We start from the raw sequence: 72089 nt of genomic DNA, 5'->3' as shown, positions 1-72089 counted from the left end.
AGACCGCAGGTTTTGGGTTTGATTCCCCGCGTCATGGTCATGGATATGCACTATTAAGGAGTTCTACTAAAGAATGAACCACCACCGAATGTTTCTAGGCTTCTAATTGTTGTCTAACTTAGATCAGTTCGTGATTTCAATAAAAGTGTTAATGTTGAATAATAACTGTTGAATAATAACCGCCATTAACTGATTGATATGTTAAATGAAATTGTGATAGTAATGGTTAGATTAAATATAGATCAGATAGGGTGAGAGAAATAATAATCCCATTACAAATTCGATCGAATGTTTAGTGGAAGATTATATTATGTATAATGTTATATGAACTCGGTAAAAATAATAATAAGGTGGGTTGAGTGCTAATTAATTTATTCATTTTTACGGAAGACTAATAGTGGTGTTGAAATTAATAATAATAATAATAATAATAATAATAATATAAAGACGTGTGAATAGATTTATTGGAGTTGGCCAAAACTAAGGAAAGGCGTTCAACATACTTCTTTCACAAACATAGCTCCGGTTTCAATACGAATCGCTATCGCTTCTGTCATTTAGAGAAACTCCAACTAAAATCACCTTAAGGAGAAAATTTCTAACCCGATAAATTATTGAAAATGATTTACTTAAGTTGGTAATATGACCTGTTTGCACTACATGAGCTGGTATTGAGCTGTTTACTATCTTGACTAAACCAGTGCTTAGCCACGTCGGCAGGCATTCACAAACATGAAAATGTAAATTCCTAGAACTCCAGCCAATATAACTTGCTTCACAACAGTAGTTGGACTAATAAATACTGAACGAAGTGAACATTCTAAGTAATTGATCTTTTAAATTCATTCAGTATTGTTTGTTTGAATCTTCCCATCGATTTGTTAGGACTGCAACCGGTCAGTCTCTAATTGGCATATGTGCATACTGTGCGTATTGCCTTACCAATTGATCTTTTAGCCTGTCACCAATTACTTACTTACTTACACCTGTTACCCCTCATAGAGGGGCATAGGCCCCAAAACAGCATTCTCCATCCAACTCCGTTCTGGGCAATCCTTTCCAGTTCATCCCAGTTAACATTCATCCTTTTCATATTAGCTTCAATTTCCCGACGTAATGTGTTCTTCTGCCTTCCTCTTTTCCGCTTACCTTTCGGATTCCAAGTTAGGGATTGCCTCATAATGCAGTTCGGTGATTTCCTGAACGTATGTCCTATCAACTTCCAACATTTTTTCACAATGTCCTCTTTAGCCAGAAGCCGGTTTGTCCTCTCCCATAAAACGCTGTTGCTGATAGTATCCTGTCAGTGAATGTTGAGTATTTTGCGTAGACAATTGTTTATAAATACATGTACCTTCTCGACGATAGTTGTAGTAGTTCTCCACGTTTCAGCTCCATACAGTAGGACTGTCTTGACGTTCGTATTAAAGATTTTGACCTTGAAATTAGTTGAGAGTTATTTTGAGTTCCATATGTTTTTTCAACTGTAGAAATGCTGCCCTTGCTTTGCCAATCCTCGCCTTTACATCTGCATCCGATCCTCCTTGTACATCGATGATGCTTCCGACGTACGTGAATGTTTCCTCATCTATAAGAGTTTCTCCATCAAGTGTGATTGGCTTGGCGTTCTCTTTGTTGTATTCGAGAATCTTGCTTTTACCTTTGTGTATGTTGAGGCCTATTGATGCAGAGGCTGCTGTTACACTAGTTGTCTTCACCTGTATTTTTTCGTGTGTATGGAATAGGAGGGCATGCGAAAATCATTAGTCGTGTTTCCCTGCACTGAACGTTCTCCAGATTGTTCTACGTAATCTTTGGATCGGTATTTCACTGGCTGAATCCCGTATGAATTGTAAGCGAATGAATAATGAATTCTCTTTCATTATTTATACTTCTTTTATTTCAGCCTTCGCTGTCATACATTTATCCATAATCGTTGAAGGGAATGTGTTTATCTTAAGAGTATGGCACATGGTGTTTAGTTCCTCTTTAACCATATCCGAAGAATGTAAAGTACATGTTTTATAATGAAGCATTTTTATTAAGTTTCTTTTGTACTTTAGGGGTAAACAGCTAAAGAAATGTGTGTAAGCCCCTATCCAGGTATTTTTCCTAATGATTTTTCGTAATGACTGATCTGCTGTTTGGTAATAAAACATCCAAAAAACTACTCTGCCTCCATATTTCTTTTTAAATGTAAACTTAATGGTTGGGTGTACTTTATTCAATTGCTTAAAAATCTCTAATTGCAATCTACTAACCATACTACAACGAAACGGCCGTCCAATGCTTCCAGGTTTTTAGTGCTGGTCTAACATTGTTCGGTTCATAATCACAATTAAAACTTAAAAATCTCTACAACTCTATACTGATTTCTAGAATCAGTTAGTTCGGCAAAAGTCATATTTTGTAAATCTATTAAATGCTAAAAAAAATTCTTATGTGTATGGATAGTAAATAAACATAATTAGTGACTGATGTTGCTATGAGGAAAATATTTGGTGTATTAACGTTTTGTGAACTGATTTCAAAGGGTTGACATACGTTTCATGTTAGTTCCAACTACTAGTCAAACGTCTTCTTCAAAATTGAGGGAACTGATGTTCCCCACTATGGAATTCAAACCAGCATTATATACATAAATAATAATTAGCAAAAATAATGTTTGCACCAGAAAACCCTATGCTTACCTTGCTCATCTAAAAATGAACTGGATGATATCCTTGATTTACCTGAATCTTGGCGAGGATACAAACTTTGTGATGGGTAATTACCATTAACATTGATTGGTTGAGTAGAAAGATCTAATTGAGAAGTTGATGCTAAAACAGAGAGAAACAAACATTGAAAGTTAATTGAATAATTTATTTATTATTGCCCAATTTATATTGTTAGCTATTGATTCTAACGACAAGTGACCTTGCTTGAAGTTAAAATTCTCGTCATATACACTTAAAAAATAGCCACAAAAAAGAGAAAATGCCTTCGATATTCAAAAACAACGTGGAACCAACCTTATTAAACAGTAAACAACCTAGACGTGATCAACCTTACCTAACTAAGAAAAGGTCAGTTAGTTATAAACAACACAGAATCAAAAGGCAAGATGAAAACCGAAGTGAAAATAAACTCAAGATTATAAATATAGCCCATAAAATGAATGGATGAGATTGGAAATGAAGAATATATAATGATACCAGGTTTAGTATTCAGAGATAAATGAAAAATAAATGTAACTGAGCCGCCATCTGAGTCACATTTAAGCTATGTCACTCAACGCATAAGCTATGATTATCTCACGAGTTTCAATTAAGAAGTTTTCATCAATCAACACTTCTGAAGGCAAAAATTGATAGATTCACTAACTGATATCTTGTCATAATCTTTCTGCATTTAGCTTCCTTAAACACTTTTTTTTAATGCCTGAAATCATTGTGAGATGAGGTAGATGGTAGCTAATCATACATAATACATATCCCAATCACAAGAGGGTGAAAGTTCTCACTTTTATCTATCGATATACTGTTTCCACCAAAATCCTTAAATCAAAGCTCAAAATAAGCAATTTGGACATTTTATTGTATTCAAGTAAACACGTGACCAGATACAGGTAACTGACGATCCAATACTAATATATTTCTTTAAGATACTGTGTGATAAGGGTTTGAATATCATAAAAAATAGCAGTTCGCCCAAGAATGAAGATAAAGAACGAATGTCAAATATAATGAGACCCTGAGTAGATCATAAGATTCCGGTCGGTTACAATCTACATTAAACAGAGTTTACGGAAACGTAAGAACGATTAATTTACTAGATATGTTACAAGGACTAGAATTAAGTCCATGACAATACAACACCTGTTACTAAAAAGTGACTAGTTGGCATCCCCTAAAAAATCATTACCTGATAACTATGCATTAGTACATGAAGCTATTCATAAATTGTTTACCATCCCTTATTTATTTAGACATACAAAGCTTGATACAATAAATCAACACAAAATGTACCGCACAAACGAAGTGATAACACTGCGAAGGAAACAGAGTAGGGAATGGGAATACATATAATAAATAAATGAATAGAAATGGCACATACTGAGAAATAAAGTTAGGATGAAAGCACAACAGAAAAAGACTTCTTTCAATCAAAGACGTTATTCTCACTTATGTGAAGAATACAGAGATAAAGTACAGTCGGATCACCAGTCACTTTCATTCTAACACATTTTTGATAGCTTTTGGAAACACTGAGTTACACAATCTGTACTACCTTAACCAAGGAGTCATGGTTTACTGACGGATCCTAGTCCCATGTTACTTTCTTTCATATCACATCTTTATATCATAAACCGAACACCTCAACGCTTTTTCCACTTAGCCCCACCGTTGACAAATAATCCACGATATGGAAGACGCTAAAACAGCACATGCGACAAATGATCAAGGCATCAAAGTCGGTTATTCAGGAAAGTGACATTACTTGAATCAATTTCTCTGAACCCGAACGTCAGGAGTACTAACATAGTGATGTTAGTGGATGTCAACAATCTTTCGAAAGGAACAATGATTCAACACAGAGTTGCTACATATCCTAACATCGGATGAGCCAGGCTTCTCAACCATAGAATAAAACTCCTCTTCCGAAGCGGTGTAAACCCAAAATTTTAAAGCCAGATTAAAATCGCGACAGCGATAAAGACGGCCCAAATTAGCACAACTTGCTATAGCTTTCGCTATCTTTATATTGATCTCACTAGTAATGGTCATTCCCAATAGACAATAAATGGAGTTAACATTCTACTATAAAATGATGTATATGAAATCAATGAAGGATTTCACGATAACTAGTATAATACACACATATAGACAATTAAAACGTTAAAAAATCCCTACAAATCACATCTACATTTAAGTAGGAGCCAACAATCAAAGATAGAAGAAAGAGTCGAAAAACTTAGCACTTTTATCAAAAATATCATGACACAATGATAAAATGAAGATTACAATATCAGTAATCTTGGTGGATCATATATTCACTAACTTTTTCTGCTTCTCCTACAAACCGATTGTTGAATATGAAATAATGAAAAGCTATACACAGAGCACAGAAACAGAATGATTAACCATGAAACAAGCAGGTGAACAAATTAATGATCAGCAAAATACTGTGCAGCTGGCTATGTATGCATATATCCAAAAAACAACTGCGGCATATTTAAGCAAAGACTATCGAAGAAGTGCCGACGAGCACTAAAGACTGAGACATAATTTTATAAAATGTAAGCTAAAGCACAGCAGAGATTAGGAAAACAAATCATTTATTCGAGTTAAATAATTGTGCAATTTATTGGGGAAAAATGATAACAACACCAGGACTTAAAATAATTTCCTATATATATATATATATATATATATATATATATATATATATATGTGGGAGAGTCCGCTCTTCCTCTTGAAATGCTCTCACAAGGCCATACGTACTCAGCCACTGCCTTCTGGTGGTGATGTTGTTCGTGAAATTAGGAGGACGAAAACAGAATGTCCAGAGCTTTAACCAGGTTGGTGGATATGGAAGATCTACCTAAACCATTTGGGAATTCCTGATTCCAAACCAATGGTGAACATGTGCTCCAGGATCATGAGGGAACAAAAGACGTATAAATTTGTTGTTCGTCAGTGTCGACTATGATAATGGATCTCCTAATGTTGCTTCAGTGTCTTGTGTATTAGACCTCCAGGTCAAAGGCTCGGGGAGTGTCCCTCTGAGAAAATCACCTGCTTTGGTTTTGGCTCCTGGACAATATTCCAGTCCTCACACAAATCAATGATAACTACTACTGGTCTCATTGTTATTGTGTGGCGCATATATATTTGATGCCTACTTGTACCAATGTTAATGTGCTCAAATAAAAATAAATAAATAAATAAACACAGTATGTGAAATCGCTTGTCTGGGAAATTTCAAAACGAAAACGCTGAATCTATAGTATTTATCAATATTTAACATTTACACCAAGACTGACGTGTTACATTCCAATAGTCTCAATAATTTGAAACAATGATAAAGATAAGGAACCATATTCACTGTTAATCAGTTAATTTTATTTGAAGTAAGAATAAGCGAATTGATCAAATGATAAGAGGGTTTTGCGTTCACAGGTAACGGCATCACTATGAACAGTAATATTTCGTTTGGATAGATTAATAATTAGATAATCAAATTCTTTAAAAAGTATAGCATAACTCTAAATGTCTATTCTACTAATGACATAAGCTAATTCAAAAAACAAATTGACTGTATTGAACAGAATTGTTGGACTACTGTTCTATATTTTGTATTATTATAGTTAGTTCTACATATTAACAGAAGAAGACAATTGTTTTATAATTAACGAGCATAGTTAAGTGAGTATTAATGAAAGACAAGACAATTAATGATATCTAATAAATAGCACTAATAAGTACGAATCTAATTTATAGATAATCATTAATTTCATTTTATTGGTTATAAGTAGTATCTACAATTTAACATCAAGATAGTTAGAACGTTTTTCAAGAACAATCTGATATAATTAAACACGTTTCATATTGTCTGGGACCCGTCAGCTAAAAGTACCTGCATTCCAGTATTAATGCTAACACTGGTACTCGAATCCAGTAAAGTTGTGAAAAAAATTGTTATATCGAGGCAATCCGCACAGGATGTACATATTCCAGCTATGACTGATCAAAATTTAGTCAAGAATATCAACAATAGGATAATTGAAACCTTCAGAAATTAATCAATCTAAAATAGTGAAAATGATTACTGAAGTTAAATAAAGGAGAAAATTATTCAAATGACGATCTTCATTAATGAGTATGAAGGAGAATGTTACAAAGTATAAGATTTCCACTTCACATATTAAGAATATACAGTTTTTATTCAAAATTATCGATTAACAAGACAAAATTTTTACATGAAAGGATCAAAACTAGAGAGGATGAGAGTAAAGAGGTGATCATGGATCAGGTAAATATGAATAAAAGCGACGAACATTCATGATGAATATCACTTGTCGTCGTGAGTTAGCGACCTAATGAACATAGAAATAGGTGTGAACAGTATTAAGAAACACTAAACATTTATTCTACATTTTCCTTAGACATACAAAGTTTTTAAAAAGCCACCCAATAACAGAGTCGAACTCTTATTTCAGAAAAAAAGACATGATTAGTACATGTTATAGGGGTAAATACGTTTTGTGTGTCCACAACTCTAAGGCAGGTCCAGATGGATAACAATGTTTTAGTATTATTTACAAAACTGTTGCTAACGTAACAGCTTATTCATCAGTGATATCACTCCTAAATTTCTGGTTATTTAAACACTTTTTCTAATCGTCAATATAACAGATCAAAGGAGGAAAAAGTGAACAAAAGTAACGACAGACTCATCGGCCTACTCGATATAGGTAAATATTATTTTGTCGAAAAGGCTTATGTAGCAACTGGAAAAAAAAACATATACTGACGAGATATTAACAGAAGTGTCATCAAATGTTTTCGAAAGTCAGCCCAAATACACCCGTTGTAATAATAATGATAAAAAACCATTACTAATCGTATTTCAGTATAAACTAGAGACTAAAGCATAAAATGAAAAAGATCATGCAGCAATTAACAGCAACTAACTAGAGCTACGCAATCTGTATTATTTTGAAAGTGCATAAATTAACAGATTATTCAAAGCAATCAATGCAAGTAAAGCAACTAGTAGAAATAGCATAGAATGACAGGATACTGAAGTTATATCAATATAATGAATTATTGCTTTACACAATTTATGAGCCGAGGATTCTATGCCTTTAGATAGGATGACAGCCGGTGGAACCAAACGGCTGTTAGTGTTGTATCGGTAGTTGGTGTTGGTGTTATTACTGCTCACAACGCTAGGACGATGTATCTGTAGGGATAAGTTTAAATTTATGAAAATTTTGATCATCAGTTGAAATAATAATAATATGACCTATAAATTGTTACATATTGATTATATAGGACTAGTTTAAAGATTTGTTGGACATCACACTTTGAATTCACTTTCTTTTTTGCAAGGAAGATGAATAGAAAGAGGAGATATTTCTTTTTAATTAGTTTTTTACTAAGTTTTGTCAGTATTAACATTATCCAAGCAGCTTACCGAATTGCCATGAATAAAGCCCCTCAATTTAACTGTGATCTTCAATCGAATTTATCAAATAGTATATATATATATATATATATATATATATATATATATATTACTAACGGATGAAGCTATCAGTACCCTTATCTGACCAATACAAATCTGTGTTTATACAAGGAATTTATGGAGCTGCTTCCCTCTCAATTCCGCCCCCTTGGTCATTAACACCTTCATGCTACAACCCGATTATAAATGTTCGACATTGTTCTTTCATTTGTATTACTTGCAAAATTATCTAATTTTGTTCTTACATAATTATTACTAATATTTATCTTCTTACTAATACGTGTAATCGTTGGTAACATTAGACTCTTCGAAGCGCAATTAAAGATATCCCCATTAAATCATCTATTTATGGTAATGTATAATTTTTCCAAAAATTTAAATTTATTATTTCATAGTAAAAACCACACTAAAACTGACCTCGATACGATGATCCGCCAATCGATAATTGACTTCTAAAATAATAATAATAACAATAATAATAATAATGTCATTTGAAAATGTACAAAACATTTACTGAGTATCAACGAATAATTATAGTAACTATTAACACAGTTAGACATTAACACCATCGAATGCCGGCTGGTTAAGCGCTCTGGCGCGAGACTGGTAGGTCCTGGGTTCGAATCACGCGAGGCGAGGTCGTGGATGCGCACTGCTGAGAAGTCCCATAATAGGACGAAACGGCCGTCCAGTGCTTCCAGGTTTTCCATGATGGTCTAGCTTCAATTGACTCATGATTTCAACTATGAAAATACTGAAATCTCCACAAAACCACTTCTGATTATTAACACAGTATTATTTTCTTTTTTTTATTGAATAGAATAGGATAGGATAAATAATTAAACAAGATTATGAACAATTTAAGTAAATTAGATATTATGTTAGAGTTAAAACAATGGTACAATTGTAACACTTTATGGGTCATCAAGTCAACGTCTACCAAAACGAAAACAAAAAAATGAAATTTTCAATATTGAAAAAACATTCGTTTATTTTGTAACTTAGATGAAAAATAATTCTGGATACATTATTGTGCATGATCATGTATACAGAGTATTAATACTACAGTTTACATAAATAATCAAATAATGTATACAGATTACTAATCTGTTTAATCCTTATTAATCGGCAGTCCAAATTGGATGAGATAGGGTGTTACATTTACCTTCCTATCCTGTGATATAGTAATCAAATATCACCCCATGGGATCATGTAACTGATAGTTTATGGTATGGCGCTGTAGTATGAAAGACAGTAACATGGGATTAGGATCCGTCAGTAAACCATGACTCCTTGATTAGAGTAATACAGATTGTGTAACATAGTGTTTCCAGAAGCTATCAAGAATGTCTTAGAATGAAAGCGACTGGTGATTCGACTGTACATTTTCTTAGTATTCATTATAGAAGAATAACGTCTTTGATTGAAAAAGTCACTTTTGGTTACAATTTAATCCAGAGTTTCCCTTCACTGAGTGTCATATCCTTCCTTCCACCTTCACAATGTCATGTCTTTCTTAACTGGGGTCTATATTCTGACACCCAATTGTAGCCACATTTTATGTGTATTCGTGTCACATTTAGCGTTTAAATTGTTTATTCTAGTTAGCACTTTTTAAGCAACGTTGTTTTCTATAGGACAACTGTCTACGCAAGATACTTAATGTCCGTTGGCCGGATACCATCAGTAACAACCTACTGCGGGAGAAAAAAACCAGCTTCCGATGGAAGATAAAATTAAGAAAATACGCTGAAAGTGGTTAGGACATAAATTGCAGAGATCGTCAGACAGCATCACGAGGCAAGCAGTAACTTGGAATCCTGAAGGGAAACGGAAAAGAGTAAGACCAAAGGATACACTACCCTGGGAATCGGAGGCAGACATGAAAAGGAAGAATAGAAACTGGAAAGGATTGCCCAGGATAGAGTTCGACAGAGTATCTTGATAAGTGACCTATACTTCTACACGAGGGGTAACAAGCGTAAGTAAGTAAGTATACGGTGCTTAACGCGGTTTTTTCAAGCTTTTGTAGTTAGAGCATAATTTCTTATGGTTTGTTAAATATTATATTTTAAAACATTTCAAGTCACTGAAGACAATTGGTGAACGGTCGCTCAAAATCGTGGATTGGTTGAAGTTAGACATTAACACCGTTGGATGCCAGCTCAGTGGTCTATCGATTAAGGGCTTCGGCTCAGGACTGGTAGGTCCTGGGTTCGAATCTCGCTCGCGAGAGCGGATTCGTGGATGCGCACTGCTGAGGAGTCCCATAATAGGACGAAACGGCCGTCCAGTGCTTCCAGGTTTTCGATGGTGGTCTAGCTTCAATTGACTCATGATTTCAACTGTGAAAATACTAAATTCTCCACAAAACCTCCTCTGATCTATAATTTCTGAATTGACAATCAACGCCCAATTTGAAAACCTTTATGATCAATTGAGTACTTTAACTCCCTCATCCTCAGAGAATCAAAGTTGGTTTAAAGCTAAATTAGTGGACATAGCGCATCAATTTCACTCCTCTGGACCGAAGCAGAGAAGCATACTAACTTCTCAGCATTTCAAATCCTTAAAAGAATTGCGAAACAATGTCGATATTATTATACTTAAACCCGATAAAGGATCTGGTGTTGTAATTATGAATAAGTCCGATTACATAAATAAAATGGAATTGATTCTCAGTGATAAGAGCAAATTCATGGCTGATGTTGACTCTGATGGACTACATAAATTAGAAAAGAAAGTAAACTCCAATCTAACAAAATTGTTAAACATGAACGCTATAAACAAAGATGAGTTTCATTTATTAAAACCTATGGGTTCGGTGTATCCTCATTTATATGGATTGCCAAAAATACATAAGCCTAATATCCCTTTACGTCCAATCCTATCAATGTGTCGGTCACCTACACACAAACTAGCGAAATGGCTTACAAAAGTATTAAATCCTATCCGACATCAATTTTGTAAGTATTCCTTGATTGACTCATTTGATTTAATTAAATACTTAAAGGATATGAACATAAAAACAAAGACAATGTGTTCTTTTGATGTGAACACTTTATTTACAAATGTACCCCTGAGAAAAACTATTGATATTTTATGTGACTATATTTCACTTAATAATCTTCCATTGCCATTTCCTGTTGAAACTCTTAAAGATCTATTATTATTATGCACTGACAATGTAAAATTCACATTTCAAGGTGAGCACTTTCGACAAATTGATGGCGTAGCTATGGGTAGTCCTTTAGGACCGTTGCTGGCGGATGTGTTCATGGGGTATGTTGAAAATTTAACTGAAAACTCAATCCAAAAGATGTGTCTGTATAGACGATACGTTGATGATATCATAATCATAGGGGATAAATGTGAAGACGTAAACCGCTTGTTAAAAGAACTCAATACAAGTCAGAAGCATATTTCTCTTACGTGCGAAGAAGAGAAGAACAACCAACTTCCTTTTCTAGATATACTGATCAGTAGAAGAGGAGATGGTTCCATCCAACGTTCTATATATAGAAAGCCGACATGGACGGGGCAATACCTTAATTTCCATAGTCACTGCCCAATTCATTACAAACGTGGTTTAATTAAGGGCTTATTCAATAGAATCAATCGTATTTGTACTAGTGATACTATTGAAGTAGAAACGAGGCTTTTGACTAATACGTTAATGAATAATGGTTATTCATTTAAGTTCATAAACCGCTGGAAGGGTTGCAATACGATTAGACCTATGACGCTTCTGGCACCCAAAAAGCGAGTTTATATTACATTACCATTTAGGAGTGACTCTAATAGTCTCATGTTGAGACGGAGACTAAAATTAGCCATAAACAGGATATTCTATGCAGCTCAACTTGTCATCATTGAAAAGACAAGGTCGATGTTTCACCAAAAACCTAGACAGCACATAAGCGATTGTGTCACATCCCATTGTATATACCAATTTACATGTATGTGCGGAAACACATACATAGGGAGGAGCAATCGTGATTTGCAAATAAGGGTGGCGGAACACATACCTAAATGGCTACAGAACCAAATGAATTCGAATGGTCAAATAAGATCACAGGATAGACAAACATCTTCCTCTATTGCGAAACATTTAGTTGAAACTGGTCATAAGGTTGACATCAAATCAGCATTTGTAGTGTTGTACAAAAGCCTTCAAGGACGTATACTAAGGTTTATTGAAGCCTTGGCTATACGGAAATTGAAACCGCCTTTATGTGTTCAAAAACAATTTGTTCTTACCCTTAACCTACCCTGGTAATACTGATTTATTATTCAGAGTAGTCATCACATTGTTTTTGTGTACTTTATTTATTTTCTTACCTTAACCTGTCTAGTTGACCTTTTAATTTTCATATAAAAATGTCTTAACAAGTATATGTGTGATCAGATTGTTCGAAGTGTATTGCGCTAATATATCACATAATTCTGATAAACTTCGTCTTCTCATTGTATTATCGAAATTTATCAAAGGGACTAATTGTTTTAAAATATAAATTAGGTCAGATATAGTAGATTGGGGGTGGATGATAAATAAATTTCTCTAAAAGGTTAGCAGGTGTGATAATAATAATAATAATAAAGATAATAAGAAGAAGAATAATGACTGATAAGATGTGTAGATAAACTAAGTTTAAGATATAGAAATGAACATTAATCAAATTAATGTCACCATATTACAAAATTGATTATTAACAAGTTGACCCTGAAGTTGGCCAGAGCAGTCAACCTCGGCGGCCTGCTTGAATACCTGGGCTACCTGTTTCTGCCATCTAAATATTTCAACAAGTCATCTGGGTTTTTTTAATTTGTTTTAACCTATCATTATGTCTATTAATCACATAACCTACACAGGCGCGTTTATAAAAAGCTTACGTCCTTTCGCTGCAAAAATTACAAACAAGTACAATAAGAGACATCGTGGTGGTTGGCAATATGCTTTAAAGAGAATAAACATCAATCAAATGTCGATTCCCGAGCTACTTAACTCTAACTGTCGATCACTAATTAACAAGGTGGACTATCTCCAATTTCTGCTAAGTCAAAACATGTATCGTAATTGTGGTGTCATCACAATTCAAGAATCTTGGTTAACTGACTTACAGGATGATTGCTTAGTGTCATTACGTGATTTTAATATCTATCGTCAGGATCGATCAAACAATAAAAAGACTTGTGGTGGCGGAGTAGCTACTTTTGTAAACGTTAACTGGTGTCGATCTACTTTTGCCTGTTTCAAGTTTTCAAACGACTTTATTGACTGTCTAACTTTAAGGTGCCGTCCAAAACACCTGAATAAATACAAATATATTTATGTTACCAATATCTACATGACTCCAGACTGCACATCATCTGCGCTATCTGTCTTCACTGATAAATTTACTGAATTCGCCGTTACTGCCTTCAGTGATTCACTTTCAATTGTATGTGGTGATTTCAATTCATGTGACTGTAGCTTCCTTACATCACTAGGTCACCTAAATGTAGTAGATTTTCCTACTCGTTTGAATGCTCATCTAGACTTGGTTTTCATTAATGATGAGGGTACATATGTGACTCGCAAACGTGCTCCATTGTCTAGTTCGGATCACTGTATAATTCGTTTCCTACCTAAAGTATATGGTAAACATGGAAAGAGTACACACATACACCATACCAAAAAAGTAATATATAGGAGTTACTCAGAAGAAAATTTACAAAATCTGAAAAACATGTTTCGTACGACCAACTGGGAAGTACTTACAGATGACTCAATAGAAAACACAACGGATGTTATCACCTCTTATCTTAAATTCTGTTTTGATATTTGCTGTCCTACCGAAACCTTCTTTTTAAGTTTTGATCGACTTACATCTCCACAACTAAAACGACTACGGAGGGTAAAAGAAAGGATGTACAAGGAGAAAAACACTATTGAAGTTCGTAAGTTAAATGATCAAATAAACCAAGAGATTAGACGTCTCAACTCTGTGTTCACTCAAAAACTCCTATCTTGTAGAAGCACTCCAAGTATGTGGAAACTCTTTAAAGAAATTACAGGGGACAGGCAGACTAGAAGCGATAACCAGCTAAATGTTTGTGACTTAAATAAGTCCTTTATTCGTCAGTCATCTGACATCATGCTCCCTATATCCAAGGGTCTGAAGAATAATTGTGTCCCCAGTTTCACTGAAAATGATGTCCAAAAATGTCTCCAGTCACTTAATTCATCCCAATGTTTAGGACCTGATGGTATCCCAAACCTCCTTTTTAAAAAATGTGCTGATGTTTTATATTATCCATTAACGAATATCTTTAACAGATCCTTCTCAACTAATGTCTTACCGAAAATGTGGAGAAAGATAAAGGTAATCCCTATACCTAAGAAAGCTTCTGGTGATAAAAATGCGAAACTTAGACCCATAGCAATAACCTCACCTTTCCTCAAAATAATGGAAAAATTACTGATACAACCACTTCAACCTGCAATAAAAGAGCACTGTGATCCATTTCAGTTTGCTTACAAATGCAAAAGAAGCACATTAGATGCCGTTGCTGTTCTGCATCACAATATAGTGTTCGGGTTGGAAAAGGGTAAGAAGTATGTTAGATGCGCTTTCCTGGACTTTACTTCTGCTTTTGATTCTATTCCAAGACACCTCTTACTTAACAAGCTGATCAGCATCGACACTGACAGTTGGATGACCAATTGGCTACGTTCCTACCTTTCTGGAAGAGAACAGTACACTGTATTTGAAGGAAAGTGTTCAACATCTCTACTGTCTACTGTAGGTGTGCCACAAGGAGCTGTTCTTTCACCTCTGCTCTTCTCTTTCTTTTTGCATGATCTGCCATCTTCCACAGAAAACACTTTTGTAAAATATGCGGACGACCTCACTGTATGTATGCCAATTTCTACCTCCTTACATCATATAGAAATGAATGAGTTTTTATCTCGTATTGAAAGGTGGTCTGTTGGTAATGGTCTCTTACTCAATCCATCTAAATGTCAAGCTGTTAACTTTAGCTTGAGACATGGACAGAAACTATACTCTATGTTGGGATCCCATAATGCTTGTGCCATTGGATACTCCTTAACAAACACAGTGTCGAAGGTCAAATATCTTGGTGTTACTTTTTCCTCTGATCTTTCTTGGTCTTCTCATGTTTTACTGTTATCGAAAAAAGTTTACCGTTTGACATACTACGTAAAGAGGCTGCATGCTTTTGGGGTTACTCGCCATTTACTCTTACAATTTGTAAATTCCTGCATATTACCTATTATTTTATATTGTTCTCCATTACTCTTTCCCGGGCTTTTGAGAAAAGACTTTGCTATTTTGCGTAGAGTGCTGAAGGCAGTTCGCAAGGTATGTGGTGAATCTTTTGAAGTCATTGTTAATATGCTTGTGGATAGACATATTAAGTCTTGCAAACTCTTGGCAGGTGTTATCTTATCAGATACTAACCATCCGCTTCATTCATATCTTTCTCCTTGTATATCTTCTGGTAGAACGAGACGTAAATACATTAAAATCCATGCACGCAAGCAAATCTATAAAAGTTCTGTAATACCTTATCTTGCAAATTTACTTTGTGACGAACAGGCTGTTAGAGTTGACCTAGTAAATAACCTGTATTCTTAAGCATGTCTCAAATTCGATAATTTGTATAAACTAGGATTTTCCTAAACCTTTTTTTACCATTTCTGTTCTGTTTTTTTTGTTTTGTTTCCTTTTTGGTAAAAAAAAAACTTATTGAAATAACTCGTGCTGAGAATTCTATATTGTACCAGATTATAATATTGAATAAAGCCTTTAATAATAATAATAATAATAATAATAATAATAATAATAATAAAAGGAGCGGCTGTACATATTTCTTTTGGATGCAGAGCTCTGGCTTTTTGATCCGAATAGCAATTGCCTCAGCCGTCTGCAGGATTCTCTGTCTGACAGAATTAGGTAGACTGCTATTTACACGATATATTACTGTGAAAGATTGCTCAATGTCGGCTCTATGTCCCGTCTGAACTAAATGGGCTAAAACAGAGCTGTTAACCGTTCTGACTACACCTTTGCTTAACCACACTGGAAGGTGTTCACGAGCCCGAGTATACAAATTCCTAGAACATCTGCCTATATAACTTGCTCCACAGGAGCAGTTGAATTGATAGATACAGAAAGAAGTGGCTAGTCTAGGCAATTTATCTTTCAACGTCGGCGTGATCATTGGGCGTGTGGAAAATATTAGTTGTAGTTTACCTGCATTAAAAGTCCTTTCGATTGATCTTCGTAGTTTCAATCTTACCATTTCACTAGGTGCGTCACCTCTGAATTGTAGACGTATATACAGAGGCTTTTTATTCACAATTAAACATTCTTTATGGTCTCTTTTACTAGTTACGTTTTTATTTATAAATTTCTCCGGGTATCCATTTTCTCTCAGGGTCATATATAATGCTTTTGTTTCTTCTTCGACCGTATCTTCAGAGCATATGGTCTTAATTCTATAGTGTAATGTCTTAATTAGGTTCCTTTTGTACTGTAGAGGAACAAAACTAAGAAAGTTAGTATACTGACCCGTCTACGATGTTTTCCTGTTTATATTTCTCCTTAATGAACCGTCTTTTCTCCTTGTAATGAGAACATCTAGAAAAGAGATCCTACCTCCATTTTCCTCCTCACATGTGAATTTTATGGACGGATGGGCTGTGTTGAATAGCTGTAGTGTCTCCATTAAGTCAGTATAGTCGTTACATAGGATGAACGTGTCGTCCACATATCGGCATTAAAGTGAAAACTTTTCAATCTGTCGTGTGAGTGGGCCGTTTTCTAGTTTCGCGAGAAAAATATCAGCCAATATGGGACCTAGGGGTGAACCCATCGCGACACCATCTATTTGTCTGTAGATCTCACCATTGAATTTGAAATGTACATTCATAATACATTTTAGTAGTAATTCTTTGATGGTCTCCACAGGGACTGTAGTTACTACTTCCTGTTCTCTAAGCTGTTCACAAATATATTCTACAGTCTCTCTGAGTGGGACATTTGTGAACAATGACGTTACGTCAAAGGACATCATCTTTAGACCTTTGGTGTTTATGTTTTTAATCTTCTCGACGAATTGGAATACATCCTTAATACTGTGCTTTACTAGTTGTTTGTGAAGTGGTTTTGAAACGGTTACTAACCACTTTGCTACCGTATGGTAAGGAGAATCGTACATGTCTAAAATTGGTCTCAATGGGACATCAGGTTTATGTACCTTCGGTAGTCCGTATAACCTAGGTAAATGAGTACCTGTCGGCTTGATTGATTCATATATGTCTGGTGGAATTATCTGTTGATCTCTGAGCTTTTTTAAAGATTTGGTCAGTTCATTTTCTATCTTATTATTGACATCTTTTTGGTTATTCAATTTCTGAAATTTTCGGTGATCATTCAAGATGTTATTCATCTTGTCAATGTAGTCATTTCTATTAAGTAAGACAGTTCCTGTTCCTTTGTCAGGTTTTGTGATAATCAGGTTCTCGTCATTAATAAGTTCACTGATAGCCTCCTTATGTTTTTTAGTCAAAATACTTCTGTAGTTATATCTACTATTCTTAAACTGATAGCAACACTCAACGATGCTTGCTTTGAAACGTTCAAGTTCCAGATCCGAAGTTGGGACTAGATCGGATGTCTGACGATTTAGGTTTTCAAATTGGATGTCCGTATCCATATGGTTTACGCGGTTTCGTGTATCACAAAATTTTAGACCTAGTGCTAATACTTCAAGTTTTTCTTCATTTAATTCTTTACTGGAGAATCCTGCAGACGGCTGAGGCTATTGCTATTCGGATCAAAAAGCTAGAGCTCTGCATCCAAAAGAAATATGTACAGCCGCTCCTTTTGCCCTGGCCAACTTCAGGGTCAACTTGTTAATAATCAATTTTGTAATATGGTGACATTAATTTGATTAATGTTCATTTCTATATCTTAAACTTAGTTTATCTACACATCTTATCAGTCATTATTCTTCTTATTATTATCTTTATTATTATTATTATTATCACACCTGCTAACCTTTTAGAGAAATTTATTTATCATCCACCCCCAATCTACTATATCTGACCTAATTTATATTATTCTACATATTACGTAATTTCTGATTTGTAATCCCATTTTTCTATCTCTCATCCCCATGTCAACTATATATATTCTGATAATTTATCTTACGATTTTATTTCACTTATAAACTGATTCAAGTTAACACTTCATATTAGTCATCCCAAAAACATTAACGATTCGATCTTATTTTATATGACAAACAATCCTTGATTCACATATTACAGTTTCTTAAATTGATGTACTCTGCCTTAAACTTGGCTAATTTTCTTTTATGGATTATTAATTTATAATTGTAGAACCTGTTAAGTCGGTTTCCAGAGAACTCCAACAGAGCCTCCAGAGGCTCAAAAAGAGACCCAACTAATCAGAGTACGACAGAACATTCTGGAGTTCCAACGTGGCATGCTACCATTGGTCAGTAGCAATATATGTCGTTAAGTGGATTGGCTGAATTAGGATGTTGATTTAACTTAAGCAAACATCTATAAATACCTTCGATTTTCTGTACAGAATGGAACCTTGCAGTAAAGCATTTTCTCTGTTACTCGTGTCTTCTCTCTGGTCTTCAAGTCGCTGAGTAGTGCTAGCCCTGGGGTTATCCGAATAGCTTAGGATCTGAATAAAGCGTTCAACCTAAAAGACGTATCAACTGGCGACGGGGTTTAGCTCATCAAGATGTCATTTACCTTTGAACAATTTGAAGCCTTGCTGGATCGTCAGGAGAAACGATTTGAGCAGTTTCAGGTTCGTATCATAGAGACTTTAACGCAGAAATTGAACCTAAGTCAAACTGGTGCTACAGATGATGCTTCCAAATCTAATGTCGACCATATTATTAATTCTTTCCATGAATTTTATTTCGATGGTTCGGCTGGTATTACTTTCGAAAACTGGTTCAAGAAATACGAAGATTTATTCAAGGTCGACCTCAGAAAACTTGATGACGCCGCCAATGTCAGAATACTCTTAAGAAAACTTGGCACAGTTGAACATGAACGCTACAGTAATTTCATTCTTCCAAAGAACCCAAGAGACTTTACGTTTGATGAAACCATTGAGATTTTGTCACGAATCTTTGCTGAACAGTCATCCTTATTCAACATTCGTTATCAATGTCTGAAGATAACAAAAGCAGTTGATGATGACTGGGTGAAGCATGCAGGTTTAGTAAATCGTGAGTGTGAACGTTTCAACATTGTTGTAGTAAGTGTCATCGAAAGGGCCATATAGAAACCAGATGCAGGAAAAGAAACTATAAACGACATTTTGCAAAACCTTACTTCAAAGGGCCATATAGAAACCAGATGCAGGAAAAGAAACTATAAACGACATTTTGCAAAACCTTACTTCAAGAAATACAGGTCTGCGGCATTAACGAAAAGAATATTGGTATCGCATAACAAAGCTCGAAGGTGCCACCAAAGAAAGTGCGTGACCTTGAATATTAATAAACACCGTAGTCGACTTCAGCTTGATACAGCTTCTGACATTACTTTAATAAGCCCAGAAACTTGGAGGAAGATTGGGTGACCCACAGTGCATCGAACAACACAACTAGCACACAGTGCATCCGGCGGGAAATTAAATATTGTTGGAGAAATACCTTGCATTGTGACCACATCTGCATTAACAAAAAGTTCAGGAGGATGTTGGAGGAGAACCCAGGACTCGACTTATTGGGTCTAGATCTGATAGAAACACTCAAGCTAGCAGAACATTCAATTAATAGCATCTGCAGACGAGTTACTTCTGATAACTCCTTGGAGAGTAGCCAGAAAAATACCGCAAAGACATCACAACGTGTTTAAAGAAGGATTAGGAGAATGCACGAAGGCTAAAGCAGTACTAACTTTAAAACCTGCAGTTACTCCCATTTTTCGACCTAAAAGACCTGTACCCTATGCTGCCCTCCCAGTGGTTGAACAAGAGATAGAACGACTTCATAAATTGGGTGTCATTGAGCCAGTGAATTTCTCAGAATGGGCTGCACCTATAGTGGTAGTAAAGAAGACTAATGGTAGCACCCGTTTATGTGCCGATTACTCAACCGGGCTAAACGAAGCCCTAGAAACTCATCAGTATCCACTACCCCTACCTGAAGATCTTTTTGCTAAGCTGAATGGTGGTAAGCTCTTTGCAAAGTTAGATTTATCGGAAGCTTATTTACAAATTCCGGTTGCTGATGAATGTAAAAATCTGCTCACCATAAACACACACAAGGGCCTATTCAGGTATAATCGACTACCTTTTGGAGTCAAGACGGCCCCGTCTATATTTCAGCAAGTGATGGATACTATGCTACAGGATGTTCCAGGTGCTGCAGCCTATCTGGATGATATAATAATTATGGGAGTAGATAAAACAGACTTAGAAAAGAAGCTCGACCAGGTGCTGTCGCGAATAGCCGAATATGGATTTCGACTGCATGCAGAGAAATGTAACTTTTGTATGAAAAAGGTAAGCTACCTCGGATTTATGATCGACAAAGATGGCAGAAGACCAGATCCAGAGAATACTCAGGCAGTAAAAACTATGCCTAGACCAACGGACGTCCCTACACTACGATCCTTTCTGGGACTAGTTAGTCATTATGGAGCTTTTATTCCTAACCTTCATCATCTGCGTGCCCCCTTAAATAACCTTCTGGCGAAGAATGTGAAGTGGGATTGGTCTGCGAATAGTCAAGCCGCTTTCGAGGAAATCAAGAAAATACTAGTCTCGGATCTGCTGCTCACCCATTATGACCCATCCTTACCCATTGTAGTAGCATCAGATGCTTCAAACCATGGCATTGGAGCAGTTATTTCTCATATAATGCCAGACGGATCTGAAAAAGCCATATCGCATGCAGCTAGATCATTAACTACAGCAGAACGTAGCTACAGTCAGATCGAAAAGGAAGCATTGTCGATTATCTTTGCAATAAAAAGTTCCACAAGATGTTATTTGGACGCCAGTTCACCCTACTAACTGACCATAAACCATTATTAGCCATTTTTGGGTCGAAGAAAGGTATCCCGGTATATACAGCAAACAGACTGCAACGGTGGGGAACTACACTCTTAGGTTATGACTTTAAGATCAAGTACCAGTCCACTACTGATTTCGGACAAGCAGACGCTTTGTCTAGACTGATTGGTTCGCGAGTAAAACATGAAGAAGATACATTGGTGGCAGCAATTGAGACGGAAGCAGAAGTACATCGAGTTTTGGAAGACGCAGTCGATGGTTTACCAGTCACTTTCAAAGCTATCAAAGAAGCCACGGTAGACGACGAGAAATTAAGAGAAGTTAGTGGTTATCTCCTAACCAGGTGGCCGAACCGTCGTTTTCAAGGAGAGATGCTACAATATTTCCGCCGGCGAGACTCACTCATGATGATCGACTCATGTATTATGTTTGGTGACAGAATTGTTGTTCTAAAAACATTACGCCACAGGGTTCTGAAACAATTCCACAGCGGCCATCCCGGGATCAATAAGATGAAAGCGTTGGCTCGAAGCTATGCTTACTGGCCTACAATGGATCAAGATATCGAAATCAGATGCCGTAATTGCTCGTCGTGCCTGCAAGCAGCTAGAAATCCAAAGAAGTGTGAACCACAACAATGGGAAAAACCTAATAGTCCATGGGAGAGGCTGCACGCCGATTTCGCTGGCCCAATAAGAGGAAGAATGTTTCTCGTCATAGTGGATGCACTCACAAAATGGCCACAAAGCTATGCCATGGCAACTTGTACAGCCAGTGAAACGATCAGCAAGTTATCCGAACTGTTTAGTTGCTTTGGAGTTCCTGAGACTTTAGTGACCGATAATGGATCACAATTCACTGCAGAATCATTCAAGCACTTCTGCAACATTAATGGAATTGTACATATACGCTCTCCACCCTATCACCCTCAATCAAATGGTCAGGCTGAGCGTTTCGTCGACACATTCAAAAGAGCACTGCTGAAAGGGGATGGCGAGGGGACAAGCCAGGTAATTACGAAATTTCTAACAGCGTATAGAACTACGCCTAACCATATCGTCCCAGATGGAAAATCCCCTGCTGAAGCGATGTTCGGGAGAAAAATTCGAACTGCGTTTGACGCCATGTTGCCACCTAAACCAATGGTTGGACGCAGACAAAATCAGAATAACCGGAGTTTTAACGTCGGTGATAAAGTGCTCGTCAAGTCATACAGCGGAAAAAAGCGTTGGGAATCTGGAGTCATTGAAAAGGGAATGGGAAATGTTCTATACAGGGTGCGTGGGACTTTCGGAACGTGGATCAGACACATCAATCAAATACACAGAGAAAAAAGGATTCTAGACACCGCTGATAGTCAAATGAGGCTTCCGCTAGAAATAGTTACAGATACTCCAGTGGCAAGAACCCCAACAGACACCCATAGACATGAGATACCAAGGAAGTCCGAACGCCGCAGAAAACCTGTTTCCAAGCTGCAAGTAGACCCAAAGAAAAAATCTTATTCGGGGGAGGTGTTAAGTCGGTTTCCAGAGAACTCCAACAGAGCCTCCAGAGGCTCAAAAAGAGACCCAACTAATCAGAGTACGACAGAACATTCTGGAGTTCCAACGTGGCATGCTACCATTGGTCAGTAGCAATATATGTCGTTAAGTGGATTGGCTGAATTAGGATGTTGATTTAACTTAAGCAAACATCTATAAATACCTTCGATTTTCTGTACAGAATGGAACCTTGCAGTAAAGCATTTTCTCTGTTACTCGTGTCTTCTCTCTGGTCTTCAAGTCGCTGAGTAGTGCTAGCCCTGGGGTTATCCGAATAGCTTAGGATCTGAATAAAGCGTTCAACCTAAAAGACGTATCAGAACCTGATGAGAAATTATTGAAAGGAATATTCTTCGTTCATATAATTGTGTTTCAAATTTATTTTAACAGACATAGAAACCATCCACTTTTTTTCATAACTGACTATTTATCAGTCTTTAGGAAGTGCACTAGAAGAAAAAAACATTGAAGTTGAAACGATTATAGTGCTGTATAGAGACTTTAGAAACAATATCTTATGTAAATTTATGTTGTATTGCTTGTTTGGATCTTATTATTGATTTTTAGAACTGTAATCGATCAGTCTCTTATTGGGATATATACATCTTCTGTGGATCGCCTCGATATTGCAGGTACATCCAGCTGACAAGTCCTAAATAAGATGAAACGTACGTCCTGGATTCCGCTGTTAGCTACCATCCATCTTTGCTCATAATATCTTATGTAGTATGGATAATTTAAGCAACAAAAATATTTTTAAAGATTGTTATTTTCAGTAACTTTTTGCAACTGAGAACATAAATATTTAATTTTTTTAAAAATAATTGATTAATAAAACAAACAACTACACATATACAGAAAGAGAGAAAAACATAGATCAGTTAGAGTTATATAAAACTTACCCTCTTAAATTTGACTTTGATCTGTAAGAGAAAACACAAAAGATGTAGATTAATTGATGGCAAAAAAGAAGAACAAACAAACATAAAACTTAATATGCTTATTTTGTTTTATAGTAGAGGTTAAATTAGAGACTAGTAGAAGAATAAATACAATATAAATGAGATTATTAATAAATGAAGTACACAATAGTGGTAATATACAACGGCAGATAATTTATTTCACAATTAAAATGCACTGTGAACAACTGCACAAAACTAAAATCAGGATCGGTTACTTGTACAAAAAGCATTTATTTTCAAACAAATTTTACCATTAGGTTTTATATGGAAGTATTTTGATAGTAACGAAGACTTCAGTTGGGGAAATAACATTTCATGTTCGTTATAGGGCTAATATTAACGAAAATATCTGAATTCTAGCAAGCATTATCATTTGTAGACAGAATTTGTTACTATGGATTATTTGAAAAGACACAAAAATTTAGTAGCAGTACAATCCAGAACACATGTTTTGTTTCATATGTGACTCGTTAGCTGAATATCTCTGCACCTCAGTATAGATAGTCAAAATGAGACCTGAATCCAGTAAACTTTGCTTCAAATGATCAATACGTTACCCAATGAGCTACTGAGTCTATATAGTTAGAATTGTATTCAACTGGTATGAAAGTAATTATACGAGTTTACGATTCCCAGTAAATGATATTCAGAGGATAATATGTTGGAAGTTTGAAGTGAAAAATATTGAATTTGAGTCTCAGTGTGAACATCAACACTAGGATGATGTAGGCATATCTAACCTAAGAATCACAAATGATACCAAATGTGCGTTTTGGATTCCACTGATAGATACATAAAAAATATAGTAAAACTTGTGATATAATGTTATTTTGAAGCAATCCGCTCACGATGCTTGTATAGCACATACACAGAGACAGGTCTGTTGTAATCCTGAATATCAACAATGAAAAATTACAAACCATTCCTAACACCATGAAATTATTCGTTATCATAACCGTTTAAATAAGGGTGGTCCTACCAAATCTGTAGCCGAATGCATAATAACCCTCAAGAGCTAGAAGCGATAAGGGCTGAGGTTCAACTCTCACTTCCAAACAAGAGTATTCAGATGACATATCTACTCCTAATTACCATCCATAATAAAATATCATGTAAAGCTACTGACCCAAAATCAAAACTCGACGAATTGGTAGAGTATTTGCTATCCTCCATCTTAACATCTCTGTTCTTCAATATCGGTAAGAATGATTTCAAGTAAGATTCGTAGGAGTAAAATCTAACAATAAATACGAACTACCTAGTTTATATATATATACTTAAAGATGTGAATTTTGTCACAGGTAGAATCCATGTAAATTCTGAGTATGTCTACGAACTTCAAAATGTTGTTAAGAGTGTCAAGCTAACAAAGCTTCCATAAATATCAGTGTTCTTAGTGTGTTTTTCTGAAACACATATAACCACAACTAGACAAATACTTTACCTGGATCCAATAATAAACTAGTCACACGCGGATATAACAATATCTTATAATTAACAGTCACAATAAAAATTCTGTCGTACAGTCCGTCAAATAATCAACCATGTCAAGTTATTGAACGACAAACAGACAGATTTGAAAAGCCACGAAAAGAACCAATTAACAATTCAATGACTGATAAGATTATGGTTGGCTTTAAACAGATGATGATCCAATCAAGATAAACTTGGGCTTTTTCAAATGAAACTCGACAATCAAGCACTAATTGGTATAAACTTCTTTGAGTCGAACTTGTGTTGTATGTGTTTGAGGGAGAGAAAGCAAACGATAATACTCAGCTGATAAAATCGAAGTAGGTCAAATAAGAGAGCTAACTTGTGACTTGATAATAAAAAGCATTAAATTACTGATTAATTAAGTTTGATAATCATTCAGTAAAACATTCGATCGTATTCTGACAAATTCAGTTATTAAATACTTCAGTATGATATTCAAGCGTATTCTGACAATACCCATTATGAATTCATTTAACATGACATTTGTTTAGTACGCGATATGATGAGATTAAGATTATTAACATCTAGTTAATGATTACTGTAAAGTGAATCTGTGTATAAAGCAGTGGTATCACACACATATTCTTCGCAGTTGTATCCCACGTCTGTTTTCCTCTGATTTTCCCAATATAGTTGAGGATTGTGTTAGGAGTATTAGGGGAAAAGAAGCATAGTGTTAAAAAGTATCTGAATCAATTGACTTATTGCTGTTATCTTCGCATTACCCTTCCATTAGGGTATGTTGACATTTTCGAATTAGTCAAAATCAGGTTAGAACAGAAAGTCAAGAGTAAGTAAAATGCTAAGTTATCTCTTGACAAGAAATAATTAACATGTATTAAAACTATTCACTATATTTCTGTTGTAACGATTATTCACAATTGTGTGAAAAACTTTATGAAACAACGTTGAAACAGTTTTTCAATGATAAAAAAAGGAAGTATGCGAATGGAACCATCAATCTACTTACCCTTTTTCAAGACTTTGAAAATAAGGATCTTTCCCAGCTGCTTTTTTAGCTGCCGCTTCAGCCAAATTAAGTGTACTGTGTGAAAGTTTCGATTTAAATTTTTTCAACATATTTTTTTGTTTAGCTATTAAAGAAAAAGAACATTTATAGACATTCTTACATAAGAAAATGAAGGAAACAGTACGTGAATATCTCTCAATGGACTCACTACAAACACGAATTATTGATTAGATTGTGTAACTTGATATACGCTATATTCCTCATGATTGATATGTGAATCGTATATTTGAACAATATACTCAAAAAAAGTGCTTTAAGGCATCATGGTTAGATATATATAATGGGTTTTCTCTTTTCTCGAACAAATACTACGCAGATCATATGTAATATGATCAGTATTCTAGTAAATATCAGTTTGTTTAAAATTAGTTTATTGAAACTGGGCTCAATCGATTTATTATTTCGTAACCATGATGATGCCTTAAAGCACGTAAACAGGTGCATGCAAGCGCCACACTTCACTATTCGATTTGTATGAGGACTGGAATATTGTCCAGGAGCCAAAACCAAAGCAGGTGATTTTCTCAGAGGGACACTCCCCGAGCCTTTGACCTAGAGGTCTAATACACAAGACACTGAAGCAACATTAGGAGATCCATTATCATAGTCGACACTGACGAACAACAAATTTATACGTCTTTTGTTCTCCTATGATCCTGGAGCACATGTGCACCATTGGTTCGGAATCAGGAATTCCCAAATGCCCTAGGTAGATCTTCCATATCCACCAACCTGGTTAAAGCTCTGGACATTCCGTTTTCGTCCTCCTAATTTCATGAACAACATCACCACCAGAAGGCAGTGGCTGAGTACGTATGGCCTTGTGAGAGCATTTCAAGAGGAAGAGCGGACTTTCCCCACCCTCAGCCGTACCAAAGCATTTGAGGGCCCTACAATAGTAATTATAATAATAATAATAATAACAATTATTATTATTATTACAAAAAAGAATTATGGATCGGTTGAAAACAGATGCGAGAAATTTAATTCCCATTTATTAATTTTTTAGTATTATCTATTGCCACAAGATTTGAAAATCCTGGTGTCGAATCACCAAGAGGTGTAATAGTTAAGCAATAGAGAAGAGTTCTGAGCGAAAAAAAAACAGCTATTCAGCACCAGATTGATTTTTAACTTCAGTTCGTAAAGAAAACTGCCTTTTTTTCTAAAATAACACCAAGAAATGAAACGTAATATCGAATGAAGTACAATACATTAACTGTGAAATAAACTATATACAACCGCATACATTCTATGACAATAATGACAATTTAATGTTGTTGTTATATTACAAATATTATTCACTTAATTGATATAAAATAACACCTGAAAAAGACAAATAGCATGTTAAGTCGAAACTAATCATCTATATTTGACTACAGTTTGCTCTAATTATTTCTACTTTTACAACATTGAAACAGAAAGAAACTATTTTTAAAGAAATGTATTTTCCCATTGTTGAGATCAAGGACTCCAAATGACTAATCATCAATGACATATAAGTATCCTGATTGAATTACCTCCACATAGCTATTTAGCCATTAATTTTTATTAAACTTAGATTGTGACTAACAGTAGAAATTTAAAAGTGCATTTTGTCATACTCGAGACACATCAACTACAGGATGAAGCGAAAAAAATCGTTGAAAAAGAGGGCAAAAGAGAAATACTTAACTTCTCTGCTAGCCACAATCCAACTTCATCAGCGAAAAGAAAATTCATTAACTTTATTTACATGTCAACATGTTAAATAAAATGTGATATGTGGGCGAGAATGATAATGATTAGTTGTCTTGATGAGTCAGACATTAGATAGGATGACAGGTGTTATATGTGTTATATATATTCCCCTATCCTTATTATGTATTGACTGTTCCTTGTTGGACACTTATTGATGGACTGTTATTGATTGACTGTTCCTTGTGTCGGATTTTGGTGTGGAAATATATTGACGTTATAGTCAGGCTAATCTTGTGTTCTTGATCTGAGTTGTGTTGAAGTCCTGTAGAATAGACACTGGGTGGGAATCTAGTGTAGATATTCGTCTAAGGTAAATTAACGTCCCACATACGTGTAAAAAGTGAAAGGACTGTTACAACCAGAAACCCCTAGAGTTATAATCAGCATCCTCTATGTTTATAACAAAATGAAAGACAGAATCTGCGAATAATTCAGGTAGAAAAATTTTTATTACATCAAGTTTAAGTACTGAAAACTGTTATTCAAGTCAAAAAGTAATAGCTATCACATTTATCTGATTATGAAAGCATAGAATATTATTCACACAATTAATAAGAATGCTGTGGGTTAAGATTTCAATATAATTCTGATTGATAGTATGATTTCACCGAGTGGTAACTATTCATCAAACCAGAATGTTGACCCAACCTTCCCTGCCCCAAAAGAATGAATATCAAAAACAAAACCACCAGATAGAAAAAAATATATATATATATACCCAGTATTGAATTCTAAATTTTCAACTTTATCACCGAACTAATATCCTGGGTTTGAATCTCGCGAGGAGGGATCGTGGATGCGCACTGCTGAGGAGTCCCGCAATAGGACGAAACAGCCGTCCAGTGCTTCTAGGTTTTCCATGGTGGTCTAGCTTCAATCGACTCATAATCTCAACTACATAGATTTTTATAAATATGTAGATGAAACAAACATTCCTTGCTTTTGTCCTGTGGAACCTTGTATGTGTATTGCTTAGAAGTTTCATAAACCTATTTAGAAGCTGTTGATGAGGACACTAACCAATTTATGATAAAGCTCTACAAACCCTTTTCAAAAGTGACTAATTCAAAATGCTTGGAATATAAAACTTTTTTTTATCAAATTTTAACATACCTCATAATTGTAACATCTAATTATAGTAATGAATACCTAGTTCATAAACTAGAAAGTACCACACTAACTTTCTTAATTACTACATTAAACAAAAACGTGTATACATAGTGAATTTTTAAAAAAAAAAATAAACTATTGTTAGTCCATGGAAATTCACGATTTATGATGAAACTAATTTTCACTATATTATACAGTAATTTGAAATCATCACATGCAAACAAATAAACCACCTAAACAATAACAAACTAATGTTACGCATTGATTTTTTTTCCACAGTAACAATAACACACTAAACATACCTTCAAATAAACATCGTTTCAACAATATCGACAGTCAAATAGATAGAGAATAAGTGACTAACACAAATCCATTTCTATAGTTTAATTCACGAATTGATATTAGCTGATATTAACTGATATTAAAACCAGGAACCACTGAACAGCTATCACGCCTTAGTATGGAACCGAACTATGAACTTTTGATCTTGAGGGCGATCCTTTAACCAAAACCAAGAAGTGACTAATATTTTTTATGGAAACTTAAAACTGGAATTTAAACATGTCGCTACGTTCTATTGGAAGTTAAGAGTTGAAATCATTTCTGAAAGTGTAAATATGATATGGCAACATACATTTTACTATGAATAAAATAAAAAGCATTACAGTGTGAGTATATATGCATGTATGTGCACTAGAAACAATCAGTAACTGACATTAGTACAGAACGTGAGCAAACTGAGACATAGAATGATGAATCAGTTTATTAGAAAGTCAGTCAGCTCACCACGATACCCAGATTGAGGTCATACAAAATATCCAACTACCCAATGACGATCCTGCTGTAATTTCTAATTACATTCTCCATAAACAAGTTATCATCTTCAAATAAAAGCAAACTTTCTTGGGGTTGGGATAGATGCTAGAAAGTGTGATTAAAGCTTCAGAGGCTCTAAGGAATCCAAAGAGATTCTTTCCAGTCACAGCCCGACAGGATTTCTAGAATATCAACTTGGCGTGATATCCTTTTATTTGCGAGTTGAGGGTTCTATACGTTCAAGGACCAAAGTCGTATACCATATTAACCTCTACATTTGGCTACATTATTAACTGTCTTTTTTATTTACTTATAGATAATGAAGAGAAAAGGGGACAGAGAAGTCGTAAAATGAATGTAATCACTACATATATGCGGGGTGCATTGTTCTAACGACATACTCTTACTAGAATTTATGCGTTATAATAAAAGAAAAAGAACTGACTGTTACATATACAGTCAAATAACCAGGAACAAAGTAACAATAAATCACAGTAGATTCTAGACATATGGCAAAAAGGACAAGATATGAATTGAAAAACACAATTCGTATAATTAAGAAAACATGATTGCTTAAATACGGATACATAATATATGTAAACAATTCGTAAGTAAATATTGTTGTAAACAAGCTTTAAAAAAAACAACTATCGTGATCAATTTAAATAAGGAAAATACGGTCTTTTCACGCATAAAACAAGTGTATATTCGATTACTAATACAAATGTATGCTAATTTATAGAATGTATGGTAATGAAGTTGAAAGTCGATAGATATTTATTGCAACAACAGCAATAACAACACACTGTGAAGTTGAATACTACTGAATGCGTTTCAATATGTACCAAGTTTAAGGCATAATTCATCTATGTGTTCATTTAAGTAAAACAAAAGTCATTTCTATCAGTTGATTAGTGAACTGATTAGAATAATATGAGACATGATTAAGACAGTTATAAACAACATAAAATCTAGAACACATGTGTATCCGTTTAATTCTCTACACTACATTACCACAATGACAGAAAACTAAATAGAAAATAGAATGAAAATAATAATCCCACTGGCAGGAGTTAGCTAAATACAAACTACAGTTTAACGGAAACGAATGAAATCAAAAATTGTGAAGAATACGAAACGATATTCAGTTCAACTTTAACAGAAAGATGAAGGTGAATATATGTGCTGCTGTTAATAATTTCTGTGTAATACTTTCCAATGTCTCCTGACACGGCTCAGAACGAAAGTCAATGACACTGAAAGCATATTTTAGTTTCCATGACACAATAGTATATTCGTTTAAACATTCCTTTACAACTTGATAACTTAGAATAAATTGAGGATTGGGTAGATTGTTATAAATGAAATATTTGTAATATCCCAATGAGTAGAAAATTAGATTTTCTGACGTTTCGTGACTCAGTGTAAGCCACTTTTTCAGAGAATAAATAACCAGATCGAAATTAATACAAGTTTAAACAACATTTATTCACCATCAGTTTACACCGACAACTTCATTCGTTAAACTGGATGACATGAGACCCACTTGTCCATGGAGGACCAGTTCCCACAAGATTATAGGGACATCTTGTTGAAGAGTGTCAAATATTAGGAGAGTTACGTCCACAGTTTCTGTCAACTACATCTCAACGTAGTGCGCGCGATATCGAGTCACTTTGACTAGTGACCATAGCCCAACCTCATCGATGGAACTTGATCAACAGTAGGCAAACAACATATTGGTCAACACTCAGTGATCAAACAATTGCCTTTATTTAAACTCTATCCATAGCAATAAAAATAAATGGCTACTGACTAAGTCAAATATTCGAAAAGACCCATCTTATTCGTTTAATGATGACAGAATTGTTGAAAGGTAGAATAATCTATCCTCGGGTCTTGACAACTAAACTCATTTACTGAGCACAGGTTTACTTTCTCGGCTTTTAGTCACACCTTTTGATTGAAGTTGGAATCACATTTCGACCTATTTGGGACCCGTCAGCTGAATGTACATGTATCAGCTACAATGTTCGCACAAGAGTTAGTGATATTAACCAACTTCCCAAACCAAATTAGAGAGAAATTAGAATATATGACCAAAACGTTCAAGTGTTTTAACCACTAAATAATGTATCGCTCTTAATTTTTTGGGTAAGCGGATGCATGTGAACAAAATCTATGCATTTATGCAGTTAGTTCCCTTTATGAATTTAAATAAAGACAGAACATCAATATTTGTTCTGTCTATGCATTTAGTTGATGAAATCCTGGCTTATAAAACTACACTAAGTTATGGTCAATAGTCACTTTAGTGCTTGTAGTCAACGAATTACAAATACTGACAACTAATGAAGTGGCAGTTTCCAGTAATTTAAACTATCTAATCACATTATAGTGGGATTACTATAAAACCAACAGAAGACTATTGATAAAATGTACGTGTACACAATAAAATAGAAACAATCAACTTGTTAACGAACAAAGGAATAAATACTGTTGATTAATATCCCCAAATGACTGGATGTCAGTTAGTGGTCTAAACTTTACGCGTTCATCACGTGAGATGGTAGTCCCGAATACGATCCCCGATGAGGTTATAGATGAAAACTCCTGAGATATAGATGAAAACTCCTGAGAAGTCCCATACTAGTATATATATATATATATATATATATATATATATATATATCCCATACTGACTAAGTGAGATTAAAGTACAAAGACTGAGTTTATGATGAAACAGGGTGTGGCGAAAAAAAGCAGATAAAGGAAATGTCTAAAATTCATTTCATCTGCCTGAGAGAAAAAAACATTTTCGAAAACGTAATGATAAACATACTTTTATTTCAAATACATAAAACAAATTAAATAAAATATTATTTGGGCTACTACACAGAAACAAAATAACAATGTGCATATCTAAATTTCAGTTCACATACACACAAAACAATAATTAGCTTAACGAACCTGAGATTGACGTATACATCAAGAGTTTATAAAATAATTATTCACGAAATAAAAAATTTGTCAAAAAAAACTTTTTAGTTGCTCTCTCTACACAGCCCCCAAATGCCCTGGTACGGCCGAGAGTTCGCTCTCCCTCTCCAAATGCTCTCACATGGCCACGCGAATATATAGCCTCTGTCACGGAAGTCCTACTCACTGCATTCTCGTGACATTACTGTTGTTTACGAAATTCAGAGGACGAAAAGCGAATGTCAGGCGCTTTAACCGGGTTGGTGGACACGGAAATTCCACCTAGGGGAGTTGGCAAACCATCATTCCAAACCAATGGTGCACATGGGCTCCAGGATCCTGAGGGAACAAATGGCGTATGAACCAATTGTTGGTCACCGGCTACCATGGGACTACATCTCCTCACGATGCTCCACTTCCTTGTGGATCAGATCTTTAGGTCAAAGGCTCCGGGTGTGGTCCCCTAAGAAAACCACCTGCTTCAGTTTGGGCACCTGGGCAGTATCTCAGCCCTCACACAAATCAAATGAGATTTGTGAGGCGCATATGTATCTGGTGCTTCCTTGTACCAATATTTATGTGCTTAAATAAAATAAAATAAAAATCTCTCTACACAAAGACAAGAGAGTATTTTGGAAACTTGACATTCAGGTCATTGAGTAATCATCTAAAAATTGATCGATAGTATTCAATTATTACTCAGAACTATGTAAGACAACGCTGGTTAGTGTGCTCAGTGAATACTTAGTAGAAAAAAGCATCTTAGTTCTATAGAAGCTCAATTGCAGTTCGAATAACTCGCTAGGAAAAACTACTTATGTAACATTGGGTGAAATATGCTCAAAAAATTTACGAAGAACATGTTGAGCTGAGTATTATCTAGGACAAAATCTAGGTCTAGAGGCTTTTTGTCGACTACTTTAAGAAAGTGAAAATACAATGATTGATGATAATCCAGCCGGATTTTTTTCATTCACAAAATGATCTGTGGAACAATTCTAATGTATCTAATTCTAAAGCACATCCTGACAATGTTGTCTACGTACTTTATAATGAAACTATTGAACCCAGTGAACGAAACAAAGAACACGTAAAATCCTCCTCATAAACTGAAGAAAAACCTTTACCACATAACATGAAGTGTTTGTAAACCAATTAAGGTATATTTTAAATAAAATACCATGCATTTATACATTGATTTATAAACAAAAAATATTTCCCAGCAATAAACAATGTCTCACTTGATTTTACACTGCCTGCAAGTGATCCACCAAATTCTGATTGAGCATATGGACTATTTGAATGTGATTGATACATTGGTGGTAAACCCATTGGTCCACTGAATTCACTTACAGTACCATCATTTTCAAATGGATTATATGACATACCGGGTACTTGTAAAGTAGAAGATGAACCATTAATTCCACTTTGTTGATAACCATTAGTGTAATCATTATCATTTTTAGATCTATGCTTAGATCTAGTTAATAAATAAAATTATAGTAAACTAAAGTTAAACAATAACATTCTATATTGCTATACAAAAAGAAAAAAAGAAAGATACGATAATAGTAAGTAAAAATACTATATTTCTACTCAATGGTCATCTAAAGGTAGAGCACAACATATTAAAGTCCTGGGCTCAATTACTAACGGTGTAATGACTGAGAACTGTCAATAAATTTCATAATACAACTAAATACAAATTCAGTACTCTCTAGTTTACGACATTATCAAAACTGTTGTCCATTTGCGCCAAGTACCACCTAAAAATTAAACTAATCTTAATGAACTTAACCGAAATCATTATAATAATACATCACCTGGTAGTAAACCAACAAACAAGAATGTCTGAAGTGAACACTAGTTGAATAAAAATAATGTATACTTAATTATTTTTTCCGTTTTATCGGTAGAAATTCCTAGACCTAATAAACTCTAAATGATACAAACAAATATGGTGATTGTCGCTAAACGTTGATATCATTTGCGATGCCGTAAAAAAACTAGAAAGCGTTTGAATAGACATTTTGTCCTAACATATGGCTCATCGGCAGTGCGCACATCGGGAATTGAACCTGGAACCTCCTGGTTTCGAAGCGGATGCTTAACCATTAGAACCATCAGATTGGGGCCCATACGACAAATTACAACTTCGATCAACTCGTGATATAATGTGGTGCTCCATCAACTAAAATATAGCTGTTGATATTATACAATGAACATAGAAACTAATAAGTCGTTTGAAGTTTTTTTCAATAAAAAAATAAGAAGCAATTAATATCACGCGCATATACACGATACAATAATTACAAATAATAATGAGTAAATTATACTTGACAGTCAAATAGATCAAGCTCAACTTTTATTACATATCAGATTTCCATTCAGTCTAATGTAGACAAATATCTATAATGATAGTTGGAGTAGATAATGAACAAATAAAACACACATATCTTACTTGGAACGTATTTTCGAACCAAGATGTGTAAGTGAACCACGTAATGATTTAGAATGGTGTGTAGTATTAGCTTGAGTTCCTGGAGGCCAATAGTCAATAGCCCAAATCCAATAAACTAAACGTCCATGTGCATTAGAATTTTTTCGTTTTGATTTCAAATCGGAATAACATAACCGTGATAGGTCGAAATTTGGATTGCCAGTTTGTGGAACTTGATTTAAAGGGATATCAACTTGACCGATATTATGATTATCTCCATCGATAACAAGTAAAGTAATTGGATCTGATGGACTAATCAAATCTCTATTTAAGAAAAGATAAAACAAAAACATGAAGAAAGATATACACCATTTACTAATTGTCTACGAAAACAGAACGACAATTGCATCATTAAAAATTGTATCTTGTTACATCTTTTGTAAATATATACCATACTTATAGCATACTTACTTACGTATATGCAAAATAACTGGCTTCTGTGTGGCTTAAACTTGCTGAGATTTCCTTCATTACATTTATACTTACTAGAATAACTGTTTCATAAGACAATTTTGAAAAGAGGGTAAACTGCTAAACAATCGTCATATGAATAATGGTCTCCAAGAACATAGTACTTACCATCTTAAATTACTGGAACCCAACATTTTCAGGAGCTTACTCACGTAACATTTGCTCCACATTACCTGCATAGGATCATATTTCCAATGTCTTGCCGAACAAAACATTCTTAGATTCTGTAGTTTAACCATATTAAACCTAGTATAGCACATTTAGCTACAGTCCTAATGACTAAGAACAAGAAGTCGAGGATATCAGTTTTCATATAAGCCAATTGACTAAACCGTCATTCATAAGTAAAACAAAGCCAGAAATAAACATGTGTTAACCCAGGTTACTATGTCGCATTAGCACGACGAGATGAAATTAACAAGATGAATAGTAAAAGAATCGAAATCATGTCAATTCTTTTCTTTCAAACCAAGACCAGTGATACGATTTCTGTTGGACAATAATTTCACAGTTCTATGACGACTGTAAGACTTATCGGCTATCGTTTTATAGTTTATACAGCTTTGATTACTAAAGCAGTTGGGAATTGAATTCTTTTTGGAACATACACACACAAACAATCCAACATTTCACAGTCTAACAAATTTGCTGAAGAAATTTTGGAACAAACCACTAAATTAATTAGATAAAGATTTTTAGAAAGTGATTACATAAGGATTGTAATGAAGTTTACCAATTTAGAATTTTACTTACAATGTCACTTCACAATCCCATATCGGGCGACCATCTTCCGCATCAACATACTCTGAGGCTAATTTAACCTCTCCACCCAAAAATACAACGCGCCATCGACGACTTTTGGAGGCTATTTTAAAGTAATATTATATGGATAATAATAAATGTATATTGTAAAACTATACAACACAAAACTATACAAATTTGATAATCAAAAATTGGCTCAAGAAATATCAATGATAACAAAAAACCTTTATTGTGATGATGATGACGACGATAGTGACAGATGGTGAAAAGTCATATGATGTTGTTAAAGAATCACATGAAGATTTAAATGCATGACGAATGCACTACAATAAACATTTTACGTCAACTTATTCGAAATGCAACAATCCTTTCAGACTGACAATCTCCTTGTTACCAACCGATGATCATATAACCAACAAACAGATATTTTTTCAAATTGTTATATTACTAGTAGGCTAATTATTCTTATAATACATTAACAACGTGAGTCATTAACAATTCAGTGGTAAAGTCCCCCACTACTTGGGTCTTGGAGTATATCACAATAATATCTGTTTTGTTGTAAACGGCTTAACGCCTGTTGTTGACAATTAACAACTTGATTACTTACAACAAAAAAGAAAGGAATAGTCTTCAGGTTATAGCTCAACTATTTGATCTATTTCTCCTCAACAGTTATTATGAGCACTGCATGGGATCTAGACGTTGAAGTTTGGACTAAAATAAATTTAATTAGATTCCAATATCTAAGTAACATGTCACTTATCTCCAGACATTACAACGGATACGGTAATTAATTCGAAAAAGTCTTAGCTGCAATGCAGAGATCGGTAGTTAGGGAGAAATTAGTCTGATTTATAACAATCGCAAGCAAAAAAATTATAAGAAAGTATCCAAGGCTACCGTTAATTAATTTAAGCTGCCGAACTTCATATTAGCACGGTGATAGGAAAGTAGTCATATGGAAAGCAATACGGAGAATAATATAAAATATGAACAGAGGTGGAAAACTAAAAAACAAGAAGTCTAACTTCAAAATGTAATAATAATAGCCCTACGATTTAAGGGAAGTTAAATATTGAATCCATCTGGGTCAGTATCAGTGATTTTTGGTCATGGTACTTAAGGTATTGAAAAATCCTTTATCTAGGATAATTTCTGCGCTCCTAGAATAAACATATAAAATCCTAATCGGATTACCCATTTGACTTTATGTCTAGTCGATGTGAAGATACAGGTTGATTCACATTTCAGAAATATTTGACAGTAACCTCTAGTGATTTCGAAGGTGTAAGCACAATATTAAGGATCAAAGTTAAGATGGCCAATCGTGAACAGTATTCTAATCGACAGTCATCTGGATGTTATTCGACTGAACGAGGGTATAAGAACTAGGAAGAACCAAGATGTAGGCCACCGCTATTTCTTAGTCTTTGCCTACTCGACCACTTGCCCCTAAATGCCCTGGTACGGCCGAGAGTTCGCTCTCCCTCTCCAAATGCTCTCACATGGCCACGCGAATATATAGCCTCTGTCACGGAAGTCCTACTCACTGCATTCTCGTGACATTACTGTTGTTTACGAAATTCAGAGGACGAAAAGCGAATGTCAGGCGCTTTAACCGGGTTGGTGGACACGGAAAGTCCACCTAGGGGAGTTGGCAAACCATCATTCCAAACCAATGGTGCACATGGGCTCCAGTATCCTGAGGGAACAAATGGCGTATGAACCAATCGTTGGTCACCGGCTACCATGGGACTGCATCTCCTCACGATGCTCCACTTCCTTGTGGATCAGATCTTTAGGTCAAAGGCTCCGGGTGTGGTCCCCTAAGAAAACCACCTGCTTCAGTTTGGGCACCTGGGCAGTATCTCAGCCCTCACACAAATCAAATGAGATTTGTGCGGCGCATATTTATCTGGTGCTTCCTTGTACCAATATTTGTGTTTAAATAAATAAATAAAAATACTCGACCACTAACTGCAGATCAGACGAAAAAGATAAGTTTTGCAGAGAGCCCCTAGACCCTTTCGTGATTAAACAGTGAGAGTTTTATTGGTATACAAAGAAGTTATAAACTGTTTCTGTGAGGCTCTTTCGGAGGTACTGAGTTTCTGGTTTTGCTCTACTAAGTAATTCTTAGCAGTGGTTAAGTACAAAGATAATACAACTTAAGATTACTGATCATGTAACGGATAAACTCATCTCTAGCCCTCTCTCACAGTGTTGTCGTCAGATGCAGTAATTTATACCGACACATATTTGTGAGAGATTCAAGGTTACTTGTGCATGATTCCAACTGCTATAAGTCCGATATGTCGTAGTATGCACTACAAATTTCATAATACTTGAGTTTTGATGTATATCTTGATGTCCTTGATTGCACCAAGCACTTTTGTGTCATAAATAAAATCCCCCTTAAATTATGCTACATCCATAGCTTTGAATGAATTACAATCAAGACAATTAGTAAAAACTTATATGTACACAAATAACTTAAAATGAGTCCCTTTTACCCTAAGCTATTTTATAAGTTTATTTAAAATCTATGTTCAATCGAACTAAAATGAAATTTTGTAGTGTCTAGCATTGTGTCAAGCTCACGTGGGTTATATTCTAAATTCCGGACAGATCAACTCATTTATTCATCTTGAGTCACATTTTGACATTGTCAATTATTCGCTTACTAACCTTGACCATTTTTATATGCACGTATGTATGTATCGCTTACCCTATTCATCACATGTCTTCGGCTTATTGTTGTTTGGCTACAAATATTAAGTCACGCTTGACTAAATCGAACTGGCATGTTTGTCTTCTCCGGTCTGCTTCTCCACTTCGTTTCTCTGCTTGTCTGTTTAGATCAAAGAATGTATGGTATATACGAATCCAAAATTCATTACCATATTCGATTTATTCTGTTATTCTCTAACGCGAATTAAATCAATAATTATGTACGAAGGTTGACGGCATATATATTTGGTTAACACCGGTCGATCAAACTGGAGTCATATCAGTGGGCCACAAAAGTTTTGTGACAATAATAAACAGTAAATTAACGTAAACCACCGTATGAAACTGAGTACAAAATTACTAGGACTTGCCATGAGCACTTGGCTGTCTAGAACATATTAACTGGCAAGTACGATACTACTTATTATTCTATACCAAACATACTACTAATAGAAAGACAAGATAGGCAACAGCTGCTTATCAGAAGTTTATAATGATTCTAGAAACAATCGAGTGTATATTTGAGGTTATTGGATTACGGGATTATAGTCAGTGTGAAGATAATGCGTTTGTTCATATGACGAACGTTTTTTTTTAAAAAAAAAAAAACGATGAAAAACACTTTAAAGCCCATTAAACGTCTTGAACTTTAAAATTGATAAGTCTTGTTAATTGAACGCTATACTCGGATCCTAAGCTAGTCTCGTAACACCCAAGCTAAATCTACACAGCGACTCGAACACAAGAGAAAAAGAGCAAAATATGCGATAAGCACTTTACTCCAAAGGTTCCTTTATGTACAGAAAATATAGGGCTTTTATAGTATTTTAGAAGTCCTTGGGTTTTCCTGAAAATTCTGAAATGCTACTACACATAGTAGCAGCGTAGTAATCAGCCAATCATGTGACTTTTCACTTTCCTGGTGTTTCTAGCAAAACTTCTACTTAACGCTGATTGAACAAAATGCTTCTTAATGTTTCCTGAGCCTTTCTTGTCTATTGCGAGAAATTTTCTGGATCACCCCCAACAAAATATATCGTTGAAGTCAAGAGTAATATGAAAGGATATGCTGACTGATGAAACCTCATTCTCAAATGATTTAATTATTATCTACAAATCTATCAGCTCATTTGTCAAGTATAAGTCTATTGCTTACGTTTTCCATTACAACTAAACGATACTGCTCAGTTGTTTAGATAGAAGACTAAATGAGGTTTGAACCTGTAGTCAACTAATTTAAAACTGAATGTTTAAGCTAATAGGCTATCACCACAATCGACTCTCTGACCACATAGTAATAATCTTTTTTTTCATCTAATCGGACAAATGTATTCACTAACATATCAAAACATACCTTTTTTAAGTGACGAAGTGTATTCCAAATTCTCCCCACGCTGTACTACAAAACAAATGTAAAAATGTTGAATGATTAACAAGAAGTGTGGAGTAATACGCAAACAAAAGTGAATTTACATTCAAGCTTTGAAAAGAAAAAGCCTAGAACCTAGATTATAGAAATAGCCTGAAGTATACAGATAAAAACCGAATCTACTCCAACATTTTAGTGGTTAAACCGTTATTCTGCTCTCCATTTACTAAGTAAATATAAGAAATAGGTGTACAGATGCGGGAATCTTAGTATTCAATGCCCAAAGTCACTTACATTTATCTCGTCTCTCGAGATGTGATAGGAAGATGTAAATCGTAGACTAGTATACCAACCTATATGAGTTTTATTCTCCGTAGGACAGAGACTGTAATCGTCCCAATATAGAAAACTATTGTTACAACTTATTGTTTGAGTGGACAGTATCGTATTCTTATTGCTAGCTAAAGAGTTTGTGTCAATGGCTTAATCTCTTTTACGTTGCCACGTCTTGGATAGTATCACTAGTAGTCACATAAAAAACGTCATAAATTTGAGTATGAAAATCAGCATTTGACTACCGAGTCGAGAAATCGGTTGTTACGTCAACATTTAACCTTCATACGTAGTAAATTATGGTTACTGCTTTTTGACTAAACACTAGATACTTTGCCACAATATTTCTTCAACTCATGTGCAAATTGATGCGCCCATTTCTGAATGGAAATGTCTGTGTGAGAGCAGCTATTGTAACCATCTATTACGAACCATTTTCGTAAGTTTGTCAGCCAAACTATGAGCAAAACAATAAAAAATAAGTAAATACAAACTTCATAAACTATGTCTAAAATCATCCATGTTCATTCATCGATGACATTTACTGGTAATTGATGTAGAAAAGTAAAATAACCTATCCTCATATTGGTTACAAGGCAAGTGCTTAGACACAGCTAAATAGCGTGACCAATGATTTTGTAGATAATTATTATCTTAATTGTCATGCTAACGTACAGTTAGATACTAGCTCGACTAAAAATGACAGAAAATTGTTTTTGGAAAACGCGACTTATTGTGGTCCACATGTTTGATCATTTGACTGATAAAGCATTATACGAACGCCTGAATGAGGTGACCGATCAAACAAACTGATAGTTATAGAATTTAGTTTATTCAGTTAACCGAACAACTGATGGCATTTACAATGAACAAATACTAGCAGTCAGAATAACTGGCCACTACCAACTGATTATCGAATGGATACGTGCACGTACAAAATGTGCTACATGAGATTCGTAAAATTTGTGTTATTACGCATAAAATTAATGTTAAACAAAACGTAACTATGAATAAATAAATGAACTACTGATTACACCTATGAATAATAAGCTGAACTTCCAACTATGATCTCAATAAATTTTTTGAAATACTAGTTCATAAATTTCTGAATGGTGGCAAACTAAACAAAATATATTATTTTACCAGATAAATTTAATTATTTTGAATACCAATGCAGACTATAGGGAAACACTAAGTGTTTACATTGGTAGCGAGGAAAATGAAATCATAAAGTTTACAGGTTATGAACAGGCTACCAGCAGTATAAAACTTCACAGGAACTCAAGAAATTTGATAATAGCTCCGTGTATCCAGACAGCTTTCTATGATGTTTTAAAATAGATTACTGAATACGAAAGGGTTTATGAAGAAACAGTTCCAAGACAATTAGTTTTAAATATAACACTGTGGGTAACAGAGTTTTATATTAATTCGAAAATTGCAAAAATGATCACATTTAACACAATGGATTAAATTACCGAGTGAAAATACTGGTTAAAAGAATGCCTGACAACAACAAGTAGAATGAACAAAATCTAAGTTAATATTTACCAATTATATTGACTTTTTTAGGGATGTTCATCATCTTTGACTGCTAAACTAGTCCAGTAAAAAGTTGTAAGAGTCATCCTACGAAGTAGAAAAAAAGAGAGTTTATGAGACACAGCACAGTCATATAAAAGGACGGAAAACTATCAAGAAAATCCAGTTCCCACTCAAGTACCCTAGAAAAAAGAATTCCATACCTATTTGGTGTGTCTCTTAAATTGCTTCTCATACTAGACCTAAAATTCGCTTCTGGTTTATTTATTTATTTATCTAAAAGCCAACGGGAATGAAATATCAAACTCGTGAATTTATACAGAGGAAATAAAGCACTTAACATATTGAGAAACATTGAGATAACTGAGACACGAATCATATACACTAAACTGATGCCCAGAAAGATGCCCTATGTTAGCTGAAAAGAAATGAAGTTTTTGTTCTTTCATCCTATGTTCACTGTAATTAATGCTGTTTCTACTCTATATTTTATCATGTTGATTTCCTCAACTGACGTGCTACGTGGTGTGTCAAACTAGGTCGAAGTATATTAGTATCAGTTCCATGGATGGTTTTTCAACCCTTACAAAAAGTTAGGTCAAGGTACTAAGTCCTTCAATTTACTAGATGTTTGTCAGACCTACATGAAGTGCTATCAACTCACTGGCTAGAGCTTAGTGGTGTTTAAAAAAAAATACTATATTGCATCTACACCAACCCTTATTTTGAGTAAAAAACGACTAATTGATCGATCAATTCGCCAAGCTTCCCTCAACAGTGTTTTCTAACTTTAGTAACATTCTGTTTACTTTTCTGATAATGTCATTTTAAAATGTATCAAATTGAACGAATAAAAAATATGAACTACCGTATTTTTGAATATAATTTAGGAGCAAAAAAACGCAAAATTGAAAAGTGTAAAACAGTGGTGACCTTTACGTGTGGCAGTTGTTTTTTAATCTACATCTTGGTGCAACACAGTAATTGAATACAAATTCGTGGGTTTGGTTTTGAGCCCCTGATCCTAATCCTTTCAACTAATTCAAAACCCTATTTTGAACCTAATAATTAGTCGAGGTCCAGAGCTAATTTTCGTATCACTCTAGGGTGGTTAATAAATTATAATCCTGTCGACAGACATAAAGTGCGAAGCCCAACAATCTTGGCCGATGAAAGTTTACAACGCGACGAAAGAATTTGTTATGTTTATGGAGAGGTATTTCAAGACACCTGATGAACCAATGTACCAAGTTAATAAACCTTGATAATAACCGGCGTGCAACTAGTTGCTATCACTATTACTAAGGAAAAATCAAAAAATAGGGCGAAGATCTGAGAAACAAGAATTTGGAAGATATCTGGCGGTTTTCCAAGACGGGAGTATTTCAGTAAGAAAAACACTAACAAGACAATGTAAGTCTAGGTTTTCCAGTCACATGTTACTTTAGTAAGTGCAATGAAAATGCACGCAGTGGTATGTGAATATATAATAAAATTATGACTTTATAAATTATAGTGCGTTCTGGAGACAGAAGAAAAGCCACTTCTGGTCAATAAAAACGCGAAGTAGATGAGATCAATGGAAAAAATAGGTTAAGAAACTAAATCGCAGAACGTAACAATTATAAGTAGGCTGACGATGAAATAAAAAACTATAAGTATCTAATTGAAGATATAAAGAAAGGGGTTTGGCCACAACTTAATAAACTGTTTATGATACAAACTATTAACAAACCATCACAACGCCAAACTCAAAATGACCGCGACCACAATCCGATACCAAACTTCTCAGGCACGGACTTGCATAAACCAATTGATTTGTTCTTTAAGAATACTCATACTGGGTTAGCTTGGTGTGTTTTCGATGTTCTATGGCATTATCAGATCACTTCTTGTCTTTCTACAGCCCAAAGAGCACAATCACAAGTGTTGGAGTTTTTCGTCGAAAGATTTACTCCTGAGCAATATTTCCCGATTGTTTACCCGTTCCTGTGCGCGAACTAAGTAATTTATGTCTCTTTCAAAAGGAGAGAGTGCAACAATATTTCAGATTTCAGGGTCGGGCTGTACGCATGTTAAAAGGTATTAGGGACAACTCTGAGGTGATTGTGCTAGTTATCTCCTCATAAAAGCAAGAGTTTCGTTTCCTTTGGCTGAATCTTCTATATGAACTGAGCTGGTGTCTAAGCTCTCTGTGATTACAAGCTGTATGTTACACTCTGAGTAGACAAATGGGAGCGGATTTCCATGAAGGCCACAATTGCTTTGTGTCCTATGAGTCAGTATGTTCATGATATAACATCCAAAGCTATTGTTCACGGATCATTCCTCAATTGTTGTAAGGCCCGTTTGAAGCTCAGGCAGATCCTCTTCGTTTTCTGTGAACATCCAGATATTTGCATAGTTTGCATAGAGCAGTGTCGATCTAACTTCTGACAGACCATTTTAAAATTTCAAGGAGAGAAGTGGACCTAAGACTGTCACTGTTTAACTCCAGATGCTGAGACCCTCTAGCACTCTATATACCTGGGTACAAATGATCCTGTCCACTAGGTTGTTCTGGAGCCAACATAAAAGTAAACCAGCAAAATTCATCTTTGCAATCTTCTCTAGGAGGAGTAAGTGAGGAAGGCTTTAGAGAAGTCATGGGGTATTACATGAACCTGTATCCTTTGGTACAAGTAGGTCATCCAGCTGTCTCATACTATAGCAAGGTTGAATGCATATGATCTGTTTTTCCTAAACCTGTGTCCGGCTCCTTTGAGATTGTTGTTTTTATCCACGTATTCCCTCATTTGTTCGTTGACCATTCCTTCCATTACCTTCGACAGCATTGGGAATAATATCGCCGGTCTGTAACAGGCTGGATCCTTTACATCTTCCCCTTGAATATTAGAGAGAGTAGCCTGTTTCCATTCACATGATAGTTGATGTGACACTAGTGAGTGCCTGAAAAGGTCAGACAGTGATGTGCTAATGGGCTCCACAGACTGTTTCACGATCATAGGGAACACGTTGTCACAGCCTGTTGAACTTCCCGGTCTCTTTAGTACTGAAATGAGATATTCTGACCAGCCAATCAAATGAAACTAGAGTTGAGGGGTGTTCTGTGTTCATAATCCCCTAGTTTAGTTAGTTGGAGAAGTTAGTAAGATCAGTATTTGGTTCTTTGATAGCAAATGTCCCCTGGTTTGTAGGTTCCACAAATCTATACAGACACTTATTGTTAGCTTGTATTTCGGCTGCTGGCTTGGCCTAAAAACATCTGATACTCCTTCAAACATTGATGCATCATTTTTCCCCAGTGCCAAGTGAGAGCTACGCTCAGAATCCATTAGGATAACTATCCATTCATGCCGGGGTTTTCTTCTGGACTTTGTGTTCCGCTTAGCACACGATCTTCTTCCAAAAGTGTATTTGCTCAATTTGGGTTGCTCAGAATAGATTCACGAATAATTTACCTCACTACCTCGCAGTAGTCATTCACTTTTAGACCACCAATCTTGAGGTCATGTGGCCTGTTCAAGCTGCTCCGTCATGGCTGTGTAGTCCGCTCCGGTGGATGAATAGTGGCGAGCATTCCCTTTAATTCTAAATGTCTCATATCTGATCACGTCAAATATGACTGTGTGGTGTCCCTATTCTTTATTCGATCACAGACACGGACGTCTCCTTCAGCAAGATGATCTTTTGTAGGTAAGTAGTCCAATTTAGAAAGATATTTGTCTTTCCCCCATCTCGTAGACTCACCTTCTTGTTCACTTAGTCTGATATTTTCAGTGCGTATAACAAGCTGCGCGAAAAATCACCCAGTGTTATGTCCTGCTTTCTGAGACTTTAAAACGGAGTGTTGAATTCACCAGTAAGTATCATTTGACCAAACCCTGGGTTTTTAAGACTTAATACCACCTACAATATCACATTTCTTTCAGGCGTTAATACCTTGAATATCTTGATCGGGACCCTAGGGCTAATTACTAGGACCTTTTCTCTTCTTGATTTATATAAACGATCTTCCACAACAAGTATCGTCTGACTTATTACTTTTTGCTGATTATGTGAAACTTTGGAGATAGATACGCAACCAAAAGGACATACTGGCACTTCAGGAGGATCTGACTTGACTTCAAACTTTGGCAGACGACAACGGACTTGCCTTCAACAACTCAAAGTGTAAAGTAGTCCATCTGCGACATGTTGCAGACTACAGTCACAGCTTAGGAAACTCCTATCTAGAAGTATCTCAAGTCGAAAAAGATTTAGGAGTGTTGGTAACCTACGATTTGAAGTCTCACGCTAACTGCGGCGAAAACACCTTTCGAGCAAACCTTGCACTGGTAACATTGAAGCGCATCTTTGGCCCGTTTTCTCGGGAGAACTTTCCACATAATCTTCGTCCCCTTTAAAGTATGGAGACATATTATTTCCTCCCTCACTTCAAAAGGATAAGGACACTCTGGAGTGTATCCAACGGTGAGCCACGAAATCAGTTCGAGAACATAAATTTAGGGCCTTATGAAGAGTGCCTCAAATCACTTAACGTTTACCCGTTAGAGTATAGGCGTCTTAGAGGTGACCTTCTTATGGCTTACATTATCTTCAATACTTATGAACATTACTTCAATCACTACTTAAGCTTATCTCCAACATAAACCTAGGAGGCAACACCCAGGAACTGGGGACACAACTCGGCATAACGGACTGTACACACAAATTCTACTCCTTAAGAGTAGTTAAATGCTTCAATTCGCTGCCAACTGAGCTAGTCCAAGCGACTTCCCAGGAGTTCTTTAAAAGAAAAATTGACATATTCTTAAGGACTAAGGATAACATCCTATTATGATTTGTCAATTTCTTTCTCCACTTTTATCGATAATAGACCTAGGTTCCTGCCTGGAGGTATTGGTGATCCACTGCTTCTAGACGTGGAAGCCCGTTAAGCGAATGATTCTTCTATTCCGTCCACAACCATTTGTACCATTCTGTTCAGATGACTGAGCTACACTAGTTTTGGGGTCTTCACCTTGTGATGGACCAAAAATTACATTAACTTGTAGATGGCGTCGAGCCTCGATTGACTATGATCACCACTACAGTAAGATTACGTGCCAGAAAAAAACTTGGTTCCTTCGATAGGTCGTAAACTAAAAGCCCGTAATTGGTCCAGATAAGGTATATTTATTGGCGACCTCGTGGTATCGAAGGAATACCGAGACGTGCTAAAGAGTACAGGCAAAAAGGCAAAGCACAAGAAATTTCGAACGAACAGCATGGACAACGGAACGAAAAGTGATTTTGGTACAATCAAACAAAACGAGTACAGTGAACAAACAGTGGTACAATTGGTTATATGAATAATTGTTTCCATTATGCCAATCACGTTCTCGTCGAGAAAAGTAGGTCATTACAAGAGCTCCCCGCTAGAAAAGGTTTACACTTTCGATACGTAGCGGTTTCGTTCGTGGGATTGATCGCGAAATGTGCTACACTAGAATAGTTTGTATCCAGAATCTGAAGATTGCGTTCGTAGGTGTCCGGACCAGAAACGCTACAGACACAGGACGAAACCATATTGGGACAAGAAACCAGGTGCAACCATAAGAACCACATTGGTGACCAAATGTATACCATACGTATTTGGAGCCAGAGAGATCGACTGAGTGCGTTGACTAGAGCGTGGGTGATCAGGCCGACTTTCACCAAGGTTAACTGAAGTCGACGACACCGATGGGGCGATGATCGGAGGCGTTGGCTCGGGATAAATAAAAAAATCGGAGAAAAAGAGAAAATTGTAGCATACGTTTAGTATATGGGTAGGGTCCTATTACATATACGTTGTTGGTTGTGAGGTTAGTCGCAAAAATGTATGGGTAAGCGTACTCGGCCACTGGAACGTGGCCGTTCATCTCGTTCATAGTAGCTTCAGACTTACTGTTACCGATAGATACGACGGAAACTTGGGCACTTGTATCCACAAGGTACCTAGCGTTAGTGCGATAATCGTGCAAATAAAATAACCGGCAACGTGAGGTGAAGGGCCTGTGAGTACGGCCGCATTTACTCGCCGGCTCGGGATTGTCCCACCTTATATGATCGGGGAGCTCGACAATGACGGGCACCGGCCCCGAAGGCACGGTGGAACCAGCACCAACCGGAACCCGCTTTCGAAGCCGCCTTTTGGCGTGGCTTGGAAGATACCCGCTTAGAGCGAGTTGTTACGGCCTTACGGGAACGTGACCTGGGTCGAGGGACGCAGGATTCTGGCACAATAGATCAGTTTTGGAAACTGAGACGGATGTGGATATATTTATCCCTATCCCCATGAGCCGTATGTCTACTAGCATCGAGGTTAATGTTTGTGCGTGATGTTGAGTCAACTATGTAGTTGTCTGGGATGCTAGTTCGTGCCAGGATCTTATCTGCTATGAGGGCCACCTGGTTGAGTGGGGTGTTTTCGAGCAGAGCCACAATAGTTGGTTGTATATTTGCCTGTAAGGATTCGAGCTGCAGTTCTTTACCAATCTCAGAGTCTGCTGTCGTATTTCCTGCAAGAGGTTGCAGGTGTGTGAGGTGATGGCTCGGCTTAGCATCACCCATAGGGCGACGTGCTAATAAGGTCCTCAGTCGTTCGTTTGTTGACGGGAGGAAATGTCTAGGGATTGCTTCCTTGAGATGATCGTAAACTTTCGGTACATTTGAACTGAGGACGACCTCACGAACAGCAGTTAAGTGATCCCCAGGCAAAGATTCCAGAGCGTAGGTATATTTTTGGCGTTGGTTAGTTATGCGGCGGATCTCGAATTCAGATTCTAGTGCCACGAACCAAACTTCTGGATCGTGGGGGGATGAAAGGAACCGGTCAAAAACTAATTGCCTGTACTTCTGAGTCTATTATACTAATGCTATTCTTATCGTTATACACCATATTAAGTTGTTGCCAAAATATTATACATTGAAAAATATCAATACGAATACGTGCAAGAAAAGTGGATAGATAAACAATCGACAAGAGAAAAGTGATTTTGATACAGTCAAACAAAACGAGTACAGTAAACAAACACTGGTACAATTGGTTATATTAATAATTGTTTCCACTATGCCAACCGCGTTCTCGTTGGGAAAAGTAGGTCACTACAAAGTAATAGAAAACCGAATCCGTGACAATCCGCCGAAGTGTATTATTGGTTTTCATATGAAAACAGAAAGGTGGAAATCGAAATGTTCACATAATAAAAAATAATTAGTAACTTCCATAAATGAATGGGTAAGATGAGTGTGACATAACTTTGTTTCAAAGCAAAATAGATAAAATATTCATCTACTAGACTGTTAATCTATATGCCTATTTTTGAATTCCTACTATCTAGGTTAGAAAAATTTTATAATCATAAGAAATTAAACTGATATTTGTATCGACTAGATTTTTCTTGATGTAGCCACTGATCAGTTAACAGGATTTATTTCCAAGACATTTTCTAGATGTTGAGAATCAGGCTATTTCATACAACAAAGACTAAACTTATCTGTGTCCATAACGACCAGTATCAATAATTGATTGAGTCTTAGATTTTAGCTTATTTAGATGTCTTCGTGCACTGTCATAGCATATATTGACATGATTTGAGCAAAAGTAGTTAAAGACAGAATTTTGACAATACTTTTGTCTATAGCATCTTTATAATCAAAAGACTCCAAACTCAGTCAAATCCGTAGTCAAAAATGAATGAGTTCGAAGATCTATTTGGAAGGTATTCGATATGCCCAGAAGTGTTTGATCTAAGTCCGTCAGTTGTTGCTAGGAATGATTATCACGACGTACTTACTTGTGATCTGATACGGACACATAAACGAGCGCCTTCAGTTAAGATTTGCCCAGTAAAATTAATGGGGTCAGCATCAATGTCGAAGGCTTACAGAACTATTTATTTTGGTGATTTATTCGCCGCTATATACTTAATGCGAAGATTTCGAGAATATGGACAACAATTATTTGTTGTATAAGTCGTTCATATTCTAATCATTTCGCGAAGGCAAATGTCGATTTATTCAATTTTTCTTACTTGGTGACCATCAGACAATAATATTTTGATATTTAACAACAGTTAGGGAATGTGTGTATAGAAAATACGAGAGGAAATGATTAATTGGTGACTGAATTTAATTTACCGAAATTTAATCATTTATAAGTAAATGATATTAAAAGGAATTAAATCAACAGATTTAATCTTCTAACTGAATGTGCTAAGTATTATTATTGTAGTTTATTCTACTTACGTTGGCGGATATAAGTAGTATGTATCAACAATCGGAAGTAAAATGCATGCCAATAGAAGATTGGGAAGATTCAATTGAAGAAAACAGAAAGAGAAACAGGAAGTAATTGTAATAAGAACAGAATTGGAAGAGTTAGGAAACACGTAAAAAACAACAACTGAAGGAAGATGGGAAAACTATGTATTTAATGTATGTTATTTTACATTCAATAGTAAACTGGTCTTCATCTGAATTTTCGTTTACTACACTATTAGTATCGCTGAAGGACCATCAAAAAAGCATCAATACGGTATCACATTGACCATTCAGTATCACAAAACGTGTACAATTAATTTAGATACAATACCCTTAACATCCAGATATGACAAACAAAAAAAAGATGTGGTAGAAAATGTGACTCATCTGTATCAACACATTCCACGAGTAATGCAAAATTGGTAATAGGAAGAGGTAGTTGGTGGGACGTTTTCAAACGTGTTACATAATTCTGCAAAGTTACACATATCATATGGTATCGTGATGACAAGTGAGATTTACAAACATGGGAAACCGACTACAAGCAAGCAAATCATTTAATTAGCCAAGATTATCGTCCATATACGTCGGTATAAAGCATGTGGTGGACCTAAAAGTATAATAACTCAAAAATGGCAATACGAATGTTAATATTACAGGATACAAATTACAAGTTATAAACACAAATAAAAGTTAAGGGACGTTTCTTAAGTCAGTTTGTTTGTGCATGTTCGGTTACGTTTGGTACCAGAATCCATAATTATAGATAATTAATAATTCCACTGAGGTTGATATGGCCCCAGTAATATAGCCAAACGTGGAATATAATAGAAATGTTGCCGCAGTCTATAAATGTCGATGATAGATATTTTATAGTTCAATTATCCTAACCACAGACAATTGAGAACGAGAGGCGTGTGTGTAACAGTGTATTTACGAGCGGTTAACAGTGTGTCATGCTATAAATGCTACAGAACGGAAAAAGTGTGTGTTCAAGGTCATACGCTTAAACAATACGTACAATCATTTTGTGCTAAATGTACAGACTGTGAAAATTGACAAAATAAATGCAAGTAATATCAAAAACTATTTCCGAAATAAGTTTATTATGCCTATCTCCAAAAGCATCCCACTCTATCTAAACCTTATTACTCATTCATAAGTGATTCAGTGAAGCGTTAAGATGAGTGTATTGTGACTAAATTATAAAAGATCATTTCGAAATATAGATTTTCGTAGTACCATCCCATTCAATAAGCACATAAGAAGTTTGAGATGTTGTTAGGGATATAAAATCCTCAAATACAATCTTAATAGACAGGAATTTAACTAAGGTTTATGTAATGATTTCAATTCGATCTTTGTTCAATTGATTTTCGTATTAAATCATCTTGATTTCCAACTTCTAAATGAATTCTGTGTAGTTTGTGCTCATTATAACAATAACTTATACTATTCAATCCATAGTGATTGCTATAACTTGTGAGTGCGTGCTTGCCCATTTGATATATGACGTTATGAGACCGCCAATTAGCGAGCAGTGAAATTATTGATCGCCCAATGATACACGAAAACCCGTATGAGCAGTCTTGAGTAATTATCAATCCTGCTATCTGTCTAGCCCAGCCAGTTAAGTCCAGAACACCAATAACAGCCTCTCCAATATGAATCATTATTCTCAAACATACTGGGTTTATATACCAAACAAACTGACCATATCGTAACATTGTAGTGGCCTAAATCTGATTCTGTCTATACTCGTATATAATAAATGACTTTATTCCGCGTTGGTGAACAACGGAGTTAAATAAGTCAAATACGAGAATGGAATTAGGATACATATATTTTCTACAGTCATTGATTTGGCCAGAGAATCAGAGTGATGAAGCGAACGAAGCAAAAATCATGCGCAATGGAGATGGCTGGGAAGCCAACTCGAGAGCGAGGCAAAAGATGATGCGTATCGGAGATGGCTGGGAAGCCAACTCGCTATGAGCAAGCATTAATCAACATTTATAGTCAGACAAAAATGAATGACAGACATGCGATGAATAAGATACGAAATGTGCATACACATGCGCTCATATAAAAAATATAGTCAAGGTCATTAAGCGAATAATTAACAAGATCAAAATATGACTCATAACATTATAGGTGAATTGGCTTGTCCAGAAACTAGGATAAACTATGTAGGTGTAATATAGTACACGACGTTACACTACTCCCCACATAGCTCCCCCCAGAGTTTCTGGAGGAAACACTGGTATGCAAAATAAACAAGGGAGAGGAGGTGTATATGCGTTCACAAAACGAAATTAAAGTATTAGCACATTAATTTGATAATAACACTGAAATGGCATGTGGATAATGTTAATAATATGTAGAGAAAAAAAAAAGTTGTACTATATCGAATATGTTAGTGTCAATCGAGGGGCGAGTTTATTAAACGAAAGTGTCATACTTATGTAAAAATGTACATGAATATTCTCAAAATGAGGACAGAAATGGAAATGTTAGCATGTGATTATGAGCAAATTAGTAAGCGTACAAAAAAATTTAACATGCATTTATGTAGTGACTGTCCTAATAATAAAATAACATGTTCGTATAAGCAATTCGAAATATCGTGAAAATAGAGTAATAAATCGTTAATAGGTATGACAGCGGAATAAATCGTGGAGATAAGTAATGTAGAATATAATAGAAATTGGTCTGTAGTGCCGATTGAATATGAGGATAAAGAACAGCGAAATATGTTCCGATAAGCCGCAGTAAAGTAAATAGCGTCGATCAGCGATTAGTAGATTCGAATTCGCATACCTGGAGTTCGTGTGTGGTAAAAATAATCGAGTCGTAGGATGATGACTGCAACAACGGTTGAAATTCATTGCTGTACTGCAATTGATAATGATAATAAAATGCGAAGTCAGTGTGCGTTGTCGCTTGCGTTGAGTTATCGTTAAATATGTATTAGTAGAATGACCGGAGGAACAGGATAGTGACTGCGGAGACGAGATTTGCGGAGTCGTATTCCTTTATGGTCATGCAGCCTATCGTGGTTTGTGTAGTTAGAGGGATATGCGCTCAACCTCGTTTGTTACGAAACCGTATAAAGGCGTGATAAAAATACCAATACATATGATAATCGATGACGGCGGGTGAGACTGCCTTGGATGTGACGAACAAGAGTGTATCTTTGAGAGACTAGCTCTAAACTCTATGTTCTGGTGTACAGTGCAATGGGAATAGAAAATTAATAGCAGTAATCGAATAATATTTATGGGTAACGGATGATGCAGCATTCAGCTATACATGTGAATGAATAGATAATATGAACATAATCATTACAAATCGGCTGGTAATGCGGCGTGGAATACTTGATTTGTGTATAGACATTAAAGTATGGATCATCGTGAAACCAAAATTGCTGAAGTTCAGTTGAGGTTGTCGCGTAAAAAGTAGAAAACGACGATTGCTGAGTACCGATGAGATGAATGAATATTAGTTGTATCGAGAACATAAGTTCCTACTATCGGGAGTATGACTCCAAACTTATGTCTATGATAGAGTGTAATATTAGACCGAAAGTGACATGAAAAAAAAATTGGAACTCACTTGAATCAGGAAAATTGTACGTCATTGGATAATAAAAATAATCCAGTGAGTTTTGAATATCATAACGTGTAATGTCCATATAATTATGATTTGTTCGATTAGTGATTCGACAGCGTAAATGCCATAGTTTAACGTTAATACGAACAAAAATAATAATTCCACGTTAGTTGATGATTTGAAATTATTGTAATAATGAGCATATAGAGGTTATTCGAATCATAACAGAATATGTCGTTGACGGTTCCATTTCTGGTTTGTGTTCGTTCGTTGCGGTCGCCAATTATGTAGTGAGTTCGTACGCAGAGGTTGTCGATTCTTGTCCGTGTTCGTTCGGCGAGGCATCCAATTATGTTGCGTGTTCGTAAGTCGGGCTAACCAGTTATGTAGTGGCCTAAATCTGATTCTGTCTATACTCGTATATAATAAATGACTTTATTCCGCGTTGGTGAACAACGGAGTTAAATAAGTCAAATACGAGAATGGAATTAGGATACATATATTTTCTACAGTCATTGATTTGGCCAGAGAATCAGAGTGATGAAGCGAACGAAGCAAAAATCATGCGCAATGGAGATGGCTGGGAAGCCAACTCGAGAGCGAGGCAAAAGATGATGCGTATCGGAGATGGCTGGGAAGCCAACTCGCTATGAGCAAGCATTAATCAACATTTATAGTCAGACAAAAATGAATGACAGACATGCGATGAATAAGATACGAAATGTGCATACACATGCGCTCATATAAAAAATATAGTCAAGGTCATTAAGCGAATAATTAACAAGATCAAAATATGACTCATAACATTATAGGTGAATTGGCTTGTCCAGAAACTAGGATAAACTATGTAGGTGTAATATAGTACACGACGTTACACTACTCCCCACAACATAAAATATAAAATAACATTTGTACAAGATTTGGCCAAATGTGGCTGTGAATAGGGGGAACAGTAATTAATGAACTAGGGATAACTCCAGAATGGTAAATCGTATAATAATAGTTCATAGGTCAAAATAAAGCTCATAATAAGAGCAACATGAATATGAATAGATAAGTTACTTAGCAATTATACAATAAGCAATATACGAATCACATCGGTCCATAAATAGTCCTCAAAGTTACCACTCATAATTTTCCACGGGATATAACAGTGATATTTCATTCACATGACTTCTTTCAATTAAGATATTGACTTCTATTAGTTCTGTATGAACATTTTTTTCAAGTAATAATTACTGAGTATAATCCATGTAGAATGGAATGAGTTCAGATGTATGATGGACCAAGAATATATCAATTCTAAAAATAATGATAAAGTTATTTTACTGTTGGGGATGTTAGATCCCCAGAATTCACTTGGTGAACACTCTATTTTTGTAATTTTACTTAGAAATTTTCAATTTATTTGTTTTTTGCGACAAAAGCGCTCTTTTCACCTTCATGTTGTATTTCTCACTTGGAAAAATCTTAAACGCTATTGGTCCGTTATGTCTTTCAGTGTACTATTTTGTAACGCTTCACAAGGATAGTTTTATGTTGTGTATATAAATTTAATTTGTGCCGGTTGGATCGCTTATGCTTCTGGTTTCTTGCGGAATATATTTACTCTCCGTTCGGACTTCGACTTCTCTCTCTAGTTAGCGGGGCTTGGACGCATCAGAAAAGCTAACTTATTGGTCTTTGGTCACAAATCTTTGTTCCATTAGCAGACTAGGTGAACTCGTAATCGCTTCAAATATGACAATTACGTCCAAAAATTAATGTATTAATAGACTAAATATAATCTATAAACATTAGAAAAATATGCAAGACGTTACTTAAATTGTCAAGAATTGGTATATTCAAGTTGTATTTAATATAATAATCCACAGTTATAAGTAGTTAATAATTCTAATCACAATTGTTATAATTCGAACTATATATCCAAATGAAGTATGTATTGGGAATATCGCTGTTATCTGTAAACGCAGATAGTTAATACGTTAAAGTTCTATTGTAGTGAACAGAACACGAGTGGGTACAATTAAATGTATTTAAGCACAAATTACAGACTATCTCACTAAATTCTAATAACCGTACAGTCAGCAGTTAATTTGCAAAATAACAATCAATTGTCTCAATCTTCACTGTTCTTTCTGCAAATATCAGTCCGTATTCTTTGATTTCATTGTTCATGCATTTTCGTACCGATCGCGCTTCATTCCTGTTCTTTCCTTATCGGTATTCTGCCAAAATACATTCTATGTCTGACCATCACCTTATACTACCTATATGGATATAAGTAGACCACACCATAATATTATCATAACAGCAGGTAATTGAGAACGAAAAGGTATATGTGTGTAACAGTGCATTTTATGAGAGATAATCAGTGTGTCATGCTATGGGAGATTAAAAAAAAGAAAAATCCAAGGTCATGCTTTCATTAAACAACTATTTTACAGTCACCTATGGTAAATGTACCAATTATGAGAATTAATGAAAGAAATGCAAATAGTAGCAAAACCTAGTTACAAAATAAATCTGTCCCAACTATCTTCACAGATGTGAATGAATCATCTCACTGTCTAATAATAAATCGAAACAAGCATGAGATTCTATTAGCGGAAAAGACTATTGGAAATAGTCTCATTATCTAACAAAGAAGTTAGACATTATACGCTTAGCAAACAGATATAGCATAATTTCATCTAAATATAATTTATTAACATTTTATTCTAAAGAGAGCAGAAATAAAAACTGGGCAGAATAATATAAATTCATTTCATTTTGTTAGGTTCTTATATAAAAAACATACTTCTGATATTGAAATTGGTCAGATATTACTTACTTACTTACTCCTGTTACTCCAAATGGAGCATAGGCCGCCGACCAGTATTCTCCAACCCACTCTGTCCTGCGACTTCCTTTCTAGTTCTATCCAATTTTTGTTCATTCTTCTCATGTCTGTCTCCATTTCTCGGCGTAATGTGTTCTTTGATCTTCCTCTTTTCCTTAGGCTTTCAGAATTCCATATGAGGGCTTGCCTTGTGACGCAGTCGGGTGATTTCCTCAATGTGTTTCCTATCCACTTCCAGCGCTTCTTCCCGATTTCTTCCTCCTGTGAAATCTGGTTTGTTCTCTTCCATAGTAGGTTGTTGCTGATAGTGTCTGGCCAATGGATCTGAAGTACCTTGCATATACAACTGTTAATAAACATCTGTATCTTCTGGATGATGGCCTTCGTAATTCTCCACGTTTCCGCCCCATACAGTAAAACTGTCTTGACATTTGTATTGAAAATTCTGATCTTGCTGTTGGTCAGATATAGATATGTATATAGCACTATGATTGTGTGATGATTCAGATAAATGTAATGAAATTGAAGAAATGTAAAACAAAAGTGTTGTAAGTAAAGATGATATACGTGAAAAGATCCTGAATCATCAAATATAATAACAAGAGATCATAGAGCTAAATAAAATAATTGATGATGTGATGAAGTAGCTAAACATAAGTTGACGGTCAGTATAAACATAAAATTATAAATTCGAAAGCGATAAAACTGACTCTATTAAAATAGGTGAAAGAGTTGGAGAAATGACGTAATAAACTGAGGGTGAGGACGTACCACTATTTCCTTTTGTATACATAATTCCCAATTGAGAAATTCAGTGGCAATAGCTTTGGAAAATTTAGGAAAAATAAAGTTTGATTGTCAATTGATAGTCTTAAAAGATTCCCGTGTATCAACCTAGTGTCTTTTGTCAAAGAGATGTTTAGAAATAACACTACTGAAAGCACTTATTCTCTTTGACCTAAGACTATTGACATATGTTCTTGGAATCGAACATAAGACTATCTTTCTGTTCTACCTATATCAATACTGTGGGAGATACATGTACAATTAAATACGCATGGATAGCAACCAACATCATCACCTTTGGATTTAAGCTGAATAAAAATAAGTATTTCGTCTAGTATAGTTTCTTCAGGCATCCTATTTTTACTTTTACCAATAAATTTCTGTAGATACCCGTTGTTTCTTAGATAGTTTTTAACGTTCATTAGTTCTGATTCTAGTGATACGGCAGCACATATCCTTTCTATTATGTACAATAGCGTCTTCACCAGTAACTTTCTATAAGTGATTGATCAGAATCTTTAAAATTCAGGTTAAATCCAATTCATGTATTATTTTTTGATAAACTGAATGTTAATTTTTTACCATCCTCCTTCCGTTTTATCGTAATTTCAAGGAGTAACTAGTTATTCTTTTAATGTTCCATGGTAAACTGGATATTTTGATCAGCGTCGTTGAAAAGGTTAAGCAGATATTATTATTGTTAACTGTTACACACAACAAAAGCACCGTCAATATAACCTGCATAACACACCATTTTACCAATCGTTCCTTTAAATTTAGTCTTTTCAAGATAGACCCTGAATATATATATATAAATATAAATATATATATATATATATATATATATGTATATATATATAGGCTGGATTCCGTCATGATCGGTTGTGCATAGAACAAATTGCGACACTACGGATCATCGTTGAACAATCGGTTGAGTGGAACTCGTCACTATACAACAACTTCATTGACTATGAGAAGGCGTTTGACAGTGTAGACTGGCAAAATGACGTGTATAAAATCAGTTGTCAATTCTCTAAATTTTAAGTTTTTCGCTCTTCCACAAGCTTTTTTCATAACCACTTGTATTCTGAATTCCGCCTTCTAGAGTTCCTGCCTGTCCCAAGCCCGCACAAAGGAGAAGGGTTGGGCATGAGGTTGGAAATCCGATTCCGCAGAAAAAATCTTGCTAAAAAAACGCCAACCATATTAAACAACTTAAACCATTTAAACCATACCCTGGTAGTTGAATGAAGAATTATGACGCCTCAAGATGAAAACCGAGATTCTTCGGAAGTCACGAGGCCGATGTCTTTTCTAACAACCAGAGAAACAATTTTTATAGGCACATGAAACATCCGGACAATGTGGGAGACCGGGGAGACCAGTCAAACAGCAACGGAAATGAGGAGATACAAATTGGCAATACTTGGAATAAGCGAAACCCATTGGACTCAAGCTGGACAGCAAGGGCTAGATACGAGATGCTGCTGTACTCTTGTCACGAAGAGGAAAATGCTCCACACACTCAGTGAGTTGCTTTAATGCTGTCCAGAGAAGCACGAACTGCACTTGTAGGTTGGGAATCTCACGGATCCAGAATCATCAAAGCATCATTCAAAACAAAGAAGCAAGGGATCACAATGAATGTTATCTAGTGTTATGCACCCACCAATGATAGCAACGATGACGATAAAGATCAGTTCTATGAGAGGCTAGAATCAATCATAGCGAACTGCCCAAGAAAGGACCTCAACATCCTGATGGGAGATATAAATGCCAAAGTCGGAGTGGACAACACAGGATATGAAGATATAATGGAAAGACATGGACTGGGAGAGAGAAATGAAAATGGGGAGAGATTTTCAAATTTATGTGCATTAAACAAATTGGTTATAGGCGGCACAATATTTCCACATAAACGCATACACAAAGCTACATGGATCTCACCGGACCACACCACAGAGAACCAGATAAATCATTTTTGTATCAACAAAAATTCCGAAGGACAATGGAAGATGTGAGAACCAGGAGAGGAGCTGACATAGCTTCAGATCACCACCTAGTTGTGGCCAAGATGAAACTGAAGCTAAAGAAACACTGTACAATGGAGAAACAGCATTACAAAGGTCCAATACAGTCTTTCTTTCACATACTGACAAACTCAGTCAATTCATGATCAACAGGCTGGATTCCGCCATGATCGGTCGTGCATAGACCAAATTGCGACACTATGGATCATCGTTGAACAATCGGTTGAGTGGAACTCGTCACTATACAACAACTTCATTGACTATGAGAAGGCGTTTGACAGTGTGGACTGGAGAACATTATGGTAACTTCGACATTATGGAGTTCCTGAGAAGATTGTTAACATTATCCAGAAGTCATATGACGGACTACAGTGCAAAGTGGTGCATGGAGGACAGCTGACAGATGAAGTTCAAGCGAGGACCGGAGTCAGACTAGGCTGTCTACTCTCCCCCCGCTTCCTTTTTCTTCTGGTGATTGACTGGATTATAAAGACCTCGACATCTGAGGGAAAGCACGGAATACAATGGAGAGTTCAGAATCAATTAGACGATTTGGACTTCGCAGATGACTCAACATTCACTGGCCGGATACCATCAGCAAAAGCCTTCTATGGGAGAGGACAAACCAGCTTCCAACCTGGGAGAAAATTAGGAGAAGACGTTGGAAGCGGATAGGACATACAATGAGGAAACCACCGAACTGTATCACGAGGCAAGATCTAACTTGGATTCCTGAAGGGAAGCGGAAAAGTGGAAGGCCAAAGAACACATTACGTCGGGAAATAGAAGCAGATATGAAAAGGATGAATGTTAATTGGAAATAACTGGAAAGGATTGCCAAAGACAGGGTTGGATGGAGTACTGGTGGGCGACCTATTCTCCTTCAAGAGAGGTAACAGGCGTATGTAAGTTGTATTCTGTCCCATGTTCATCTTATAGCATTCCTCTTTAAATTGGTTGATAGGAATCACAGTAAATTGAATCAATGAACATTTGACATTCTATGTTATTATATGACTGTAACTAGTGAAGTGATTAGCTGATTAAAATGAGTGAAGGGTTCTTAACACTGTTACTTATCGTTAAATGGAATACTTAATATTAGAAATGTTATTAGTATCAATTTCTCCTTATTAATATTAAGTTGTAAAGTAGTCGGTACTGTAGCCTGATGAAAGAAATTTAGCATTCTCTAGAATAAATTTCCTTCGATTAGGAATAGATCATGGTGACTTTTAGCTGTGATACTTGGATTAAATATTTTTTTAGTGATCTAGTCAAAATTTATTGGAATAGGACAATAATGAACTTAGGTTATTAAGGTATCTTAACTAAATCTGACTCACGAAGTTGCTTTGTCTCAAGTTACTTCGTATTAAGTAGTGATTAAGACCATGATAATCCAATTACTTTCCACACTGTGAAAAAAGTAGTCGGAATACGAAAAGTTCACGAACAATGTATTTCAAATGCATTAGAGGATAAAAACAGTGATGTATAGTGCAAACTGGGCAGGAAGTAACCTATTATTTAACTCACAGACAGACTGGCAAGAGTTCAATAAAATGTTCACTAGTATCGGACTCCTCAACAGTGCGCATCCACGATCCCTCACGTGGGACTCGAATTCAGGACCTCCGGCCTCGCGCGCGAACACTTAACCCCCCAGACTATTGAACCGGCATCCAACGGTGTTAATGTCTAACTTCAACCAATTCACGATACTACGTGACCGTCCACTATCTTATTCAGTAACTGCCTCCCAACAGACAAGGTTGAATTCATGGACCGATGTCAATTCTTGATTTGGCCGCCCCTAGGTTTCTTCCATCTAACTCCCACACTAGATATCGCCCGTTGCGGTAAGCAGTGATCGAGCATATGTAAGTCACTTTCCAAACACCTCAGTTGAATATTTACCACGTCATTAATCGATTTACCATTCTTACCTAGTACCTTGGTCCTAACCCAGTCATTGCTTACCCAGTGATCCAGAAATACACAGGCAATGCTTTGAAAACACTTATGATCAAATACTAGTAGCCTAAGAATATCGTCTACTCTTAATAGCCATGTTTCATACCCATAAAGTAGGACAAAGAGAACTCGTCCTTTAGTTTACAGACGGATATTTCTCCTACGCCACAAGTGACTTAATTTGACAAAAGCCAATCGAGCATTCTGAATCTGTGCCAAAATTTTGTCAGACACTAAACCGTCAGGACTGGTGAAACTTTCAAGATAAGTGAAGCATTTAGTGCGTCCAACTACTTCACTCCTTATCATCAATTCAGGCGCCGACGCAACCCAATCCTGGAGCGACATTTCACATTTCGAAGGGGGGGAAGAACCACATTCCAAACATACTTGAACTGTTTCTTGAAGTGGTTAGAAGACTGCATTTTGTCAGTGTATTTGCCAAGCAAATCCACATCACCTACGTATTTTAGGTTAATAAGTGAATCTCCTGATAATTCAACCCCTGAAAAGTCAGTGCACATACCCGTTCTTTATACATCCAGCTATACATATATGTGTGGAACGAACAAGTTCTAGAACCGTAAATATTTACCACTGATCTCCAGAATATTCAGCTGTTCCATAAAGACGAAAATTTCAAGACAATAGGGTTAGTCGATCAATATAATCTGAACAATTTTTAAAAAAAATAAGCTTGTAAATGGATCTGGAATAAGCAAGTTATCTAGAGTGCACGACAGCACTTCTGATAAACGATATTTCCATTCATGTTTATTTTGAAACCCTGGCAAGTATTTCTGTATCTATGGCGCAATTTTACTCTAAACATCGCTTTAGCAAAACAATATAAGAATCAGATTATGTTCGATGGTTGGAGGGGGTAAGCAGTCTAGAATCTAAGATGTTCATCAAAAGATTGGAATCAACTAGAAATCTTACCAATGAGTTCATTATGCCATTTCCGACCACCATCCTTAGGATTGAGATGCAAACACCCTAATACGTAAATAAGTTGTTAAAAATCTTATGTTGTCTATACTTGAGCAGTGATCGAATTCTATTAATTACTGCTGCTTATTGTATTCTATTGTGCAGATAGTAAGACATTTAGATAAAGTAATTTTTTAGTAAAGTACATTAAATATAAGACGAAACAACTGAAACTATTCGCTCTAATTTAGACGAGAGTTCTTATATATTACAACTGGTACTTTGTTGTACACTTACGTTTTTTGTTTAATTAAACTCGATACGAAATTGAAGCTTCAGCTCGTCTATTTCTACACTAGGAACTCCAGTCTAAGACAAATATGAACCCTTGGCTTCTTGCATTAATTCCAAACTTTAAGTCACGACCACATTTTTACTACATATGGCATTAAGTAGTAGTCTATAGTCGTCATTGACACTAAACAGTAGAACCAAATAAACACTGTATTGTATATACTTGGGACTTCTAACTGGATAATCACACTTAATATGTTTTATACCTGTGATTATCCCACTGTAATTTTGTAGAACTATTTTGGCGAACAGAAAGAGCACTGTATTATTCTTTCGACATCTCAACCATAAAGATATGATGAATACTAAAACAGGTAATTACAGTTATCATAATGACTAAAAAGAATCTGACAGCTTAACTAAATACTATTGCTACCGAAAATTTCACAGAAATATTAGCCTATCAAAGTATATCCCATCACGAAGAGGTGCAATTTAGATAACAAGCTAATTTGAACAAAACTAACGATTAACTGATAAAACAATAAGTGATATTTGGAATAATACTTATGCAACATATAAATATTTATGCATAAGAACTTGTAGAAATCAAAAATCAGAAACACAATAGGATGTATACACACCAGAGTAATGTTTGGTGATGTACAATCGTAACAAAGAAAAATTGCAATAATACTTTAATAAATAATGAAACTGACATGAAAACTAACTTATAAATACACATGCTTATTTGTAAGTAGTATATTTAATTCTTATCAAATAAAATATCCTTCATACAATAATTTCACACATAAAGAAGGAAACATGTGGGCACAATTTGAAAGGATGAAGAATAAATTATGGAAAATGAAATGAGGGTACCGAGAAAAAAATGAGCAAACTTATTAGTTTTAATAATAATACTTATGTGTTGATATTACTGGAAGTTTAAAACATAAATGATTGTCGTAGTAAACTAAAACAGCATCCATTTATAATAGGTTCAGTAAAGTAAAAGCAAACACTATATATGTACTACTAAAATTATATTTATACATTATTGTGTCAAATGCAAGAATTTTTAATGTAATTCATGTTAATGCTGTAGCTGGCATAGTATTTGTATTCGGTGGATTAGGAAATGTTAAATTTAAAGAAGTTGGACAAAATTCACCACCATTTATTTTAGACATACTAATATTTGAATTCGTTAAAAAGTGTTCAACAGATACAGCAGCAGCTGCGGCCGCCGCTGCAGGATGTATAACTGCTTGTGTATGTGGATCGAGAAAAGCACAACCCTCGCACTTTGTTTTTCCGCAATCTCCAACATTACCAAGAAGACTAAATGTATTGTTGTTGTTAGTGCTGGTAATAGGTGTACACCGCTGACTACGTTTTTTATGTGCGCTATAACTACTATTATCAGAAAATGATCTGCCGCAAAATTCGCAACGATACGGTCTTTCACCGGTATGTATTCGTCTATGTTTTACAAGACTACTTGATACGGAAAAACTTTTGCCACAATCACAGCAATGATATGGACGTTCTCCAGTATGTATTCGTTTATGCGCAGATAGACTACTTGAATCAGCAAATGCTCGACCACACTGCATACAAGCAAATGGTTTTTCACCTGTATGAGTACGACGATGTTTAACTAGATCACTAGCACGATGAAATGATTTCGAACAATCTGTACAATGATGACGTTTTACACGTTCATTAGAATTAGTTGAATGACGCACGGTTACACATTGATTTGATTGGATATTATTGTTAGAAGTAGTAGCAGTAGTAGCAGTAATTGTATTATTTCCATTATTAGTAGGTATTATACCAGGAATAATACTGTCATTATTACTGGTAACAATCTGCTGTATATGCATAACTTCATCCTTAGAGTTACCTAAATTACTCCTGAATGACAGTTGTCCACAATTCAGAATTGAGTGAATCTTCTTTTCAGCCTGGTGAGATAAAGTTGCACGAGCACAAAGCGCGAGATGGTTAAAGTCATCAGCTAAAGGGACGCGACTAAACATTTATTTATGTTTCAGAGTGAGAGACTTCTAATTGGTAAAAATATTGACACAATAAAACTGATATGGAACGAAGTGGTCAATCAAATGAAGGTAGTATACACGAGCATTTGTTAAAAAAAACCTACAAAAAACAAGAGAAACGTTATTCATTAAACAACTAAGTAGCAGCTTGGACTTTGAATTTAAATCCAGTTTCACTAAACAAATTACAATTTTTAAGTAAATTAAAAAACCGATGAATTAACGTGAAATATAAGTTTAAATACTTATTAGTGTCATCCGTTTGCAAATAACAATTACAAATAAAGACGAATGGGAGGTTGTGGAAGAAATCACTGCACTAAAATTATAGTGACACAAGTATATATTGACTTGTATGGTGTTTTGATTATCTTAATTTTGAAATGTTTACAATGAACCAGTGAGCTTCATGCTTTATCCACAAAGCATCGATATGGAAGTAATAATATCAAAACACTCCTTTTACTTGTGAAAATCAAGTACTCCTTAAACATTATCGATTGTACTGATTCACAACTACTGGGTTTCGGGTAATTAAATCCCTAAAAACCTCTAAAAAATAAACAATAAAATTCCTTAAACATGTTGTTCGTAAAGTACAAATACTTCAGGTCTGTCAGAGGAAGGAACTAGGCGTGTATGAAATAAAATTTAGTCAGAGACTAAATGAAACAAAATATACCTGAGGATATTTCCAAAGCTAGTTAACTATTTATTCATAAACCATTTATAATGACACAACCATAAAAAAGAACTTGAATAGGTTTCACAGATGTTTTATAGAATTCCACGCTACATATTATTTGTCTTAGTAATGGGTGGAAAAAGTGGAGACCATCAATTTACGGCAAGGAGCAGTAGGATAAAAGATAACTGTATCGGTTCATCAAGACTCCAGAGATAAGATCCCAATGCTCATGCAACTCAGTTGGTTTAAACGTTATCAGAAATGTTCCAGAACAAAAGCTGGTGGTGATCTTGGTTCGTTAGTCAGTCACAATTAACATAGTCTCAGATAAAGATGCGTCAAAACAGGTTTAAGTATCACATAAGCATAAGATAAAATTGACAAGACGATTCTGCAGTAGGATTCTCTACCGTTTTTTATAAAGACAAGAGTTGCCTTTAAAAATAAGAGTTCACCCTGACATTAAAAATGAGATTTAAATTCATAAAAATCACAGCGACCAAGACAATAACCTTAACGCTCCCCTCGATAGTTCAGTTAAATCAACTTCAAAGTCTACTTCGATAGTCTTTAACTGAACTGTATCTGTAAACAACACTACTTTTGTCTATTTATGTAACAATTATACGGTTTCTCTTTATATAAACTTCCTAGTGTTGTCATTTTATTCACCCTGGTGCATATTTTGTATTCCATTACATCAAATTCCTTTTGCTAAAAACTTAAAGTTTTAAATTCCAACCATCCTAGTTTGTAGAAAAACATTGGCTGGAACGTTGGTACTAGGATGAACACTGGGTTGAATCCTGTAAGCCTACAAATCAATACTTGCAGCGCTGCGGTGAACCGCATTAATTGTAAGTATTTTGACCTATTTTCCCGTGACGACAAACGCTTGTTGAACTTTAAGGAAAACTTAGGATTATGTGGCAAACTCTACCCCTAAATAAGCAATTACAAAGGATTTTTAAGGTTTATTTTATCCATCTGCCAGCTATGGGAATTATGTTGATTCAAAATAGTTGACTGTCATATCCTACAATTCATGACAGTGGGATAGCAATGAGACTAAAGTACCTAGGTATGGACAGTAGTTGCCAGACGACCCGAGAAACTGCAGGTAGGGACTAAACGAAAAGAGGGGAAAAACAAAGGTCCAGGGGACAAGTTCTTATTTGAGTTGAACGATACTTAAATTGGTAATGCGACTTGCGATCTTTTGAGACAATTTGCCTGAAAAACGACCAGCCATCACAGTTAGGCTCACCTTAAAATTGTCGGGGTTATTCTAACCAATGCAAAAATCTACATAATTATTTACGAACGACTTAAAAATCGATTTTCTGAAGAGTATTCACTATTGGGAAATAACTAAGGGAGTTGTCAGAAAGGACTTACGGTTAGAAACCGCAAACAGTACATAAAGAGAACACGAATTTGTCTTATAGGAATGAAGCTTCTTACTAACTCATCGATCCAAGTTCATTTTGTTATGCAAATCTTAGTACTAATATTAATTACCTGGTTGGACACAATCGGATACGTCTCCCTCAACGTCCGAATCTAGGCGCGTAGGCAGTAAGTTAGAGATCAAGTAAGTCACGAGTCCGATTGAGTTAATTTTTAAGATTTGATAGACTGTATGCTGTACTGCGGAATATGTCGTCGGCCAATTTCAGACTTGAGTCCCAACACGAGGCAGCTACTGCCGAAGTCTGGTGGGTGTGAACATCCGCATCATTGAGGACTATCAAGTCAGCAGTTCCCTTTGTCATCTGAGGAGGAACTAGGAACGTTGGACGATTGTCTTCAAGAAGACATAAAGGACAAATTTGTAAGTCAACAAAATTAATGGGATCATATGTTTGTATTGCAGATGGCCATGTTGACGCGGTTAGTGGATGATAACCCTGAAACGTTTATGCGCTATATTTTGTCATGACACCCGAGGTTGCCAGCCATTTCATACTACTTGGCACTTCGTCGAAAAGAGTACTTTAGAAGTGCAGGTTTTACGGCTGCATAAGAAGTAAGATATGTTCTTTTTAAAAGCTTCAGGCATATTAACTAATCGGTTTGTCATCATCCGTCAACGGAAAAGACCTTGCTAAACTGCAGGCCATCGCGACGCAAGGGTGTTTTCACAACATGATACAAAATAAAAAGGCGTCAACGAAGAAAACAAGGACATATATGTACTAATTTGAAGTGATAGCTAGTCCCTACTGTTCTATAGGCAAAATGTTCAGTGTTAACGAACATGACTGTAAGTAAAACTTCACCAATTCAGTTGCTTAAAAAATAGCAGTTAGATACTGTTGTGATTGTTCATTAAATTTCAGAACTCATAAGATTACTTCGCTTCTCAATAGTCTAGCAGGCGTTACAAAAAGGCATTACCAGTGGAATATTTATCATGTTCAACTTTGCTTTCAATAAACATTTTTTCAAACATGAGCTTATTTTCTAGCTTGCATTAGAAACTCTTTGAGTGAGTTTTGAGAATGCCTGTTTGATTTTAAGTGCACTAGAAATTAAATACACGTGCCAAAATAATAACATATGACCTATTTTTTCTCTTGTAGATCTTTTCAAATTGCAATAAGATATGGTAATTACGATTAAAATAAATAACGACTGATGCTCTAGCATCTGTCAACTACTCATAATGCCCCCAAATGCCATGGTACGGTCGAGAGTTTAGAGAGTCATCCCTCCCTATCGAAATGCTCTCGCATGGCCACGCATATACAGCCACTGCCAGAGAAGTCCTACTCACTGCATTCTCGAAAACGGGGGGTTGTTTACGAAGTTGAGAGGACAAAAGCGAATGTCAGGCGCTTTAACCGGGTTGGTGGACACGGAAAGTCCACCTAGGGGAGTTGGTAAACCCAGATTCCAAACCAATGGTGCACATGGGCTCCAGTATCCTGAAGGAACAAATAGCGTATGAACCAATTATTGGCCACCTCCTACCATGAGACTGCATATCCTAACGTTACTCCACTGCCTTGTGGATCAGACCTTTAGGTTGAAGGCTCCGAGTGTGGTCCCTAAGGAAACCATCCGCTTCAGTTTGGGCACCTGGGCAGTATCACATCCCACTCACAAATCGGATGACTTATGTGGTGCATATGTATTCGGTCTCCCATAGTACCAATATTTGTATGTTCAAATAAATAAATGTTTTCTCTTCAACAAATTTTGCTGAACATGCATCATTTTTAACGTCGAATGCAGTTGTCGTGTAGTGTTTTATGGAAATGAAGGCGAAAACAGAATACATTTGGAGTTAGACCAAACGTGTATTGAAAACTGAAGCAAACTTAGATAAACCGGCGTGTATTAGGGCGAAAAGTAGACTATTCGGTGTGTATTTAAGCGATAAGTAGACAATTCAGAAACATCTGATGAACAGAGAGACATAAAGGGAAATTCCGAATTATTTCTTACGATGAGCGAAAAAACGGAGATTTAGGAGCGTTTACCCTTTATTTTTCAACGTATTTTCCCCTTTGTTCGCCTTTATTTACCCTTTATTGGTAGCTTGGAGTGCTCAATATTACCGGAGTTTCCTTCGAATAATGAAAACAAGAAACTGCTAACATTTTCTATACAATACAAAATTTACACCTTCGACATTAAAGTTGATAGTTTAATATTAGAGGAACACAGGGAGTTACCTACAAGGTTACGCCAAATGCAAATCCGGAGCCTGTAGACTTTAAGTATTGATGGCGAACTCCAATATTCAATCTATTTTCATGAAGCTACTGTAAAACAAATGAAGGAAACATAAGAAAATGGCACCAGGAAATAGAGTAATTCGTAACAAGTAGTATCAGGTTTTACGACCAGAGCATCAAGTTGTCATTAGTTTTATGCCGAATGAATAAACAAAGCGCATAAAATGGGGCGAAAAGTTTACGGATAATAAATATTCATGTGTACCGTCGCACATCAGGGACTCCATAATATTTGAGGGTATAGGGATAAGTGCCACCGTTCGGTAGCTGGAATGTTTACTGAGTCGACCTCCCTTGAAATTCAATGTGATGTGAGCCAGCTTCCGAATTACCGGTTATGTGTGTCTGCTTAGCGAATGTGAGAACAGCACACTAAGCGGTGTTGCCAAGAGTGGAGCTGCTTCCCTCAGTTCAGCAAAATGGACCATATCCGGACCAGGAGAAGTGTCTTTTTTAGGTTATTGAGTTTCCTGAACATCAAGTCAGCACTCAGTTTAATTTCGGAAATTCCTGTGCGGTTGCAGATGAAGCTTTCATCATTATAGTTAGTGTGGGCCTGTTTAAATGTTCGAGAAAACTGTTCAGCTAGAAGGTTAGCGGCGTCATCTTCTTTGTTAGCAGTTGGGAAACTCTAGTTCTGGCTTGTCGAAGAGAGGCTGAATGACGGAATAAGGTTTTCGGTTCGGAGATAAATTTATCGATAAGCTTTATCTGGTACTGAAACCCGTCCTCTCTTATTGCCTTTGTACATATGTTCCTTACATGCTTGTATTGCCTGTACGCGCCGTTGTTACCAGTTCGTTTGTATTCCGCCCAGCACTTCCTTTCGCGGCCTAGCAAACGAAGAGTGCGGTTCTTGATGACTGTAGGTTGCTGGTAGACTTTGTGAACCGTTAGTGGAAAAGACTACTTTGTAGCACGTAAGATTGTGTAGATTAAGAAATTCCAGTGGGCATTGGCATCAAGATCAGGGTGAACTTCCCATTCTACCTGCTGCCGATTGCCTTGTAAAGTTGACACATCCGACCTTTTGAAATTCCAGTGCCTGTAGTCGGTAGGATGTTTTAGCTCATTTTTGCTGATAAAACTGAAAGCTATGACGGTGTGATATCTTTTCCCCAGGCTAGCCAGGATTGAGAGGCTGTTCACCAAGAATTATTCGTTTGTAAATATACAGTCTAAGAGCGACAGCGTCTGACTGTTTTCTCAATGAGTTGCCGACTTCACATTTTCTAATAATTCCAGACCCTCAATGAGGTTGAAGAACAGAGTTTTAGTAGAGTTTCCACCTCCAATGTACGCATGCTCCGCGAAATCGACTTTAGGAAGATTGAATTCCCCTAGAACCAGGATATGAGTTGATCTGAGACTCGTAGAGCTGATTAATCCTTCCAGCATATGATTTTCATACTCGATATCAACAGTGGACTTCCTGTAGATGACCCCAACTAGGCACTTCGTGGCGGTAGACAATATTACTGAACACCATACGTATTCATCAAGATTGATAAGCCCTCGGTTGTGCACTTGGTGTACTTCCAAGCCAGAACACAAGGATAAGGCTACTTCTCCCCCATTCCTGTTTTTCTCTCGTTACAAAACAAAAACATCCTAAGTACTGCTAGCTTCTGTGCCATCAGGTGAGATGTCCATGTTTCAGATATTCCTACAAGATGAGCATTAATAGTATTACTGGGTTTACACAGCTCATCTATTTTATTCGGTAAACTTACGGCGTTCATATACAAGCAGTGTTTGCTTTCACTTAGAAACGCGTGAGCTTTCCCGTCCTGTTTATCTGTATGAGTCTTATGTGAATGGACAGGTAGCATACCTGCACAGGGTTTTCCGAGTTGGTAGCCCCTGTTCTTTCCACGTTTTTTTTCATAGCCTTGACGGTCCACAAGTGTAATAGCCAGCCCCAATTTGCCTTTGTGCTTGATTATGGCATCAGTTGGCCTATCCGGGTGCATGTAGATTCCCGTTGCCAACCGACGTCTGTGGGCACGAAATGCTTTGAGAGTTGCAGCCGCCACATGGAGGGATGGGAAGGTTATCGTTATCAGCCTGGGTCTAGAATCCTCGTCCTCGTTGACTAGTCTCACCACTTGTTAA

The 72089-nt window shown here is 35.9% G+C and overlaps 4 protein-coding genes across 4 annotated transcripts in view; all 4 read right to left on the bottom strand.

The window, feature by feature from the left end:
- Positions 1-8534, bottom strand: part of Smp_033130 (hypothetical protein) — a gene marked incomplete at its 5' end in the record, with an annotated part of 12230 nt that extends 3696 nt beyond the window's left edge. Inside the window, 2 exons of the mRNA XM_018798698.1 lie at positions 2691-2822; positions 8453-8534. Of these exons, the coding sequence (XP_018653614.1) occupies positions 2691-2822; positions 8453-8534 (214 nt within the window). The remainder of the gene's footprint in view (positions 1-2690; positions 2823-8452) is intronic.
- A 17755-nt stretch (positions 8535-26289) lies between these two features.
- Positions 26290-45527, bottom strand: Smp_140020 (hypothetical protein; the record flags this gene model as incomplete). Its single annotated transcript, XM_018798696.1, has 6 exons — positions 26290-26417; positions 34240-34478; positions 35460-35762; positions 36723-36834; positions 45235-45340; positions 45414-45527. The coding sequence occupies 6 exons, from the start codon at positions 45525-45527 to the stop codon at positions 26290-26292; spliced, it is 1002 nt and encodes a 333-aa protein (XP_018653613.1).
- Positions 45528-53645: 8118 nt separating this feature from the next.
- Positions 53646-53885, bottom strand: Smp_203290 (uncharacterized protein; the record flags this gene model as incomplete). The annotated part of the gene is made up of 1 exon (XM_018798695.1): positions 53646-53885. One exon carries the CDS (start codon positions 53883-53885, stop codon positions 53646-53648), a length of 240 nt encoding a protein of 79 aa, XP_018653612.1.
- Positions 53886-64002: 10117 nt separating this feature from the next.
- Positions 64003-65519, bottom strand: Smp_033110 (putative zinc finger protein; the record flags this gene model as incomplete). Its single annotated transcript, XM_018798694.1, has 1 exon — positions 64003-65519. The coding sequence occupies one exon, from the start codon at positions 65517-65519 to the stop codon at positions 64563-64565; it is 957 nt and encodes a 318-aa protein (XP_018653611.1). The 3' UTR covers positions 64003-64562.
- Positions 65520-72089: the final 6570 nt, after the last annotated feature.

This window comes from Schistosoma mansoni, chromosome 7 (genome assembly GCF_000237925.1).
Source record: "Schistosoma mansoni strain Puerto Rico chromosome 7, complete genome".
Classification (NCBI taxonomy): Eukaryota; Metazoa; Platyhelminthes; class Trematoda; order Strigeidida; family Schistosomatidae; genus Schistosoma; species Schistosoma mansoni.
This window is presented reverse-complemented; position numbering and strand designations above follow the sequence as displayed.